The 72089-nt window shown below is 42.7% G+C and overlaps 1 protein-coding gene and 2 long non-coding RNA genes across 4 annotated transcripts in view; 1 reads left to right on the forward strand and 2 right to left on the reverse strand.

The window, feature by feature from the left end:
• Window positions 1–6248: 6248 nt before the first annotated feature.
• On the reverse strand, window positions 6249–8260 carry LOC120102238 (uncharacterized). The gene is made up of 2 exons (XR_015686387.1): window positions 7358–8260; window positions 6249–7134 (listed from the first exon to the last, which is right to left on the reverse strand). It is a non-coding gene; the product is annotated as an uncharacterized LOC120102238 (long non-coding RNA).
• On the forward strand, window positions 7528–53795 carry Tes (testin LIM domain protein). Its single transcript, NM_001039344.2, is given in 7 exon segments — window positions 7528–7622; window positions 35464–35549; window positions 45107–45359; window positions 46204–46533; window positions 48694–48909; window positions 49246–49404; window positions 52570–53795. Coding segments are annotated over 7 exon segments (1260 nt in total). The 5' UTR covers window positions 7528–7595; the 3' UTR covers window positions 52759–53795.
• A 12155-nt stretch (window positions 53796–65950) lies between these two features.
• Window positions 65951–72089, reverse strand: part of LOC102550644 (uncharacterized) — a 186537-nt gene continuing 180398 nt past the window's right edge. For both annotated transcript variants that reach the window (XR_015686382.1, XR_015686383.1), the window contains one exon: window positions 65951–66065. This is a non-coding gene — a long non-coding RNA (uncharacterized LOC102550644). The remainder of the gene's footprint in view (window positions 66066–72089) is intronic.

Genomic DNA, 72089 nt, shown 5'->3' on the forward strand with positions numbered 1-72089 from the left:
TTTGAGTGGCTCTCTTCTTTTAGGTTTGTTGCAAGAAGATTACTTTCTTGCTTTTTTTAGGGTGTAGTTTCCCTCCTTGTGTTGGAGTTTTCCATCTATTATCATTTGTAGGGCTGGATTTGTGGAAAGATAATGTGTAAATTTGGTTTTGTCATGGAAAATCTTGGTTTCTTTAACTATGTTAATTGAGAGTTTTGCTGGATATAGTAGCCTGGGCTGGCACTTGTGTTCTCTTAGGGTCTGTATGGCATCTGCCCAGGATCTTCTGGCTTTCATAGTCTCTGGTGAGAAGTTTGGTGTAATTCTAATAGGTCTGCCTTCATATGTTACTTGGCCTTTTACCCTTACTGTTTTTAATATTCTTTCTTTGTTTTGTTTGGTGTTTTGACTATTATGTCATAGGAGGAATTTCTTTTCTGGCCCAATATATTTATCCTTAGGTTTGATCTTTTCATTGTGTCCTGGATTTCCTGGATGTTTTGGGTTAGGAGCTTTGTATGTTTTACATTACCTTTGATGGTTGTGTCAATATTTTCTATGGTATCTTCTGCCCCTGAGATTCTCTCTTCTATCTTTTGTATTCTGTTGGTAATGCTTTTGTCCATTACTCCTGATCTCTTTCCTAGGTTTTCTATCCCCAGGGTTATCTCTCTTTGTGATTTCTTTATTGTTTCTATTTCCATTCTTAGATCCTGGATTGTTTTGTTCAATTCCTTCTCCTGTTTGGTTGTGTTTTCCTGTAATTTTTTTGTGTTTCCTCTTTAAGGATTTCTACTTGTTTACCTTGTTGTCCTGTATTTCTTTAAGGGAATTATTTATGTCCTTCTTGAAGTCTTCTATCATGATCATGAGATGTGATTTTAAATCCAAATCTTGCTCTTCAGGTGTGTTGGGATAGCTAGTATTTGCTTTGATGGGAGAACTGTGCTCTGATGATGCTAAGTAGTCTTGGTTTCTGTTGCTTAGGTTCCAGTGCTTGCCTTTCCCCATCTGGTTGTCTCTGGTATTAGCTTGTCTTGCTGTCTCTAGCAGTGGCTTGACCATCCTGTAAGCCTGTGTGTCAGCACTTCTGGAGATTGTCTTTCTCCCAGTGGGATTTGGGTACAGAAATTTGTGGGACTGGGTTAGCCTTGGGCACAGGCAGAAACTGGAAGGGTCCTGTCCCAGACTGCTCCTGGATTTGTATGTCCTGAGAGCTACAGGTAAGTCCCTCAGAGCAGAAGTGGTGGTCTTACCTCTGCTCTCAGGTGTTTCAGAGCTCCTAGCGACTGGCTTTCAGCTCTGAGTGCTAGCAGAGACTGGAAGGATCCTTTCCCTGACTGCTCCTACATTCCTGTGTTCAGAGGCAGGTTCTTCTTGGGCTAGGAATGTGAGCAGAAGTGGTGGTCTCACCTGAGCTCTCAGGATTATCTGCACTTCTGAGAGTCTAGTTCTCTCCCCCACTAGATTTGAGTACAGATTGCTGTGGGACTGGTTCAGATTCATGCACAGGCAGAAACTGGTGAAAACTCTTTTAAATTAAAACAGCTCACTGTCCTGTTTTGTCTCGTGGACACAATTTTTTGATCTTCCCTCATTATCTGTAGGAATATTTTCCTGATCTCCTGTTCTTCCTCCTCTTCCTTTTCTGATAACTTTGTATGATTTCTGCCCCCACCCCAGGATTTACTGCCCCTCATTTTCATGAATTACTCATTTTGTGCTTGCAATCAGGCAAGGTTTAGATTTCTTTCAACATCATAGAACCTAGTTTTAGTTTTTATAAAATCTTGAGAAATCGAGCTGTGTTTGGGGGATTTCCCCTCTTATTTGAGCACATGCAGTATGGTTAGTGTTACCAGAAGGATAAGACATAAACGTATTAACACTATGTAAATATATTAATTAAAATTTAAATAGCCACATCCAGTTAGCATCAATCAAACAGGACTTTTTTTTTTTTTTTTTTTTTTTTTATTCATGGCTTCTGGTGCTCACCATTGACCTCTAAGGAAGTAGTTTCTTATCGTGGAGCTTTTAACAGAAAATAAATAAATGAGTAAATAGATAAAAGTTGTTCTGGGTCCCAGCCATCTGCTTTGAGACAGTATGTGGGCTAGGTAACTTCAAACCCTCAAAATGTCAACTGCCTGGGAAACAAACAAACAAACAAACAAACTGGCCTGAGTTTTTCATAGAAATTAACCAGAGACCATTCCAGCTAACTGTCCACCAGCACAGCTCCACCATTTCTTCCCTTCCCTACTGCAGAGAAGCTCATATTTGCTCTGTGCCTCTTGGTACTGTGGCCTCATCTCTAGACTTTTTTGTTTATGAAATAATTTCTCACCTGCTTTTACTGTAGGTTGCCCTGGACTTTCCCAACTCGGTGATCTCTTTTTACACTAGGTTTGTTAATGTATGTTTTCAAATAGATTAGGACTTCCCCAGCTACTGGCTTGTCTTATTCAAATGCTTTAGATCCTATCTTATTAAGACAAGGTTTTTTACCTTAAGGAGTACATCGCAAACATCGTGGAATATGTCTTTAAATGAAGGAAGAATCACCTTGGGGTCCCCAGCAAAAGACAAATTGTTGCTGACTTCCCTATAGTTCTCTCATGACCCTTCTCTGTGCGTGGTATGATTTGTTTTTTTTTTTTGTTTTTTGTTTTTCCATGATCGCGACAGTATTGGATATGCAACTCCAAGTTCTCTTTTTTCCTATGATGCAACTGTTAGAGAAATTGATGAGTATCACAGTTTTGCAGCTGTGATAAATCTAGATGTGGCTCATCCATTCCTCACAAGTCAAGGTCTAGCGTTTGGACAGTTTAAAAAGCATTCTGCATGATGGTTTGTTCTGAGATAGACTGGTCCCGGTTCCTCACTGAAGAATGTGTCCTCTAGGGCGGTCTGTAATGTTATCCAGGCTTCGAGTGAGTCATAATAGCCATGCCAGGCTCCCATAAGCATTCTTGTGACAAGCACTAAGCAATGATTATCTTCTCTAAGGAGGCTTATATTAACAACTGAAGACAAAGATGTAGTCATATTTACCTTGAAATCTCACCTCATCTAATATGGAAAACTTTCCAATATTATCTTTTCATATTTATGGTGTGTTTGAAACATCTTTTATTATACATACACATGTGTGGAGTAGTTGTACACAGCTGTTGGATCCAAATTCAAGTCCTCTGAAAGCAGCAAGTGCTCTGAATCACTGTTCTGTCTGTTCAACCCCATGTGTGTGTGTGTGTGTGTGTGTGTGTGTGTGTGTGTGTGTGTGCGTGTGTGTGTGCATTTGTGCACATAGGCCTGTGTTCATATCTTCTGTATCTTCAGTCCCAGACCGTCCCACTCATTACTAGAACTAGATTCTATTTGCCTTGTAAATTCATTACATAGAAAACTGAACTCATTGCCTGTCTTAAGCTCACTTCCTTGTCCTCTTCTGTCTTGTACAGAGGAAAAGTGTAAGGTCTATACAGCTGCAATCTGAACAATCCTAAGATGTGAGGCGTTCTAACAGATTTTAACAGATCTCTTTGCCTCCTCAGTCCAACATTGCCTCCTCTTTAACATCACCAGCAGGTCCTTCTAATTCTCCAGCCCCATCACTGCCTCTTCATTTATTCCTCAACCTAATTCATGTGGATTCAGCTCAGATGATTTATTCAACCTCCCTTCCACTGGTTTGCCTTGGCGGTGTTTCCAGACACCTCCATTTTTCCTTTCTGTGAGATCTGTCCTATCACTCACTCTGGGCTTTAGTTTGTGTGTCCCTCGGAAGCCTCTGCACTTGGCATCAGCCCAAGTGGATTTGACTAGAGGTCCGAACTCCTCCAAGTCAGGACTCCTCCAGTCTATTGCCTGGTTTGGAAACCCATTTCTAGGTCTTTTGTTTGAGCAGAGACGATATCAACATGAGAGCCGAGAGTGCCTTCTGAGGTGTCAGGATGTATAGACGACAGTTGAAGGAGGAAAAGCACTAAGGCTGGTGTAGGGGAAGCAGTGAGACAAGAGTCTGTGTGTCCCCAGAGAGGAGCAGTGCTTTGGATATTTGGGGTCATGTAGTGCCTGTATCTACTCCCAGATACATTTTACCTGTTGAGTTTTGCAGGACACTTCTCTCCTGATCATATACTGCCATCTTGTTATTAACTTATCAAACTGTCTCACCTGGGTTTCTGTTACTGACAGTCCAAAAGGATTTAATTAGGACACAAGCTTCAGCTAGACAAAATCCCAGCATGGGAAGATGGGAGATGGGTACACATCCCAGCGCTGGCTGAGGGGCTATTGGCATTTGATAGTTTCTGGGAGAGGAAAGCATCTTTAAGGAGATAGGTGAAGGCCTAGCACATGCCAGAACCCTACTCCCAAAACTAGCTGGAAAGCACAAAGCAGACTCTTTGGAGAGGGTTGGGGGTGATGGAAATGGGAGGGGCTGGGGAAGAGAGCATGGAAATTTGAATATTTTCAAAAATACATTTTATGAACGTTTTGACGAAGTAAGAAAAATAATGTCAAACAACACTTATTAATCTTCAGCCAAGGAATATTCTTCTGAGAAGTTTTGGGAAACACCCACACCACCCCCTCCCCTGACCTTGCTTATGCTCCCTCTATCGATAGAACCTCACTGTTCTTACAAGTAAACCTCTCTGTCTGTAAACGGCATTGCTCATCTACACACAACTTAAGAACAGACGAAACTCCATAGGCCTGTCTACACTGCTCAGTGTCCATGACAGCACAGAGGGCCAGGAAGGGGTCACTCACTTCTGTCATCTGAGGCTGTAGTTAGATAACCCACTGCCTATATTTAAGTGCCAAAAAATGCATATTATTATTGTAATACATATTAGTCTACATAAAGAACTTTTAGTGTGTGTGTGTATGTGTACATGTGTAAAATCTAGCATATTTGCTTATTTTTCTAAGGATAAAGACATTCAAACAAAACATTGATGTCATTACTTGATTGATTTCTCCTCTGCCGGAGAAGGTCATGTGTTTGGCTGATTTTTCCATGAGTTTTGGTGTGGAGCCAAGTCAAACATTAACCACAGGACTCCAGTAGGCACAAAGGAAGCTCCAACTGTTAAGTAGAATGAGCCTCACAATTCACCAACCACACACTCCCTAAAAGTTATCAATGACTTCTGCTAAGTGCATCTCTTATTTCACACTGTGCGTAACCCTCCCCGAAGCTCCTTTGTTCGCTATATGCCTTTGACTCCTTCACCTTGGTCTTTTCTCCTCTTTTGACTAGCTTTTCACTTCCCTTCTTCCGTGCTGGTCCTGTTCAGCCTGGCTTGCTGGTTGTCATCCAGATCTTCTAGTTTACTATCCTCCAAGTTGTTCTCGTTCCCACTCATGGCTTTCAATTAGTCCAGTGGGAAGGTAACTTCCCCAAATCACCATTCCAGCACAGGCCTAATCTCTAAATGTTACAGTGTGGTGTTTCAACATCACGATTTCAAGGCCAAGATATTCAAAACCATACCTATTACCTGTCCTCCTCTGCAGAGACAAATGCACAGCTATAGAAAACCCTGCCCTGTCCCATAGATTCCTTTCTCCCCTAAATCTTCTGGAGATGATCATTCTAGAAATGCTTGCATCTGTCTACCATCAGCGATATCCAGTCATCAAACCATGCCAGTTCTAGCTCTTGACATCTCTGCTGTTTAACACTTATCTTGATAAGAGACTTCACTCCAATTCTCAAATATTGATCTACCCGGTTTCATTTTTTTAAATAAAGTATCTACAAATGATTGACAATAATCTGTAATTGGCAGGATGGAAACTCCAGTTAGAATCCACAGAATTTCAATGTCTGTCCTTCCTAACGCTACCCACACTAAGTGATATGGGGAGGGCTTGCAAGGAAGACAAGGAGGAGGTATTTTAAACTGATTTCATGAGCGTCTCCTTTCTGTTAAGCTTTCTGGAAAAGCAGAAATGTTATCATTGCTAGACCTCATCCGATTAACACTTTCACTGGGCAGACTCAGTAGGCCCAAGTCTGTTGGGTGGTTTGGGAAAATGCCTCAGATTACTTTATTCCAACTGAATGAAAAACAAAAATTATAACAAGCCATTTTGATCATTCCATTAACTTGTGTTAAAGCAATGCTCTGTTAAGTGGTATTAACAAGTTATCAAGGAAAAGTGTTGGCTAAAGCGAACCTTGAAGTGTTTTAGTTACCAAATGTTCAGAAGTAAAATGAAACGACATCTGGACCCGAGTATCTGCATTATATGGAAATTTTATTATTAATATCACGTGCACATATAGTAAGACATACATATGCATATGTAGATGTGGGACTAGGAGGACACCTGATACCTAGCCATTAACATTTTCTATATTGTAGGAACAGAAGAAAATTACTTGAGGCTGGAGAGGTGGGTCTGTTGTTAAAAGCTCCTGCTGCTCTTGCAGAGGACCTCATTTCAGTTCCCAAATCCCAAGTCAAGAGGCTCACAGTGGCCTGGAACTCCAACCCCTGAAGATCCAACCTATTTTGGGCTCTAAGCAAACCTGCTCTCACAAGTGCTCACAGAGAGACAGATAATTTAACTTCTTTCCTCCAAAAGAACATGCTTATTTACCTAAATCAAAATCTTCTTTTCCTCAGTTTCACATCCTGGAAAATTTACTGGGACACAAGCTCTGTACCAAACCCTACAGATCCCTGTAGGATGTGTGAGTAAATGAATCCCTAGGGTCTTCCAGGCCCCGATAATCCAATAGCAATAGCTACTGAAAGAAAGAATAGTTTGGGTTCTTGGTGGCCCAGGCTTCTGTGAGACCAGAGGTTGAAACTAGACTACACAAGAAGCAAGAGCAGCCTCGCCTTACTCCACTTAGTAGGACCAAAGCAACTCTGTTTCCCAAACAAGGACACCACCTACTTCTGCAGTAGTGCCTGTGAGCCTCATGTTTTGGTGTTGAGTGCTCACAAACAATGTAGTAGTAGCCTTCGTTGGCATTGAGGATGTGAGAGAAGATTCCTTGGCAGTGTTCAGGACTCTGGAGAAAAGCGTTTGAGAAATGGACATCTTCACCAATAGTGAAACCAGGGCCCAGTGCTCTTCCCTTGGATGCCTAAGGAGCTCCAAGACTTCTCTTTGCCTCTGAAATCAGCCAAGAAGTTAGTACTGGGAGGATCACTCCTCTTGGCCTGCATGAAAATTCCTCGGACACACAAGTACAATCACCGAAAAGTAAAGGTCTGGCCCTAGCCTTTGGCTAGAGGAAAGGCTTCCCCACACGTCCAGTGCTAGGCTTTGAAGAAACTAAGTCCCTGCTCACAGGGAAACTCCGCAGGGCCCCGCCCCTCGAGGCCCCGCCCCTCACCTTGCTAGCTGCACGCTCAGGCTGCGAAGGTGCGTGCGGCGCGCGCTGATTGGCCACTACCCGGCGCTGTCCCGCTGCCATTGGCTACCAGGGCCTCTTTGTTCCAGGTCCCAGCCGCTGCCGAAGCGGGCTGCGGAAGTTCGAGGGCACAGGGTGAGTAGCTGCGGCAGCGGCCGCGGCGCTGGAGTTCCCGCAGCGGAGATCCGGGACGCGGGACTGAGCCCATCCGACGCCCAGCATGGACCTGGAAACCAAAATGAAGAAGGTGAGTGGAGCGAAAGGCGGGCGTGGTCGCCTCACCTGAGCGCGGGGGCTGGCCAGGGTTCAGACCCTGTGGGTGTGGCTGGAGGATGACTCGGCGGACCCCGTTCCCTTGGGTGACAGTCGCTGCGGGGCTGGACCCTGCGACTTGCTGTCGCTGCGCCTGAAACTTTTCGAAAAACCTTTCGGCCACGCCTTCCCCCAAAGCCTGGGTGAAGTCTAGGCGAGGTAGTGGCTGACACCGCTTCCTGCCTGCGGGAAGCTGCGCTCTGGAGAGCCTGTGTGATTCAGTGATGTGGCTTTGACATCCTCCACTCAGGCAGCCTGGCTGCCCCAGGCTCTCTAAAGTGACTGTTGACTGGTGACACTTCCTTCACACCCGCGCCTGATGATAACTTCTGAAGTGATGATTTTTGGGGGAGTGTGTGTGTGTGTGTGTGTGTGTGTGTGTGTGTGTGTGTGTGTGTGTGTTTCACTTATGGCTTGAGTGCCAAAACACTGTTTCCTTCTTGCGGAGTGAGTTCTCAAAGAAAACGCTGTTCGGCAGCCAGCCGCAAACAGTGGTCATTGCCGGTGCTCAGCGGCCCGGCCTGCTGAACACCCTCATGGCTGTTCCTGGTGTCCAGGCTAAAGGCCCTACCTGAGGAACTCGGAGATTATGTCTCAGGTCGCCTGGGAGAAAGGGGTGGGGATCAGACTATGACTCAAAAGAACGCTGACGTCACATTCTATTGTAACATTCGACCTTAAAGGTCTTGTTCTCGGGAATTGCGCCTGTTTACTTTGAAGTAAATTTAAGTCAGTGGTCATTTATCAAATAAGGAAGGAAGTTGTGCAGAAGAAAGACAAGTTGAGAAAACTTTCTTCTCCTGCAGCTTTGCAGCTGCAGTTCATCTTCCAAAAGGGACTCTCTATTTTGTGCCAGAAATGAGTTTTTCAAATCGTATGCAAAATGTAAGGTATGAGGTTAGGAAGCTGTTGATCAATAAAAATTTGAACATAGGAAGCAGTTCCTTGGTCCCTTCTGATTAAAATCAACACCCAGAAGGGAAGGAAAGAACAGGAAATATAAGATACTTTCTAGTCTCTTTTGATATTTATGTTTTTTAATTGGATTTTTTATTTACATTTCAAATGTTATCCCCTTTCCCGGTTTCCTGTCCACAACCCCCCTACCCCATCCCCCTCCCCTTCTTTGAGTGTGTTCCCCCACTTATCCTCTCACCCACCCTGACAGTCCAGCCTTGGCAGGACCAAGGGCTTCTCCTCCCATTGGTACCCAACAAGACCATCCTCTGCTACATATACAGCTGGAGCCATGGGTCTGTCCCTGTGTAGTCTCTGGATATTTATTCTTTTAACATGTTTTTTTGGTTACCTGTGCTTGCCACTTAGAAAATATCTGATGTGCAGTCTTCTGTTGATGAACACACACTGAAGTTATTGAGTTTTTTATATAAAAACTATTTTAGGTGTTTGTCCCAAATGGGAGGATGTCTTTGCTTAGTAATGCTGTTTTGAAAACTGCTTTGTAAAAGTGGGATTCCTTGGAGGGAGTAGGGATAAATAAGGAAATCAGAGGCTTGTTAAGATAATGACACTATTAAGTGTGATCTCACTTACATGTTTGTCAAGTGCCACAGGATGTAGGATAACAAAAGTGAATTGTAATGTGGAATCCGAACTTGGGACATAGTGATGTGCCAGTGTGTCTCATGAATGGCCGCCTCTGAAACAGGGTTGATCGTGAGGGGGCAGGCCGGACATGCGAAGACAAAGACCATTGGGGAGCTTCATGCCCTCTGCTCGGTTTTGCTGTGAACCTAAAACCAATCTTTTCGAAAGTACACTAAATGAAACAAGACAAACTCTTTGAGACAATAGGTCTTAGAGAAAAGTCCAAAGTTAAGAATTAAGTGGTTTATAAGGGTTAAAACAGGCAGATATCTTTTATGAGCAGTTTTCTGAAGTCTTGTTTATAATGAATAAATCTTTTCAAGTGTGGCATAGCTGTCCTCCTCCGTTACACCTTTCCTTTAAAAGGATATCTTTTCAACCAAGTGCCTTTGCAGTATCTGTAAGCTTACAGCTTTCTATCCCACCTCAGGAAAAAAGATTTCAGGAAGTTAAAGAATATGCGATACAGTTAATAAATCCTTATTTTATGACGTGCCATTTCTGGTGACTCTCAGAAGGATCCTCTATCAGTAAATGACTAAGAAACTCAGAGTGATCCATTTGAGCCATGTCCTTGATTTTTCCCTTCCTAAGCTATGTTTTTAGTGAATTGGATAAAAGGTTCCCTAGTACAAAGCAGTTTGAAGGTCCTGGGAGTACATTAAACCATAAAATGTACTTAGGAATTGTTTTATTTATAAGTTGCTTTCTAACACACTTAAAGAAATATTTCAAGACTTTCTGACTTCCAAGACTTTCTCCCTGGTTTTCAAATCTAAATAGTTGTCAGATCTTAAGTACAAAAGGAAAGCCATGATTTGAGTATACAGTTGAAAACAAAGACAGTGTGGAAATGGAGATATAGATGCATTTAAATCAAAATCAATTTGACTTGTAGCTTGAGGTGCGGGGCATTTTCCCCTTCCAAAACCCTTACATTATTGTTGATTTCAGAAGGAATTTTCCCCAGGCAGATGGAAAATATTATTTATTTTCTATTAACATATCCTATTTAAAAAAAAAAAGAATCACAGACGGGAGTCCTTACCTTGCAGTGACCTGGGTGGGTTTTAATATGGTAAAAGTTTAGGTTGATAAAAGGAGAGATTTCTCCGAGAACTTGCCCTTGAGTTGATTAGCAGTTACCATTATCACAGGTACACTGGGTTTCATAATTGCTGTTTTTCTGTATTTTGTTTTGTTTGAAGTAAGTGAGCTGTTGCTAGGATGTGGAAGCTAGTTTCTCTACACAGAGTTTTGTTTCAACAATATTTTAGGGAAGAATTTGACTTTTATGTTAATGCCATATCTTTTGAAGTGCTCAGCTGGACCCGGTCCCTGTATCTTGCATCCATTTTACTTTGTGTAAATAAAAATCTGCATCTGATTGCAGAAATAAACACTGACTGAGAGGTAGAAACAGCCTCATTTTTGTGGTGAATGGGAAATCATGGCCCATCAACAGCTGCTTTCTCTCAGAGCTACTCTCTCTGAGAAAAATCAAACTTTATTCTTCAAAATATACCCGAGACAAAGAGAAAGACTCCAGTGATTTTCATTATACTGCCTAGAATTGCTGCAGGACTTTCATTTTCCTGTATTGTTTTTTTTAAATCTATGCTAGCATCTTACATACTTTTCTTGAACTTCTTTGTTTCTTTAACCTTTGCTTTAGGAAGAATAAGATGCATCTTAAATATGAAGGGCCACCAACAGCAACAAAAGGTTCTTCTCTGCCATTCAGATGTGTTTCAAAACCTTTAATTATTACCCCAAAATGGATAGGAAGTCCAGGAGAGTGGCCTTGGAAAAGCTTCAGAACCCCAGAGATTGTTGCACTGGATAGAGAATGAGCCTTTTCTTATAGGTAGTCCCTTAATTAAGTGAAAGAAAGGGGGGAAGTAGGTGGAAATCTGGGTCCTCAAATCTAGTCAGCATCTCTGCATGAATCCTTTCTTGATGTAGGAAACTGTTGATGCAAAAACTGCAACTCTCATCTAAAAGAAAAGAAGAGAAAAAAAGGAAAGGAAAGGAAAGGAAAGGAAAGGTTCATTCTGGAGCCATTTTGAGTGACCATGGCCCAGAAACACAGATTTAAGTTACCCCGCATTCCATCTTCTAATGTGGAAGTAATTTCATGACATCTTATAATTTTACAGAGCAAACAAAGTCATAACTAAAGGCAAATTTAAAATATGTATGGGTGCAGTCACATCAAGATGGGGAGAACCCAAGACACAAGATGCTATCTGATGACAGTCTTAGCTTTTGAGTTGCTGAGAGATAATGGTCTGTTAAGTTAATAGATTCCAAAAGGCTTCAGTCTATTAGGTGTCACATGAGACTCGGATGGGCTGAGAATGGCTGTTCTTAGCTTCCGGGCCTTCATTCTGCCCCTCCCAATCTCTCCATAGTACTAAAATTCCAACCATTCAGTCACTGTGCAAGCATAGCTTGTTTCCAGGAGATTTGGTTCACAGCACACTGGAAACACATTTTCTTCAAGAATCATTGGCATACAGCAGAGGAAAGGGAGGGCTTAGCTTTAAAGGTAGATGCTTGGACTCAGAAAAAACAGAAGAAAGGAAAGTGACTCTTAGCAAAGGCCCCGTTTCTTGTTTCTTTCCCTATTGCTGTGGTAAACTAACCCGACAGATATAACTTAAGGAGAAAGCCAATAGCTCAAGAGTACAGTGCATCCTGGTGGGGGAGTCACGGTGTTCGGGGCTTGGTGGAACTGGTCATAGCAAATCCATGAAAATGGTAAAACAGACAGCCATGAGCACACACTGCTCTTCAGCTCCTCGATTTCATAGGGAAATGGTGCTATCTTCCCATCTTAATTAGCCAAATAAAGATGACCACCCATGGGCATGCTCAGTGACCCATCTCCCAGGTGATTTTAGATCTGGTTAAGCTGATGGTGAACACTGATAGTTACAACTATGTACTCCTTCCTAAATAACACTAAGTAGTGTTCGTATTTCAAGTTGGACACCAAGTCTTAACCATTCCTCAAGGTCTGTCATATTGTAACTAAGGCACCATCTTCTAGAGGATCTCCCATGTTTCTACCTACAAGAAAACTAATTCTAAACTCCCAATACATGTTTCTTTAACTCTTAAGGTCGTCAATTTGTAGATGACAGATACATTTATAGCTTCACCTTTTTACCTAGATATTAAGCTTGAGAGATAAATTCATATTTTATGATACTTGATAATTTTGGTTCTTGTTCAAAAGTGTCCTATGGGAGCCATAGTGTCATTTTTGAGGAGGAAGAAACCCCAGTTCAGATTACTTAACCTGAAATTGAAGAGTGTTACTATGATCTTGAACCATAACCCTTAGAATTCATCCTCCTTTTATCATGCCATCTACCTTTGGAGCCTTTTATCACCCAACTTATTCACTGCGTCGTGCAAATAAAATGTGATGCATTTGTACGTCTGTACTTGATTATTTAAGGAGATTATGTTTGAAGAACGGGTTTCTCTACCAGTAAATTTACCATCTTATCTTGCTGGGTTTCATATGCCTAGTCCACATTTGATGAATAGCCAGACAGAAGTCTACAAATGTAAAAGGCTCATAAATAGAAATTCCTGGGAGACTTTTACAGGCAAAGAAACTCCAATAGCATCCCTCACCGTAGCTCCTAGGATTCTTCCAGCTTCTCAGTTTTGTTGGAAGCAGAAGAGTAATGCTCTCTTGTCCGTATTCAATACGGTCCTGAGCAGTAGTGAGCCTGTGTTGGGCTGTCTGTGTTTGGAGGTCCTGCTGAGCTCTGGAAGTTTTCTACTTTCAGGACTACATACTTGGTAGAAGTTTCCACACTTTGTGGGTAGGAAATGCATTTTCCAATGGCAGATGCTCCAAGTTTCACTGGCATAGTAGACCAGACAGCTAACAGCAGAGAACAAAGGTAAACACAAGACACCCTTATGTTGAGGAAGCTATTATGGTCCATTTCTCTCCTGCTTACAAAAACTTTGGTTTAAAAGGCAGTGGGAAACACCAAAAGGATGGGCTGTCTCTTGAATTTGCTATGGGAGTACTAGGAGTAGATTTAATATTGGGGGCCGGCACTCTGTGGAAAAGGGTTTTCTTGGCATTACTCTCCATGTTCTTTCTCTGAGATTTAGAATAGTGCTTGACTCCATGATTGGAATATAAGTTCTTGGTACAAACCAAAGTACACACTGTGCTTAGAAATTAGGAAAAGCCAGTAATCATGCAGTATACATCTCTGTCTGGAAAGATTAGCTGTGCATCTGACTTTCTCCTTTATTTTTACTAGCATACCTTTCACATCGTAACTGGGTATAATAGATCTGAATCAATCTACTCTTTTTTTTATTTTATATTATGTTGTCCACCTTGGATCTCAATTTTTATGTTCAGAACCACTGAATAGGTGAAAGAGATTAATTCTAAGGTTCAAAAGCCCATGGCCCTGTATGAAAAGTCGTTGCGACAGTCTGCCAAGTAGAGTACTCCATGACAGTTAATCACGCAGTCCCAAATGTGCGCGTGAACACAGGAAGTGGTATAGTGTAGAACTGTTTTATTTATCAGTGAATTCCACAAGGAAACTAGTGACATGGGACAAATGAGCTCACATGGGAAGCGCTACTTTCCTTGGTGTATGGAGAAATGAGAAGCAAAAGGTCATGCATTGTTTTAAGCACCATGTCTCAAATAAGATTTATCTCTTTAAAATTGTTTTTAAAAAATTGTATCTAGGGCTGGTGCAGACTGTAGTACTATAGGACTGAACAAAAAAAGACACGGATCTTACACCCATGAAAGAGGAATAGAGCAAAAATAAATAAAACTAAATGACAGATGACAGTCATCAGAGCTAGGATTATAACCTCCTCGGTAGCCTTTAAAAGTTAGCAGTGTCCTGGATCCCTAACATAGTGGGGAGTTTGGGTCATGAATTGTGGGCATCATCGATCATCTTGCAAACTTTGGAATTCTTATTTTCTTTAGCTTAAGGATTGGCCACTGGGGCAGAAATGGGTAAAGCAGTTTTCTGTACTGGAATGTGGAAACCCCAGTAGTGAAATGAGGCAGTAGCCATTATACCCTTGCACTTCTGAAGTAGCCACATTGTCTTCTTGATGACAAATGCCCTATGGGGAGAGTCAGTCTTGGATTCCTGTTTGCGGTGCTCAGAATGTTTTGTTTGGCAACTACTGCCATGGCAACTAATAGGATATTTAAAAGTCCATTAGATCATTAATGTTCAAGGCATATAGGAAGCTTTTTTTATAAGATGGAGAAACATTCAGGGAAGTTATATGAATTGTGATTAAGGAAACCTCAAAAAAAAAAAAGACTAATCAAATAAAAAAACAGGTTGTAAAATAACCTTTCCAAGATTTTAAAGAAAAACAGTGTCACTGTTCTTGGAGTAAATAAGCCCTGTGCTAGAGACCAGAATGTAAAGATTAAGTTTTTCAGAAACCAACTATAGCCTTCGGCTCTCCTGTAAAGCAGCTACCTCTACTTTTTATTTTCAGAGCATCCCATCCACTTAACTTCCTGTTTAAATAATTGTCCAGAGCAATAACGGATACATGAAATCATAATGCTTCCTGCTTTATTTGGCTCCCAAGGTAAAATCGACACTTTACCATCTTCAGTTTCTCTGACCCCACCCCAGTCTGAGGTTTTGACCGGGTTTGGCCAAGGCTTCTGGGTGGAGAGTGTTTGGTGAGGCTCGCCCCTGGGGTACTGCAGAGATCATGGCTGCTCAGTGACTTAGTGACTCAGTGACAGAAAGGCTGGATGAGACACTTGACTCATCCTCAAACCAGGAGTGACTCAGCTGGTGTTTCTCTTTAAAAACTATAAAAAAGGAGTTTCCAGGAGTTTATTGCATAGCTTCTTATCTGAACAGTGGCGGGCTGAGCTCAGAAAACTGGGCTGGGAGCCTCGAATGCTTTGGTGGGGAGTCAGTAATAAGTCAAAACCACAGGAACTTTTCCTTGCTTTGTCTGATGATAAAGTGATATTGTGTTTCCCTGCGAATAAAGCGACATTGTGTTTCTTTGAAAAATGGTCAGGCAGATGTTAAGGTAGACTTTTGGTTTTATATGGATACATCATCATGATAGCCTGACAGAATGAGTCACTGCTGTGGAGGGCGAGTGTTTTTCTTTTATAAGGTTCTGACCTCTAGTAAAAGTAACTGGGACTCCTCAAAGAGTTATGCTTTGTTTTACATAGAGGATATTTAAAGTGGTTTACATTTGAGATGATAGACTCTAAACTGGGTTTTCATCCACATCACTTGTTGAGTTTATGTAGTTCGAATATTAGGGTGTAAGTATTGGGAAGGAAGACAAAAAGGGTCCGGAATGAGGGGGAAGCAAGACAAACATGTAAATTTACTACAGTGCAGGCTAGGCTGGAATGAATGTAATAATATTATTTCTTTGATCTGGTAAGGAACAACATTTTAAGAAAGATCTGTCATGGGCTGACTTTCTAAAAACAACAAAACTGAGTTATTAAAATCAAAACACACTAAGCTGTTGGGTTTTTTTTTTTTGGTTGTTGTTTTTTGTTTTTTTGTTTGTTTGTTTTTGTTTTTTGTTTAACATTGTTAAAGGCAGTCTAACCTCGATAGGAGAAATTGGCCTAGTCCTACTGCAACTGGATAGACCAAGGCCGATTGATCCATGGGAGGCCTCCCCTGCTCTGGAGGAGAAAGGGAGAAGGGGAGAAGGGGGTTGGGGAAGAGGGGGTGACAGAGAAAGGTGGGAGGGCAGCTGCGGCCAGGATGCAAAGTAAATTAATGGGAAAAAGTTGTTAAAGGCAAAGATAGAAGATTGTTTAAGTCCTTAATGGCTCCTGTAGTGGGTGTCAGAGTGGACTGGTGAGTCATGGCGTGCCACCTGCCAGTTTGAAGAGCCCTGCGACAATGGAAATTCGGACAACGGTGACTGAGTCCCAGGACAAAAGTACCTAACTTCCACTGGGTAGACTGGGAGTAGTCCATCGAGGAAACAAGTCCTATACAACAAACTTTCATTAGGCAAAGAAAGCATTTTGCAGGCAGACGAAGTAGCATGAAGCCAAGGTGATGGATGGGAAAAGTCAGTAAGTGCACTCTTGCTCGCTCAGAGTTCACAGTTTAACAGCTTCTAGTGGACCCTTCAAAAGTCACATGGAGAGCACGGAAGGCACAGCAGTTGTAGTTTTCCCAGGGTCAGGTTTTAGTTGAGGTGTGTGAGGCGGAGCTGCAGCACCCTATCCCTCTGCTGCGGGTCTCTTTGCTCTAACATCGATTCAGATTTGATACATGGTTTCCATCTGCTGATAAAAAAACAAAACAAAACAAAACAAAAAAAAAAAAAAAAACAGGCCACTCCACGTTGGTCTTGGCTGGACTTGGCATCACCCTGCCCCCAAGCTTTTGCCTTCATTATATCTCCAACCAAGGGTTCGTCTGCTCTTCAAAGACTAATACGCAAACTAAGACTTAGATTTCAGCATCTCTGAGTCAAGCTACCACCTTAACCTTCAGTGCGAGAGTTTTGCTTGGGAGGTCAAGCAATGCCAGAGAGCAAACAGCTAGTAAACCAAGGAACACACCAGCTCCTCAACAGCCAGAGTAGTAACTTTCAGTGGCTTTCTAGAACTTCCCCAGCGGCTAAGACCTGTAGCCTCTCTATAGTTTGGCTTTTTACAACCATTTGTTTTTGTAGACAAAGCTCTCTGCAGCTCTTAGGCTAAGTTCTGTTCAGTCTTTGTCCCCTGCTTGTTGGGGACAAGATCTTGAGCAGATCTCAAATTCTTGCATATGCCTGGGGCCAAAAGCTTGTCCAGTTGTCAATGTTGTGCATTCTACCTGTAGTGGAGACCACAAGTGGACTACCAAACACTCTTAATGAGGTTTTATCGAAGTCTGAGCTGCCGCATCAGTGGGTAACATCAAGGGTTTTCCTGCATCATTCATGGACCACTGCAAGGGCGAGCAAATCCCGCACTGTCATGGGTGGGCTAGTTGCTTCTCCCAGTAGGAGCGAGGGCTGATGGAAGGTGCCCCAGTGTTCTGAGCAGGGTCATCTGAAGCTTTCACAACAGAATCAAAGACTCCTGAAGCGAAGGTGCAGTTGGAGAAGCAGACATGAGAGTTGCAATACTCCATGTAATTGGAACAACATGTATCTTTGCCTTTGATGGGTTTGACTTCTCTGAGCCATCAGATCAATCTTCAGGAGACGCCATGAGGGTATGTGCCCGTAGATGTGTCTAGGGTTTTTGTTTTTTATTTTTGTTTTTGAGTTAAGGTCTCACGCTACTAGGCTAAAACTCACTACACATCACAGGCTGGTCTTGAATTCAGGGCAGTTCATCTTCTGCCTTATGAGTTCTAGGATTTCACATATGAACCACTTTGCTTAATAGTTTTAAGATAGTGTCTTCTATCGCCCGTGCTGGCCTTGAATTTTCTATGTAACCCATGATGCCCCTAACACCTGTGATGCTCTTGCCACTACCTTCCATATATCAGAATCACAGATTCTGCGCTATGTCTCGCTTTTAAAACAGTTAAGTTTGTTATGGCATTAGTTCGAGGAGCTGCCCGTGGGGCTGAATGGGAGTTGAGTAGCTGAGGGCTCATCCGGACCTGGTGCGGCTGCCATTGTGTTTGCACTGTGTAGCCCTGGAGGACTCATGGAGAATCAGTAAGCTCACTCACAGCGTAGGCAGGTTGTGGAACAACAGAAAGCACAGAGCTGCCTACCTCCCTAGGTAGCCTCCACCTCTCTTCCACCTAGGTTACTAGTAGTTTCCGTACCCAGCATCACTGAGACCAAAGGTATGAAAATAGTCTGACAGCTGCCAGTCAGGTTCCCATTAAGCAACTGACGTGCCTCAGCCCAACATCCTTACTCATAATGAGGAAGATCATCAGGGCACACCTTTAACAAAGATCTTACACCAAGTTAAATGTTCTTTTCAGTGAGCTTTATCTAACAATCCCTTAACTTCGGGCTAAATCAACTTAAAGAAGGTTGGCACCATCTGATCTGCCTACCTTAGATCAACCAGTACTTGTAGCAAAAGGTTGGAACAGTAAAGGGCAAGCAAAAACACCATTAAACCTTCCTTATTCGAAGGCAACTGCGTTTCACAGCCCTAAATGAAGGGAGAAGGAAGTCCGGGCAAGCGACGGTAGGTGATGGCAGTGATGTATCTTGAAATGGCATTCTAATGTGTACAGTAGTGGGACTGGTGAATATGGACTTGAAGGTTCATTTCTGAAAATGTCCCCTTTGTTGAGAATCTGCACAGTAATAGCATCCCATGCGAGTACTGACCACGGCTCTTCCAGACGGTCTTTGGGCCTTCGAAAAGGCTGCGAACTTCGCAGTGTGCCTCGCTTGATTTTCAGAGCTCCTGTTTTTAATTCAGCCACTGTTCTGCTAGCTTTGACATAGATCTTTCTAAATTCCTCTCAGCCAGACCATGTCTCTTCCACGTTGTGGGAAGAAATGTAGAACTTATTTCTGTGGGAAATGCCAAAGCGCATGAGATTTCTTGAAGGTAGGCTACAAAGTGCGACCTTTTAAATATTGTAACAGATTCAAAGTTTGTTACAGAAGTGTTTGGGCCACAGTGCAAGTGTTAAAATGTCAGTGCTAATAGGATGCAAATATCCAAAGAGAAATAGGCCCAGTGTAAGGGAAGGGGAGACAAGACATATTTACCCCAACTCCACATTCTTAAGATGCCATACCCAAGGCAGTGGAATTGTTGTTTAATGTGACTTCTGAGAACCAGATGAATTCAGTTAGAGGACACTCACCGCTGCCTTCCACACTCTTGTGTAGCACAGGGGTTTAAAGGAAGCAAAGCAGAGCTTGGTGTTTGCACACACGCGTTTAAATCCCAGCTTTGATACTTGCTTGTTTTTTGGACAAGTTTTATTTTTAATTTTGTCCTATTTCTTTGGTTTTGATAAACTAGTCTGAGACGCTGACCGTGCTCTGTAATTGTTAATTGTTTTTTTTATTCTCTGTTAAGGATGCTTGGGTGTCTCTTCGCACTAATAAGTAAATGTCCAGAGACCCAGAATTGTATCAGGGGTCTTAGTGTATCCTGGTGATCTCGGTGCTTGCTCCCTCTAGGGAATTGAAACTGACATTTTGACACACTAGGTCTGGAGTGTCCACATAGAAAACAAACAACTGCCATCACCACCGCCATCATCACAGGTGAGCATGCAGGGAAGAGAGCCGTGCACAATGATCACACCATTCACCAAGCACCCGATGGGACCGTCAGCAATTTTGCCATGACACACTTCAGCAATTTATTCCTAGCCGGGGCTATGCGGAGCACAAAGAAACACTTCTCACAGCTCAGTAACCTGGGATATGTTCCATTTCTGGAATTAATTATTTTCCTCTTTCAAAGCTGATTGGACAGAGTCAAGGATAGGGGATTGGTATGCCTCTACTGGTTAATCGAGAGAATTCCATGGCTCTCTGCAGTCTTTCCCTTTAAAAATGCCATCCGCCTTCCTCCCCTTTCCGGCTGTTGTTTCTTCCTTGGCCCAGTATGAGGTATTGAATGGGCCAGTGTCAGCTCCAGGCTGGGCCTTCAACAGACCTTGCTTGTCTCGCCCTGCTTCCTTGGGGCTCTCTGATCCTATTTTGGGAAGTAGCCAGGCCAGCCTGGAAGAAAATGAGAGGCCACAGAAACAGATGAGAGATCTCAGCAGGAGCTCCCCTGAACCTTTTGCCCTCAAGTGAACAGAAGCATGGCTGGCAGCTGGCCTAGCCAGCTGACCCCAGCTCACACCATTGTTGAAGCATGAACAGAGCAAACAGAAAGGACAGAATAAACAACTGTCTTTACCGGTGAACTTGTGGGATTTAGGCACCAAATCATGGCTGGGATGGAGTCTTATCTCCCTCCTGTAGTGAGAAGTACAGAAGGAGTCATGGCGGTAACTTTCTTCAACCTTGAATTACTTATGCAGTCTAATATTCTGTGAAGAGGGGAGAGTCAAAGCGAGTGGGCCATAGCTTCTGTGACATCATTCGGGACTTGGGGATGGCCCGCTCTAATCATTTAACTTTAGTTTCTTTGCTTGTTCTGCCAAGGTAAAGGGAGATTGAATTAGCATGCAACTGAGATCTGATAGCTGCTCTAAGTAGAAAGTATGTGCATGCTCGGCAAATGACCGGATGTTCCTGAACCATTACGCAAATGTAAATGCTGGCTGTGTGTCTTCTTTAATGGGGAACTTCTTCTGCAATAGGAACTCTGTAAATAAAGAACACAGTGGACTAAACCCTTCTCTCATTCTTTTTCTACTCACGCTTGGCTCCCACACCACCACTGAGCCATGTCTCTAAGCACTCTGCCAACCCAGCAAAAGTTAGATAACAGTTCTAAGTCAGTTAAAGCACACCATGTAAATGCATTTGATATTTTCATTTGGTTTGTTGTCCAGAGCAAGGGGTAATGTGGAAAGTCTGGGTATTAGTAAATTTACAAAAACGTGGCCCTGCTGGCAGTACTCTCTACTCCTAGGATCTGAATTCCCTGACTGCCATGGAAACTGAGTTTTATTCTGCATGACTCCTCCCCACCCCCAGACCCCACTTTCCCTGTGCTTTCTCCTTGGGGACTCACTCCCAGGTCATCTTGGATTTCCCTGTTTCCTTCTCAGCTTCCTCTACAGCTCTCTCAGCCATTACTTCAAGCCTTTCCTTTTGCTGTTTGGTGAAAACATGCCTGTACTTTCCTGGTTCCTATATACATGCCAATTAGACAAGTGGAGAACAAGGGTCTGTCCACCACTGTGCAGGAACCTTCCCCTGCTCTCACTGACACAGTATAATGGGGCAATCCTGAAGAAATTATGCTCCGGACTTGGCAGATGTCAAGAACGATGGCACCATCCAAATCCTGGGGCACAGTCTACATAAAGCTTCTCAGTGTGCTGAGTGGCCCCTCTTTGTAGCCGTGGTGGAGAAAATGACTGACATAAAACCAAATTAGGAGTGTTGGCGGCCGTCCACAGTCTTTTCAGGCTCTCCCACGCATACCTTTTGGACTCAGGTTCCCATTTATAGCTAATAAAGAGGGTTTTTTAGGGCATGTTGCTTAAGTGCATGTCATTGCAGAGCCCTTCCGTGGAGCCAGTCTAAACTAAGAAGTGATTTCAGCAACAATCATGTTCCTTTGGCTTTTGAATGCTGGACTAGTACACACACACACACACACACACACACACACACACACACACACATATACACACACACACAGACACACACACACACACAGACACACACGTGTGTGTGTGTGATATATATAATATATATACACATACATATATATGTGTGTGTTATATAAATAAATATATAATATAAATAAGAATGATTGGCCGCAAGTTCTCCCCAATTTTAGTCATATAGTATAACATCCTCATAGTATGGAGGTCCTGTGGCTATTTCTTCATTCTTGATCCCAGGTGGATTTCTGTAAGAAAGCTTATATGGACGCTTATACAAAACCATTCAATAAAGACCCTACTGTGTTATAGACTTATAGAGATATTCTGATAAATTTATCTCTGGAAATTTTCTATTAATCAAGCCTGGCATTGTATATAGTATTTTTAAAACTGGTTTATAACTGTGCATGTACATGTATGTACAATTGGGTATCCTCATCTATTTCTTGAGAAAGAGAATGGGGTTTGGGAATTTTTTTTTTAAAAAAGTCATTCTCTGTCCTGAGTTTGGGAAGACTCTTCCTGGTCCTGACAGAGTGAACAGCCAACATATTGAGAAGAAAATCATTTACAGGGAAGGAGAAAGTTCTGTTTTAGTGTGGCATGTGAGTAAAGAGGCTTGATAGAAAACAAAAACATAAAAAAATGAAAGCAAGGTGGCAGTAATCGATGCTTGTACCCATATTTATAGCACACCTCCTGCATCACAGATCATTTTGTTATTTCGATGGAACTATGGACACCAAGCAGGTTGATTCATGGGAAACCCTTAGAACCATGTCTGGCAGTACGAATGCTTGCTGCTCTTCCTGCTACAATCCCTTGCGGGCCCACTCCTGTGAAAATGGTGGAAGTTTTATGGGGCAGGGTACTTACTATATTAAAGATCGCGCGATTAAAGCAGTTAAATAAGCAAATCCCTGTAGCGCTGCTAGAATTTCAGCCTCACGGTCAGCATCTCACAGTCACTGTCACAGTGCAGTTAAGCACTAAATAATGAGATTTCTACCCAGACCCGTGGGAAAGAGGGAATCAGCGAATGAAAGAAGGTTATCAAAGTATTAAAGATTAGGATTGAGCCTGCAGAGTGGGCAGAGAGAGATTTGGACAGATGGGGAATAGGAATAGAGACCCAGACAAGGACAGAAAAGCTCTTGGGGAACACAGTTACAGGAGGAGAAAGGGAACAAATGAGGCAGTGGCAGGTTTTAAGTATCTTCTCTGACATTGGAGAAAAAGAGGACTTCATTATCTCACTAAAAACATCGGACACAAGGAGGGTTGCACTGCTATAGGATGAATTAAATTTTTGAAACAGCAAGGTGACATACAGAGTTAGAATGTGTTGCTACGTTACCACGAGGAGAGATTGTGCAAAGAGATTGTGTGGAAGAGCAGGCAACCTGGTATGTTTAGAGCTTGGCACACAGTAAGCAAGCTACCACACAAATGGAGAAGACTTCAGGCTCTCAGTGAGGTGACGAGGCAACTAGGCACAACCGTCTCCTTAGTCCCCCTCTCATGTATTTTGACGAGTGAGAAAGGAGATTTCGATATTCTGAAAAGGCAAACCTAGAGATTTCATTAGTGGTAATTATCACAAGTCCTAATAACAGTTAGATTTTTTGTTTCCTCACCTGATAAAGTTGGCAAGGTATATAAAAGTTAAAGGGTCTCTCTCTCCCTGTTTTAGGTCAGTGTTTGACTTAGCTTACCCCTCTCCGTTTTGGGGGAAGCGTATGTATCTTGGTAGAGATTGGGAAACAGGCAGTGATCCAAACAATTGCAACACTTTAAGACCTTGTGTCAGAGACGGGTCAAGATTTATTGATTTGGAAGGGAGCAGGACTCTACAGAAACTACTCAGATTCTACAAGATCCAGTCGCTGAGAAACATTGTTTAGAAATGTTATTCCTTTGTCCATGACTACAATATAAATATATATACATAACATTTTATATATCTCTGTATACACTGCATATACACTTGCATGTATATGTGCCTATGTATCCAATATGTGTGTAAATATATGCACATACATGAAAGAATATAGCATATTTCATATCTCTTATCCTGGGAAGCTTCATTCCACGGTGATTAACGGTCTGAGTAACACTTGCTTATTTAGTAACTGCATACAAGTCTTGCTCCACAGGGAAATTTGGTTATAAGGCAGCAAGACTCACATGATCTCATCCTGAACACTGTATAATATCTTCCAGATCCAAATTGTCTCCAGATTAACCCAGCCCATGTTTGAAATACCAGATGTTTTATACCCCTTCCTCCCCTCCCCCCACTTTTCTCTTTCAAGTATATAACATGCAATCTCTGCTCTGGATCAAGAGGGTCACCTGAAATGTCGCCAACATATCTGGTTTCTTGACATTGTTATTATGGAGAAATTGATGCCACTTCCATTTCTAACTCTAAAATAAACGGAGAGAAGAAGGGGATTGGAGATTCGGGTCATGGAAATGTAGGCTAAGTGTCAGGAGCCTATAGTTATGGTTATTTAATACGCCTTGTTTGTGAGTAGTATTTTAAGATGACTATTGCAGAAGGACTTTTATTCTTTCAGGGGACCTCGATAGGTAGTCTCAAGGCCCAACTCTGATTTCTCCGAATATAGTCAATCCAGAGGAACTGTTGTTTTCTTGGACAATAAAGGAGAAAAAATTTAATCTGTCATATCCTTCTATTGACACTGGCCGCAATGTGTTGCTAAAATTATATAAAGTAGACGGCTTCAGAGCTTGTGTACTTATGAAAACCATGTGTTTTTAAGGCACCAATGCTGATTCTGCAGGGAATGTAACCACACAGTGCTGGTGAGACAAAGACACACTGCAGCACTGAGCCGTGTCACTCCCAGCTGGACTTGCTTGTGTCCCACACGTCCTTTACAGACGGAGGTGACGGTGGCTCGCATGAGCTGATCATACACGGCCTTTCTCAGATGATCATTTCATGCTTAGCCATTTAGCTTGGGCAGGTTGCTAAGTGGCTAACTGAAGATAAATCGTTACCCAACATACGATCTGCAATTGTAATTTTAGAATTTCAAAAAAGTTGGAGTCAGTCCGATTCATATCTTTTCCTTATCTAGACGAAACTCAGAGGAGAAAAATGACTTCAAAAACCATTGAATGTAGCTGGTGATAATGTGAGGCGAGACCACAGTTTTCTGGACGCTTCTTCAATAGTCTTCCTTCATTTTCACAGTTCTCTGTTTTGTTCTTTCTCTAATATTGGTAACTATGCAATTCTCATCATTTTCTTATATCACTATTACACATAAGCAGACAAACTATAGTGTTCGTGAGTCCAAGGATCTGGATTTCATTGTCTAAACAGCTACGTTGCCTTAGCTGACAAAGACCTAACATCCAGGCCTTCCTTATCACTCTTCCACCCCATCCTACATAGCCCAGAAGCCATGCTGATTATCATTGTCTATCATCTCTGTTAGTCCTCAAGAGTTCTCAAGCACAGAGAGCTGGGCAGAAACTAGACTGTAAGACCTGGGTGTCCAAACATAAGAACCATCTCTCTTATTAAAAGAGGACTATGCCCAATTGGGGTAGTCTGTGCTGAGGGCAAAGAAAGGGAAGATGTGTGGTGAGGATTCTGGGTCCTATATATTTCAGAGAATTCTGAACATGGAATTACACTGAAGAGAGAAATTGCTGGAACTATTAGAACAAATAGAGCTCATGAACTGAAATTCAAAAGAGTTGGGGCAGCCCAGATCCTCTAGCAATGTGCTTTAAAAGATCTGGAATGAATGGACTTTCGACAGCTCAGGGGTTGATGGTTCTGGGTCTACAGAGTAGAGTAGTACATTTTCCTTCATCCAACTTGTGAGTGGGAGGCTGACACTCCCAGAAGCCTCAGGGAGGAACAAATCAGAAGAAAGTTGATTTACAGTTGGAGAGCTACGTCCTCTCCAGAAGATGTTATTGTATCAAGTTTTACAATTGCGTTCCAGATTATAACTCAGTCTGGAAGTAGACACATCTAATGAACAAGGAATGAGAGTGGGGATCTCAAATCCCTTTTCCTTTTGTTTGTCATAATTGAGGTTGAAAATTCCTACCCAGTCATGTAGCATAAGATAAGACATCTTTAGCTGGATGTCAGTGAGGCTTAAGTTTTATAGACCAACACGTGTGTCCCACGCGCGACCTCTTGCTGGCAAGAAAACATGCGGGGACATACGGATCCTTGCTACAACCAAACTTTTATTAATCTTTTTTTTTTTTTTTTATTAACTTGAGTATTTCTTATATACATTTCGAGTGTTATTCCCTTTCCCGGTTTCCGGGCAAACATCCCCCTCCCCCCTCCCCTTCCTTATGGGTGTTCCCCTCCCAACCCTCCCCCCATGGCCGCCCTCCCCCCATAGACTAGTTCACTGTGGGTTCAGTCTTAGCAGGACCCAGGGCTTCCCCTTCCACTGGTGCTCTTACTAGGATATTCATTGCTACCTATGGGGTCAGAGTCCAGGGTCAGTCCATGTATAGTCTTTAGGTAGTGGCTTAGTCCCTGGAAGCTCTGGTTGCTTGGCATTGTTGTACTTTTGGGGTCTCGAGCCCCTTCAAGCTCTTCCAGTTCTTTCTCTGATTCCTTCAATAGGGGACCTATTCTCAGTTCAGTGGTTTGCTGCTGGCATTCGCCTCTATATTTGCTGTATTCTGGCTGTGTCTCTCAGGAGCGATCTACATCCGGCTCCTGTCGGTCTGCACTTCTTTGCTTCATCCATCTTGTCTAATTGGGTGGCTGTATATGTATGGGCCACATGTGGGGCAGGCTCTGAATGGGTGTTCCTTCAGTCTCTGTTTTAATCTTTGCCTCTCCCTTCCCTGCCAAGGGTATTCTTTTTCCTCATTTAAAGAAGGAGCGAAGCATTCACATTTTGATCATCCGTCTTGAGTTTCGTTTGTTCTAGGGATCTAGGGTAATTCAAGCATTTGGGCTAATAGCCACTTATCAATGAGTGCATACCATGTATGTCTTTCTGTGATTGGGTTAGCTCACTCAGGATGATATTTTCCAGTTCCAACCATTTGCCTACGAATTTCATAAACTCGTTGTTTTTGATAGCTGAGTAATATTCCATTGTGTAGATGTACCACATTTTCTGTATCCATTCCTCTGTTGAAGGGCATCTGGGTTCTTTCCAGCTTCTGGCTATTATAAATAAGGCTGCGATGAACATAGTGGAGCACGTGTCTCTTTTATATGTTGAGGCATCTTTTGGGTATATGCCCAAGAGAGGTATAGCTGGATCATCAGGCAGTTCAATGTCCAATTTTCTGAGGAACCTCCAGACTGATTTCCAGAATGGTTTTACCAGTCTGCAATCCCACCAACAATGGAGGAGTGTTCCTCTTTCTCCACATCCTCGCCAGCATCTGCTGTCACCTGAGTTTTTGATCTTAGCCAATCGCACTGGTGTGAGGTGAAATCTCAGGGTTGTTTTGATTTGCATTTCCCTTATGACTAAAGATGTTGAACATTTCTTTAGGTGTTTCTCAGCCATTCGGCATTCCTCAGCTGTGAATTCTTTGTTTAGCTCTGAACCCCATTTTTTAATAGGGTTATTTGTTTCCCTGCGGTCTAACTTCTTGAGTTCTTTGTATATTTTGGAAATAAGGCCTCTATCTGTTGTAGGATTGGTAAAGATCTTTTCCCAATCTGTTGGTTGCCGTTTTGTCCTAACCACAGTGTCCTTTGCCTTACAGAAGCTTTGCAGTTTTATGAGATCCCATTTGTCGATTCTTGATCTTAGAGCATAAGCCATTGGTGTTTTGTTCAGGAAATTTTTTCCAGTGCCCATGTGTTCCAGATGCTTCCCTAGTTTTTCTTCTATTAGTTTGAGTGTGTCTGGTTTGATGTGGAGGTCCTTGATCCACTTGGACTTAAGCTTTGTACAGGGTGATAAGGATGGATCGATCTGCATTCTTCTACATGTTGCCCTCCAGTTGAACCAGCACCATTTGCTGAAAATACTATCTTTTTTCCATTGGATGGTTTTGGCTCCTTTGTCAAAAATCAAGTGACCATAGGTGTGTGGGTTCATTTCTGGGTCTTCAATTCTATTCCATTGGTCTATCTGTCTGTCTCTGTACCAATACCATGCAGTTTTTATCACTATTGCTCTGTAATACTGCTTGAGTTCAGGGATAGTGATTCCCCCTGAAGTCCTTTTATTGTTGAGGATAGCTTTAGCTATCCTGGGTTGTTTGTTATTCCAGATGAATTTGCAAATTGTTCTGTCTAACTCTTTGAAGAATTGGATTGGTATTTTGATGGGGATTGCATTGAATCTGTAGATTGCTTTTGGTAAAATGGCCATTTTTACCATATTAATCCTGCCAATCCATGAGCATGGGAGATCTTTCCATCTTCTGAGGTCTTCTTCAATTTCTTTCCTCAGTGTCTTGAAGTTCTTATTGTACAGATCTTTTACTTGCTTGGTTAAAGTCACACCGAGGTACTTTATATTATTTGGGTCTATTATGAAGGGTGTCGTTTCCCTAATTTCTTTCTCGGCTTGTTTCTCTTTTGTATAGAGGAAGGCAACTGATTTATTTGAGTTAATTTTATACCCAGCCACTTTGCTGAAGTTGTTTATCAGCTTTAGTAGTTCTCTGGTGGAACTTTTGGGATCACTTAAATATACTATCATGTCATCTGCAAATAGTGATATTTTGACCTCTTCTTTTCCGATCTGTATCCCTTTGATCTCCTTTTGTTGTCTGATTGCTCTGGCTAGAACTTCAAGAACTATATTGAATAAGTAGGGAGAGAGTGGGCAGCCTTGTCTAGTCCCTGATTTTAGTGGGATTGCTTCAAGTTTCTCTCCATTTAGTTTAATGTTAGCAACTGGTTTGCTGTATATGGCTTTTACTATGTTTAGGTATGGGCCTTGAATTCCTATTCTTTCCAGGACTTTTATCATGAAGGGGTGTTGAATTTTGTCAAATGCTTTCTCAGCATCTAATGAAATGATCATGTGGTTCTGTTCTTTCAGTTTGTTTATATAATGGATCACGTTGATGGTTTTCCGTATATTAAACCATCCCTGCATGCCTGGGATGAAGCCTACTTGATCATGGTGGATGATTGTTTTGATGTGCTCTTGAATTCGGTTTGCCAGAATTTTATTGAGTATTTTTGCGTCGATATTCATAAGGGAAATTGGTCTGAAGTTCTCTTTCTTTGTTGTGTCTTTGTGTGGTTTAGGTATAAGAGTAATTGTGGCTTCGTAGAAGGAATTCGGTAGGGCTCCATCTGTTTCAATTTTGTGGAATAGTTTGGATAATATTGGTATGAGGTCTTCTATGAAGGTTTGATAGAATTCTGCACTAAACCCGTCTGGACCTGGGCTCTTTTTGGTTGGGAGACCTTTAATGACTGCTTCTATTTCCTTAGGAGTTATGGGGTTGTTTAACTGGTTTATCTGTTCCTGATTTAACTTCGATACCTGGTATCTGTCTAGGAAATTGTCCATTTCCTGAAGATTTTCAAATTTTGTTGAATATAGGTTTTTATAGTAAGATCTGATGATTTTTTGAATTTCCTCCGAATCTGTAGTTATGTCTCCCTTTTCATTTCTGATTTTGTTAATTTGGACACACTCTCTGTGTCCTCTCGTTAGTCTGGCTAAGGGTTTATCTATCTTGTTGATTTTCTCAAAGAACCAACTTTTGGTTCTGTTGATTCTTTCTATGGTCCTTTTTGTTTCTACTTGGTTGATTTCAGCTCTGAGTTTGATTATTTCCTGCCTTCTACTCCTCCTGGGTGTATTTGCTTCTTTTTGTTCTAGAGCTTTTAGGTGTGCTGTCAAGCTGCTGACATATGCTCTTTCCTGTTTCTTTCTGCAGGCACTCAGCGCTATGAGTTTTCCTCTTAGCACAGCTTTCATTGTGTCCCATAAGTTTGAGTATGTTGTATCTTCATTTTCATTAAATTCTAAAAAGTTTTTAATTTCTTTCTTTATTTCTTCCTTGACCAGGTTATCATTGAGTAGAGCATTGTTCAATTTCCACGTATATGTGGGCATTCTCCCCTTACTGTTATTGAAGACCAGTTTTAGGCCGTGGTGGTCCGATAGCACGCATGGGATTATTTCTATCTTTCTGTACCTGTTGAGGCCCGTTTTTTGACCAATTATATGGTCAATTTTGGAGAAAGTACCATGAGGAGCTGAGAAGAAGGTATATCCTTTTGCTTTAGGATAGAATGTTCTATAAATATCCGTTAAGTCCATTTGGCTCATGACTTCTCTTAGTCTGTCTACATCACTGTTTAATTTCTGTTTCCATGATCTGTCCATTGATGAGAGTGGGGTGTTGAAATCTCCCACTATTATTGTGTGAGGTGCAATGTGTGTTTTGAGCTTTAGTAAGGTTTCTTTTACATATGTAGGTGCCCTTGTATTTGGGGCATAGATATTTAGGATTGAGAGTTCATCTTGGTTGATTTTTCCTTTGATGAATATGAAGTGTCCTTCCTTATCTTTTTTGATGACTTTTAGTTGGAAATTGATTTTATTTGATATTAGAATGGCTACTCCAGCTTGCTTCTTCTGACCATTTGCTTGGAAAGTTGTTTTCCAGCCTTTCACTCTGAGGTAGTGTCTGTCTTTGTCTCTGAGGTGTGTTTCCTGTAGGCAGCAGAATGCAGGGTCCTCGTTGCGTATCCAGTTTGTTAATCTATGTCTTTTTATTGGGGAGTTGAGGCCATTGATATTGAGAGATATTAAGGAATAGTGATTATTGCTTCCCGTTATATTCATATTTGATGTGAGGTTATGTTTGTGTGCTTTCATTCTCTTTGTTTTGTTGCCAAGACGATTAGTTTCTTGCTTCTTCTAGGGTATAGCTTGCCTCCTTATGTTGGGCTTTACCATTTATTATCCTTTGTAGTGCTGGATTTGTAGAAAGATATTGTGTAAATTTGGTTTTGTCATGGAATATCTTGGTTTCTCCATCAATGTTAATTGAGAGTTTTGCTGGATACAGTAATCTGGGCTGGCATTTGTGTTCTCTTAGGGTCTGTATAACATCAGTCCAGGATCTTCTGGCCTTCATAGTTTCTGGCGAGAAGTCTGGTGTGATTCTGATAGGTCTGCCTTTATATGTTACTTGACCTTTTTCCCTTACTGCTTTTAATATTCTTTCTTTATTTTGTGCGTTTGGTGTTTTGACAATTATGTGACGGGAGGTGTTTCTTTTCTGGTCCAATCTATTTGGAGTTCTGTAGGCTTCCTGTATGTCTATGGGTATCTCTTTTTTTAGGTTAGGGAAGTTTTCTTCTATGATTTTGTTGAAGATATTTACTGGTCCTTTGAGCTGGGAGTCTTCACTCTCTTCTATACCTATTATCCTTAGGTTTGATCTTCTCATTGAGTCCTGGATTTCCTGTATGTTTTGGACCAGTAGCTTTTTCCGCTTTACATTATCTTTGACAGTTGAGTCAATGATTTCTATGGAATCTTCTGCTCCTGAGATTCTCTCTTCCATCTCTTGTATTCTGTTGGTGAAGCTTGTATCTACAGCTCCTTGTCTCTTCTTTTGGTTTTCTATATCCAGGGTTGTTTCCATGTGTTCTTTCTTGATTGCTTCTATTTCCATTTTTAATTCCTTCAACTGTTTGATTGTGTTTTCCTGGAATTCTTTCAGGGATTTTTGCGATTCCTCTCTGTAGGCTTTTACCTGTTTATTAATGTTTTCCTGTGCTTCCCTAAGTGTGTTCAGGTCTTTCCTGAAGTCCTCCAGCATCATGATCAAATATGATTTTGAAACTAGATCTTGCTTTTCTGGTGTGTTTGGATATTCCATGTTTGTTTTGGTGGGAGAATTGGGCTCCGATGATGGCATGTAGTCTTGGTTTCTGTTGCTTGGGTTCCTGCGCTTGCCTCTCGCCATCAGATTATCTCTAGTGTTACTTTGTTCTGCTATTTCTGACAGTGGCTAGACTGTCCTATAAGCCTGTGTGTCAGGAGTGCTGTATACCTGTTTTCCTCTCTTTCAGTCAGTTATGGGGACAGAGTGTTCTGCTTTCGGGCGTGTAGTTTTTCCTCTCTACAGGTCTTCAGCTGTTCCTGAGGGCCTGTGTCTTGAGTTCACCAGGCAGCTTTCTTGCAGCAGAAAATTTGGTCTTACCTGTGGTCCCGAGGCTCAGGTTTGCTCGTGGGGTGCTGTCCAGGGGCTCTCTGCAGCGGCAGCAACCAGGAAGACCTGTGCCGCCCCTTCCGGGAGCTTCAGTGCACCAGGGTTCCAGATGGTCTTTGGCTTTTTCCTCTGGCGTCCGAGATGTGTGTGCAGGGAGCAGTCTCTTCTGGTTTCCCAGGCCTGTCTGCCTCTCTGAAGGTTTAGCTCTCCCTCCCACGGGATTTGGGTGCAGAGAACTGTTTATCCGGTCTGTTTCCTTCAGGGTCCGGCGGTGTCTCCGGCAGGGGTCCTGCCGCTCCTGGGCCCTCCCCCACGGGAGCCCAGAGGCCTTATACAGTTTCCTCTTGGGCCAGGGATGTGGGCAGGGGTGAGCAGTGTTGGTGGTCTCTTCCGCTCTGCAGCCTCAGGAGTGCCCACCTGACCAGGCGGTTGGGTCTCTCTCTCACCGGGTCTGGGAGCAGAGAGCTGCTGCGGGCCGGGATCCGCGGGTGTGGGACTTCCGGTAAACACAGAACGTGCCGGGTTCTAGAGAAATTCTGCTTCCGTGTGTCCCAAGCTCACCAGGCAGCTTTCTTGCAGCAGAAAATTTGGTCTTACCTGTGGTCCCGAGGCTCAAGTTCGCTCGTGGGGTGCTGCCCAGGGGCTCTCTGCAGCGGCAGCAACCAGGAAGACCTGTGCCGCCCCTTCCGGGAGCTTCAGTCCACCAGGATTCCAGATGGTCTTTGGCTTTTTCCTCTGGCGTCCGAGATGTGTGTGCAGGGAGCAGTCTCTTCTGGTTTCCCAGGCCTGTCTGCCTCTCTGAAGGTTTAGCTCTCCCTCCCACGGGATTTGGGTGCAGAGGACTGTTTATCCGGTCTGTTTCCTTCAGGGTCCGGCGGTGTCTGTGGCAGGGGTCCTGCCGCTCCTGGGCCCTCCCCCACGGGAGCCCAGAGGCCTTATACAGTTTCCTCTTGGGCCAGGGATGTGGGCAGGGGTGAGCAGTGTTGGTGGTCTCTTCCGCTCTGCAGCCTCAGGAGTGCCCACCTGACCAGGCGGTTGGGTCTCTCTCTCACCGGGTCTGGGAGCAGAGAGCTGCTGCGGGCCGGGATCCGCGGGTGTGGGACTTCCGGTAAACACAGAACGTGCCCGGTTCTAGAGAAATTCTGCTTCCGTGTGTCCCAAGCTCACCAGGCAGCTTTCTTGCAGCAGAAAATTTGGTCTTACCTGTGGTCCCGAGGCTCAGGTTTGCTCGTGGGGTGCTGTCCAGGGGCTCTCTGCAGCGGCAGCAACCAGGAAGACCTGTGCCGCCCCTTCCGGGAGCTTCAGTGCACCAGGGTTCCAGATGGTCTTTGGCTTTTTCCTCTGGCGTCCGAGATGTGTGTGCAGGGAGCAGTCTCTTCTGGTTTCCCAGGCCTGTCTGCCTCTCTGAAGGTTTAGCTCTCCCTCCCACGGGATTTGGGTGCAGAGAACTGTTTATCCGGTCTGTTTCCTTCAGGGTCCGGCGGTGTCTGTGGCAGGGGTCCTGCCGCTCCTGGGCCCTCCCCCACGGGAGCCCAGAGGCCTTATACAGTTTCCTCTTGGGCCAGGGATGTGGGCAGGGGTGAGCAGTGTTGGTGGTCTCTTCCGCTCTGCAGCCTCAGGAGTGCCCACCTGACCAGGCGGTTGGGTCTCTCTCTCACCGGGTCTGGGAGCAGAGAGCTGCTGCGGGCCGGGATCCGCGGGTGTGGGACTTCCCAACTTTTATTAATCTTAAGGAGAAGCCCCGCGCGCCGGCATGGCGCGGTTTATATACACCCTAGCGCGGCGCATCCACACCTGATTGGTCGCTTACCCATGATCTCAATAGGCACGCCCCGGAGTGGGCAAAGACCTGGCACGAAGGCACCCTTGTACATGCGCACACAGTTAACTTCCTGAAAGGAAGTCGGCTGGCGCGGCGGAGGCCAGCGCCATCTTGTCCAGCTCGGCCTTCCACGTGGGACACAGTGGAAGCCAGCGCCATCTAGTGGTGGCGAATGTTATTGCGGCCCTCTACACACGTGGATATGTAAAATCATTTCTGTCATAGACAAATTAGTTCACTGCCAGCCTGGAATTGTGTCTCACGGCTTTGGTTGATAGCAATGATTCTGAAAACTAGGTGTCTTTTTGGGGGTCTGTTTTTAATTAGGACTTTGTTTCTTTTGGGTCACAGGACATAGTGTATACTGTTGTGACCTATCTCTACCCTCATTTACTTAACTCCTGTGTCAGGGACATTCCTGCTGCCTTCACTAAGTCTGAGCACTCAGAGAAGATGAAAGTGCGTGTATTTGGGAAACAAAAAGTTGGTTCCAGAGAAGCCCAGATTCGTGAGCACACGCATCTCGGTGTTCACATGAGGCCAGAGATCTCTTGTCAGCTGTCTTGTGTCGGTGACCATTGTCTTGTGTCGGTGACCATTGTCTTGTGTCCGTGACCATTGTCTTGTGTCCGTGACCATTGTCTTGTGTCGGTGACCATATTGTTGAGAGTTCATGCATGCAGCTTTCCTGTTACATGTAGAAGGTACCATCTAGCAGTAGGCATCTGGCTTTTACATTCCCACCCCTGCCATGTTCCCTGGGCCTACTGTAGGTGCACCATGGGGCTTGGGTACGCCATAGCCAGGTGCTCTCTACATTTCGACCAGTTGTAGACTCCGATGATAGTTTCCACCTACTGCAGAGAGACACTTCTTGGATGAGGAGTGAGAGATACTCTTGTCTTTGGGTATAAGAATGCATATAAGAACATGTATTTAGACTACAGTCTACTGGTTTAGGAATGTGGCTGTAGGCTCTCCTTTAGTGTCCATGACCTCTCAGCCGTAGATAACTGCTTGATTTTCAATACCAGGCTTAAATCTCTATTTACGGGGTGGGTCTTAAGTCCAAGTGGACCACTGTTGGTTACCCCTCAAACAAAAATACCACTAAAGCGCCATCTTGGATATCTTGCCAGGGTAGTCAGTATAAAATCTAGATTTACAGCTGGATAAGCCTGCTGATGGCTTTTCTCCTTGTCAGTCCTCATAACACCTTTGGGTGCCAAGAGAGAGCAGCCCTCAGGGAGGAGGCTTCCAGCTAAGTTCCAGAACGTACTGAGATTTCCATCCTGAGCAAATTCTGAAAGCTTTTGGGGTTTTAATGAAATCATCTATAAAGAACAGAGGGACATGGTGCCTGGTTCCCAGATGTTTTGTGAGGTTTTGTAAGATTTAAGTGGTAAGTATGATAGGAAACCTTTTCTGGTATTCAACCAATATGTGTAGCTGCTGTGGTTGTACTTTCATAATATAAATAACCCTTTAATCATAATTCCTAAACTCTTTCATACATTTGTTCGCTTTTCAGTCTCCGCCCTCTGTGTCCTCCCTGAACTTATAATCAGGGCACAGAAGGGGCAAAGCCATGAGTTCATGAGTTTTGTGACTTTAAGTATTTGTGGTCTTCTATAAAGTTGTGTTTTGCTTCTCTTCCTTTCATGAATAAAAACAATGAGAATAGAAAGAATGCTACATACGTACTCACGGCTTCCACTTACATACCCGGTGTCAGACTTAGCTAAACAGTGTGAAGCTCATAAAATATTTGTTTGAGAGTTCCATCAACAAGAGCGTTAAGTGGAATTAAAAGTGTGATTTATTGGATTTTTAAAAATGTAAAAAATGTATAATAACAGATCCCGTTTTGTTCCTCCCCTTAACAGATGGGCTTAGGTCACGAGCAAGGATTTGGAGCCCCCTGTCTAAAATGCAAAGAGAACTGTGAAGGGTTTGAACTACACTTCTGGAGGTGAGCTCTTGAAATCCTAGTATTATTAGTCTTTCTCCTCTCGGACAGTGTTCTCGTCCTCTGACGAGTTCGTGGGCACAGCTCCTTAGCTGCTGGGTTAATGAGAAATGAACTGCTCCATGTTCACGTCGTGGGGTGGGTTTGCTGATAACTGTATGCAAAGTTGGTTGACTTCTTTGCTGCCTTTTCAGATTTCCAGAGAAGCCCCAAATACAGAATATGCCTTTCCGAGTAGCTGAGGAGTTTGTGGTAGCAGTGCTCGACAGTCAGTTAGCTTGTTATTAACCGTGAACTCCTCATGGCCCACACCTACCGTTGGAGTGTGGTCAGTGTGCGTGTTCCTATCCTGGGTGCCAAGAAATGACACTATATTTTATTCTTAAAAATTTCCTCAGAAGTAATTTTATTACTGAGAAACTTGGAGGAATTTGAAACTTTTAAAATTTGTTGCTGATTTTTGAAGGACGTGTGTGTATCTGAGAGACAGAAGGTAATGGCTCTTAAAAGTCTAAAAGACTATTTCAAAGACCATAAAGGTTCTTCCACATGGCTGCCGGAAGTTAGGGTCAGCATAGTGTTGTCAAAATCTAAAAAAGTGAAAGTCAGTTATCCAGAGGATGATGGTTCCCCTGGGGCAATAAACTTTCCTTTTCAGTACTGAGGAACGGCGGCCCGCAGCCCTGTGTATGCAAAGCAAGCGTTCGTCCTCTGAGCTGTATGTAGTTCCAGTTCACACTGAACTCCAGTGAACTCCTACTTCCACATTTTAGATTACAACAGAAGCCAAAATAAAAAGGCATCAACAGCCATTATGTCTGTATACAGCGTAAGCTAAAGGGAGATAGAATAAAATCTCCTTTACAAGCTCGAATGTTTAATAAGCTCTAGGTAAGAGACATAAATGCCTTAAAGGGATAGAAATAGAAATCCCTATTTCCCACAAGTAACGGACCAGTTCCTCATTTTTTTTTTTCAAAGAGCTTAGAATTTTCCATGGAGTTGGTATATTCCAAACTTAAGTAGCTTCCTTGCCTGTAGGGTAATGCAACGATAATATCATTGAATGTAGAGTAATTTCTCAGGATTAGAATGAGGTCATCTACCAGTACTACTGAAGGGCCAGAATGACAGATGCTCAAACCTCACCATTAACCTCGTGTCGGCTTGCTCTCTGTCCACTTCTTCTTCAGACTTGCTATAGTGTCTATCGAGTACATGGTGACTTATGTGATTCTTGGTATGCTGTATTGTTTGGGGAAGATGTGTGTTTGTTTTACATTCTCTGTTTATTGAATGTGTGAATGAGGAAGATACCAACCAGGGTGACCATCTCTTCCCTTCACCACCTTTCCTTTCTCTACCAGATGATGGTTCAGAGGGACACACCGCCCCCTGCTGGGCATGGTGTTTTCAAGCTTATAATAATCCTTTCAGCTATGTAATTTCCCAAACTGCTCATGAGGCTTTTAAAGCTCATTCCTGAGAGAGATTGCTTTTTCTGTAGACCATGTTAGTTTAGAGTGACTTGTTGGTCTGCAGATTGTTCTGCTATAATCTGAGGTTTTTAAATTGTCGAAAGGTTGGCCAGATAACCTCCAGAGCATGAAAACCCTTTCTTAGTTTTATCAAACAGAGTGCTTTGATAAACTGGCCATAGTCTTAGGGTCCAAGAATCATAAATACTAGAGGTTGGCCTTAAAGATAGCCTGGAGTTTGTATGGTCTTTCCATATGATATTTCTTAGAAATGTTGTAATCCTCCTGGCAGGGGTCCAAACACATATCTTCAGTACAATTTCTTGTCATTCTCCAACGTCCATAACTGCAAGACCAGAGGCAGGTGCCTTTGACCTCTGGGTACAGCTAGTTGTCAGTATTTCTAAAAATACATTTATCTATTCATTTTTATTTTATGGGTATGTATATTTTACCTGCATGCTTGCCTGCATACCACACATGTTGCTGGTGCCCTCAGAAGTCAGAAGAGGAGTGTAGGGTCCTGTGGAACTGAGGATGCAGGCAATTGTTAACATCCATGTGGATGCCAGGAACTGACCCTTCACCCTTTGGAAGAGCAGCAGCTGTGCTTAACCACGGAACCATCTCTCTAGCCCCCTTTTGGAACAGTCATAGAAACGAATTATAGATCAGTGGTCCTGAGTGCAAACAGAGATGTCGTCTCTCAAACCTGAGCCAGGGGGTCCCCAAGCACTTAATCGCCTCTATCTTCACGGTGAACCTCGACATTTAGGACTCAGTTCATACCATCCCCACAGGCACAGAATGGTGTTTTGAAGTGGTTTAGTAGGTTCTCTTGTGTACTTCTCAATTGCATAAGAACCCTCCATACACACCAGGATGTCCTTTCCTGACATTCTTTGGCTTTTGATGGCAGATCTCAGCATCCGAGGTCCTGTTTGTCCAGCTGTTCTCACTCTCCTTCTAAGCATCATTTACTCCCAACCACATGGTCCATGTTATTCCCCCAAATCCTCTGAATTTCTTACCCAATCCGTGCATGCTTGGGCAGATTCCACCTCCTAGCACTAGAAACAGAAATTCTTAGATCGTGCACTACTATGCCAATGTATGAGTCAGCTCTAGCTGCTGTAACAAAACACAGAGATTTAGTGCATTAAACACGGATGTCATTCCACTGTGAAAGCTATAAAGTTCTGTCGAGGGTCCGCTCTCCTAGTTGTAGGCAGTCGCTTTGTCAGCGGTCACTTCCAAGGCCAGTGCGTGTGTGCCTACACACACACCCATGGGAGGGGGTCATCCAAGTATTATATATGGCCTCCAGTCCTATCAAATTAAGACCCTTTCCATATCACCTCATTGAACCTTAGTTACTTCCTAGAAGCTTTAACTTTATTTCCATTAGGCAATAGGAGGTCGGCATGTGAATTGGGGGATACGGTGTGATCTGTGGCCCCTCCTTCCACACATTCCCAGGTTAGAAATTATTTTTCCGAATACTATGGAGTCTTCAGGTTTCATCCCGCTTTACCCTTGAGCCTCTGGCTAATGACTTCCATTGCCTTATTGCTGAGGACAAAGGAGTCCACTTGACATCGTCAGCCAGAGCACTGTGGGTGGAAGAGCGTGGCTGCAGAGAGGTGAATGGAAGTTCAGAACTTGTCACAAAAGTTCTGGGAAACTAAAAATAAGTCTTTGCGCTTAGAGAAGTTTAGAGGGAAACTTCCAGCTCCGCTTAGCAAACTCACTGAAATAGCAAAACTTGAAAAATGTTCTAATGACTTGTTTGTGCCAATGGTTTCTATTAAGTATAATTTCTGAGCCCTTCCATATGCCGCACATGTGGTGGGTTTCTGTTTCTGGGTAACCACTTACAAAAACTCGGTGGGTAAGAAGACCACCTGTTAGTTACCTGAGCCTCCCTCCTTGCCGTTACAAGCTGAGGAGGGAGAAGGACAGCAGAGGCGACTCCGTTCTTGGCATCTCAAAAGGCCGCTATCAATGTGCTGATGTGTGCTCTATCCAACTGCTTGTTCTGCTGTTTGTAGAATCCGATTTCTGTTGTCGTTGGGCAGCTGAGGTCCCTGGTCCCTAGCTGCCTATCAGATGGAGTTGCTGCCACCTTTGAGAGCCACACACATACCTTGACACACGAACACTTGCGTCTTTCGGTCAACAGTAGTTAGAGCCCTTTCTATGTCTTCAATCTCCCTGACTTCCGCTTCCATTCCTTTTTAAGGGCTTGTACGATTAGAGTAGGTCTGCCTGGACACCCCTTCCCCCATTTATCAAACGAAAACCATGTTTATGGGAACGACACCAGAGGTGAAAGTCTAAGGTTGGCCTTAGATTCTGCTTATCACCACATTTTATGTTCCTGGTTCTTCCTAACTTTCCTCACACCCACAGTTTTATGTTAGGACGCAGGCTGAGAAAAGCAAATAAATACTTCACGGAGACAGCAGAACTTGAACCCAAAGCTTGTCAAAATCTTCCTAAGTATCCTTCATGCCACGTGAGAAAGGGGAACACATTTTTACGTTCACGACCAGGCAGCTTTGGGCTTCACCAGCTGTCTGCCCTGAAGTGACTTTGGTGGCACAGACCTCCTTGTGATTAATGACATCCTTTATCTGTGAGGGCTTCTCTTCAGTGTGCTAGGGATCCCAAGACTAGAGATTAAGAAAACTGTCATCTACCCACCAAGAACTATCTATGGGACACACTTCAAGCAATATGCAGATATAAGTACTTAGGAAATGTATGAAATGGCACAATCTCAAGATTTCAAGGCATTTATCGCCAACTTCTTTTATACTGAAGATGTGGTAAGATCATTACAACCATAGGTCATTCATTGTATAAGTAACAGAATTATAGTTTTGTCTTATGTATGTTAAAACAGTTACATTTTACAAAAGACGCTATTGTTTCAATTGCAGTGCACATACTGCAGAATTTCCAATTGATTTAAGTCTGGCAGAAAACTGAGGACTCCTGACCATAAATGGAGTAACCTTTGTGTTGAATTCTGTAACCGAGGCCCATGTTCCTGCCCATATATGTATGTCCCTATTACAAAAGGGCAGCTTCCAGCCTTTTAAATTATGGTTTGTAGCAATGCCACAGCCTTGTTCTTAGATCACCGGGACAGCTGGTGGTGTGTGGGAGCTCTCCAGGTTCCGCTACTTGCAATGGAAAAATAATAATTTGTATGTATCACTGCTACAGAAATGATTCCTCTCTCAGGTGAATTGGAGTTTCTTGACTGTGTTCAGCTTGAAGCTGTAAATTTCGGTGTTTTTCTGTTAAAGACTTTAGAAATTCCATTCTCTTCCTTGGATTTAATTCAAGAACTCTTAAATTGTCACGGTCTAGAGTCTGGATTTGTTCTCTGTATTTGTGTGTGTGTGTGTGTGTGTGTGTGTGTGTGTGTGTGTTTGTGTGTTTGTGTGTCTGTCTGTCTGTCAGGTTCTAATTTTTAAAAACAACCCTTTATTTCAAACAAGAGTCCCCACCCACCCACCCACACATACACCTTAGACTTTCAATGTCTACTTCCCTCCTTTTTTAAAGTAAAAAAAGGATGATTTTAACCTAGCTTAATTCTGAATCTGGTTAGCCAGTTCCTCCATGTACCTGACTATGTAGGCTAAACAACTGTATGAGTTGTTATGAAATGGTTTAACAGCCATTTCCAACTCCTACAACCCAGATTTCCACAATGTCCAGATTGTGGCCGCTGCTCGGGTTTTACAGGTATCTCGGTGGTGTGGTGGCTTGAGCCAGGTTCCCACTGTAGGCATGCAGCTGCGGTGGGGTGGCTGTGCAGCCGAGAAAGAGCACAGCTGCCCTTTTGGGGTCACGTTTTTCAAGTGTTCAGCTCCGTATTCATCCCTGTGGGAGTGGGAATACAGAAGGGCTACACTGGTCCCAGTTTAAAACTGCCCATTAATCAATAGTACGTTTTCTCTACTTAGAAAACTGAGCACTGGGATGACGTGACGCTTTTTTGTTTTCTTTTTCCTTGTTCACCATAGCAGTTGGCATGTTGTTTAACCTGAGATGATCTTCCTGGTGAAAGTGTAGTGAGTTGGTAAAGGGGTAGGTAGGAAAAAGGGGCTTCATCCAATAATGAATCCTCCAGAGGATGAGCAAGACATGTAATAAAATGATAGAGGTGGGTCTGGTGTCATTGGTTAATGTGCCTGTTTTACTGAGAACCTTCACAGTAAATGTAGCTGTAACTTCAGTTTGCTAAAGCATGGTTACCCGCCAGCAAGGTTTTCTGCCTTACCGTGTCTTCTACTGCTCATTAAAAGGCCCTTATTTTATGGTACACATATTTTCTGATGAAACGTAGGTCACCAGATCCAAAGGCAGAGTCACCTTGTATCCCTGTAAGCAGTTGCTTTTCTGATTAGTAGAACACACACCATAGTCCTCAGCCTCAGGAAGATCTGCTTACCTGTTTTGAGAACCAAATTCCTCCCCTACCTCATTCCCTCTCCAGAATGCCTTCTACTATAGTTTTAATCTTGATCTAACCACCAAGTGATGGTTTTATAGATAATTCCATTGTTTTGGGTAACTGCAGGCAAATAAAGAACGCACTGGAGTAGTCACAGTGATGTGATCCTTTCCACTAGATGGGGGTATGAGATAACTGGATGCAAGAAAGGATCTTTTATAGCTATAATAAGATGCACTAATTCTCCACAGATTTTTACCAAATAAAGTTTCCTGACCAATACTTGTACAAGAAGAGAGATGAGCTCGTTCAGCCCCCATGTCTGCCCCCTTTCTCCTGCCTTTTCTCTCTTTCTCCTGCCTCTCTGGTTCTCTTCTTTCTGATGAGTCCTTATCACTTGTGTCTCATTGATTTTTCTCACTGCTCTGAATAGTGCCTCCTGGAAAACATGAGTACAAATGGAGATAGCAGGGTTAGTCTCTCGCCTCAAAATTTAAAATTAATATACTAACCGTAAATGTATGCTCAATGTTGGGTGGATTGGAGATGGGTGTTTCTTTTCTTTTCTTTTTTCCCCCCAGACAGGCTTTTCTGAGAGCCTATTGATTCTTATCATGAGATCCAAAATTCTATTGTGATCTTGAGAGATGTTGAATGCTTTTAGTAATGAAAAGTAGCCTTTCACATGATTAGTTCTCCTAATGTTATTTGTTTTATTCCTTGTGATTTAGAGCTTTATGACGCCTTTTCATAATTTCCTTGATAGAATACTTCACCCAGGAATTGTCCTTTCATCCTTTCTGGTATGTGCGTGTATACTGTAAAGTGCTTTTGTTAGTGATCTGTGTAACTTAGTACACACACTTAACAGCATCTAATGCCAATTTGCATCTGTCGTGACCTCCTGAGCAATCTAAAGTTATGCAATGCTTTGAGAAGTGTCAACTCCATTGCCCTCTATGTCCTTCCAGCTTAAAACTCCAGTACCTTGGAGTTCCCCTGTCGCTCTTCTCTGTCATCTTCCCCAGTTTGCTCCTTTGCCAGACACCGTCTGGGTGCTCAGCCATTCATGCCGTGCTTTCCCCCAGGACACAAAGGCCTTGACACAGTTCATTCATGTTACTTACTGCTGGCTGAGTCTCAAGATTGGAGCGGTTCGTTTCGGTTTGCTTTGTTTTACCAGAACACACTAGATTGTTTTGTCTTGTAGTCTACATGATACCAATAACCCCATCCCGGGCAATCCAAATACCACAATAGTTTAGTGTTGAAGACACTCAGCCTCTCACCCTTGCCCATCCCTACCTCACATCTCTTTCTCTTTTGTATTTTTAATCTTGATAAACCAAACATTTCTTTTACCATCATATTCATCACCAAAACCCTATTGTCTTTTCGAGAATCTGTCAGTACGTCTCAGTCATCCACAAGCTTAGTTAGATTTGACTATAAGATCTGACATGTTTTTTCTCTCCACTGTCTAATGATCTGTTTCCAGGGCATTACATTACCTATGTGATGTATACATTTCATTAGGAAGTGTCACAGCGCTGCTGTTATTAAAAACCATAGCACAGCTAACCCCATGCACTTTTAAAAAATTTTATTTTTATTAATCGTCTATTCATTTACATTTGAAATGATATCCCCTTCCCCAGTTACCTCTTCATAACCATTCCTGCCCCATCTGCCCCTCCACCCTCCCCTTTGCTTCTATGAAGGTGCTCCTCCATCCACTCACCCCCTCCTGCCTCACCATTCTAGCATCCCCCTTATGCTGGGACATCGAGCCTCCGTAGGATCAAGGTGCTCCCCTCTCAGTGATGTCAGACAAGGTCATCCTCTGCTACATATGTAGCGGAAGCTGTGGGTCCCTCTTTGGTTGGTGGTTTAGTCCCCAGGATCTCTGGGCAGGGGGGTCCAGTTAGTTATGTTGTTCTTCCTATGGGGTTACACTCCCCTTCTGCTCCTTAGTCCTTCCCCTAGCTCTTCCATTGGGGTCCCTGAGCTTGGTCCCTGAGTTGGTTGGCTGTGAGTATCTGTGTCTGTATTGGTCAGGTGCTGGTAGAACATCTCAGGGAACAGCCATACCGGGTTCCTGCCAGCAAGTGCTGGCAACATACACCATTTTTGAATTAAGTGCATGTACTGAAGACTAACAGGCTATGTTAGCCTTCAAGTACGTTTTATCTCTAATCCAGTCTGTGCATGGTTGCTTGTGTGATATTTGAAACAATAGGTCTGTTCGTGTTACTAATTATCAATGAGTCAGTGATGCATAATTGCTGTGATAACGAAGGTCGCACTCTGCATGATGTGCCCTCAGGTGTCTTATGCCTGCCTCTCTCTCCATCATCAGCTTCACGCTCACTTGCTTCCAGCCTTCTCTGGTGTGAGACCTATCGAATAGTTCTTTCCTAATTTAGCACCACTGCAAACACTCTTTCTATTCAAGCCTGGGGAGCCTCTCCTCAGCCACAAATACACGCCACGCCTGCACACCCCCACACGTATGTTTATGCATCTTTTCAGCTTTAAACTTAAATAGCACTTTCCTTTGGAATCCTTTCTTCACCAGGTTGAAGTAGAAATTCTACTGTCATGGTAGCCTATTTTTCACTCCTAACACAAATGCAATGAAAATGTCTATGTGTGTCTGTGTCATCTTCTTACCAGGACGTAGACTTTAGAAGTTCAAAGACTGGACCTGTGGTTTTCGTGGGGTCCGGCCTCGACACATTGCCACACGGACATACGTGGAGCTTGCATGGAGGATGTCGGATGCTAGCGAGAGGAGTGGAAATGGGTTGTGTTGTTAAACTCGAATAAACACCAGAAGAGCAGAGGATCATTAATTCCTTTGTCTTATTTTGGAGTCAGGATGTCAATATGTAGACCTGGCTGGCCTGAAACTAATACCAGCCCATCTTTCTTTGATATGTAATGGGAAACAGGATAGTTAGTGGACAAGTGCTTAAAAAACATAAGGGAAAGGAAAGAAGGAAGGAACCAAGAAAGAAAATATGAAAATGGGAAAGGAACGGAGATTGAACCTGGAACAGGAAAAGAGATTGAAAAAGGCTGTAAGGCTAAGTGTAGGATTGTGATGTTTTCTGTGGGGAAAGCCTCTGAATCTCCCACTCGGTTAAAAGAGTGACTTGGGGAAGGACAATGAAATAGTAACAGGTAATGAATGAAACATGACATTTCCTGCTGGGAAAATTGAGGTGACATTTATGTATGTGTGTGTGTGTGTGTGTGTGTGTGTGTGTGTGTATGTATCATTTGTATGTATGTATGTCACTGAGCGAGGAGTCTGGGACAAAGACCACATGGGTTAACGTCATACTGGGCCTTTTGGACATGTACTTCTTAGCTATAACCTAGTTTTTTAAAGTCATATGAAGTAAGGGTGTGTTTCCCTGTGTCTTTCTTGCCTCAGCTTGTGTAATGTATTCTCATCCCTCCCCTGTGAAACAACTTGCTTTTCTGTGTTATATGTAATGCATTTTTGAAGTGTTTTAGGAAGCATGAAGGACGGGGAGGGACTGCACGTGTATCACCAGTTAGGCAGACTGGGTCATTTTCTGCTTTTCCCCAACTCATAGGAAAATATGTCGTAACTGCAAATGTGGTCAAGAAGAGCATGACGTCCTCCTGAGCACTGAGGAGGACCGGAAGGTGGGGAGACTCTTTGAAGACACCAAGTACACCACCCTGATCGCCAAGCTGAAGTCAGATGGAATCCCCATGTATAAACGCAATGTTATGATATTGACCAATCCAGTGGCTGCCAAGAAGAACGTCTCCATCAACACCGTTACCTATGAGTGGGCTCCCCCGGTTCAGAACCAGGCACTGGTAAGTACTAGGAGGGATGAGGAAGGAAGTTCTTTGTTCTGTTTTTAATGTTATTAGATTGTTTATTTAGGGCAGCTCCTTTGTGACATGGTCACCCGCCACACATCTGTTGCTTTCCTTGAGTTCCCATTATTTCGACTTTGGGTACCTATTACTGCTTTTTAAACCATGAGTCTACTACATGCCCCATAGACTTTTCCTAACTACCTAATTTACCTTGTTTTTTAGAGAATATTCTAAAAATGTCAGTAATTACGTGAAAATCAGAAAAAGAAAAAAACAATCGGTGTTTTATATCCATCTAGCCGGTTTCTGGTACCCCCCCTTAAGATGTTTCTTATGAAGAGAGAGGATACATAATGGATTTACTGCCTGTATTTAGAACTGAACAAAAAAGTTCCGGCATTATATTTCTTTTACTAGAAAAGGCAAAAAAGTACGATTGGCATCAAACTCTTTCCTAACGGACAACTAGCTGAGACATTGGACGGTCAGTTAGGGCATTTCAGTAAACCTCACAAATGATATTTGCATATGGCAAACAGGCCACCGTCCGCGCTGCACTCGTAATGGTGTACCCAGACTGTTTCATATAGCCACACTTCTGCTGATTTAGCTCACATAAACCACGGTAATCCAAATTCTCTTTAAAACTGGACGGAGGGAGTTAGTTTCCCGGAGAAAATGGGTACATTATACTCATTAAAACGTGTTTTTTTAAATATGTTAATGTCTTCAGATGTTTATAGCAAAAGGCTGAAACTCCCTTCTTAAGTAACTTGTTTCTTGTGCGTGTTATAAAAGACGGAATAACCCCATGCGACGCCGGTTTCCCGCCCTCCAGGCCAGGCAGTACATGCAGATGCTCCCTAAAGAGAAGCAGCCAGTGGCGGGTTCAGAGGGGGCGCAGTACCGGAAGAAGCAGCTGGCGAAGCAGCTCCCTGCACATGACCAGGACCCTTCTAAGTGCCACGAGCTGTCTCCCAAAGAGGTGAAGGAGATGGAACAGTTCGTGAAGAAATATAAGAGTGAAGCTCTGGGCGTGGGCGACGTGAAGCTTCCTTCCGAGATGAATGCTCAAGGTGACAAGGTGCACAACCCTGCCGGAGACAGAAACACCCCAGCAGCAGTGGGTTCCAAGGACAAGTCTGCAGAAGCCAAGAAGACCCAATATGTGAGTAGCCGCCATGTCGACTCGCTTTGCGTTTTGTGGATCTTTTCCTTTCTTAGAACTTGTGTGGTGTGTGTATTGGGGACCATTCCTCTGTTTCTAAAAAGGATTAGGTAAGGAGAAGAAAATTAATGAGAATTCATTTTGACTTATCTTAGAGAATTACTAGGTTTGGACGTTTGGGGCATCTATCTGCAGCCAAACTTTCTGATTATTACGAAGAGTAATTTTGAGTTTCATGTGTTCACAGTAGATAGCATTAGCTTTTTAGCTTCTTACTTGAATACAACACACCAATCTGGCATCCGTTTCTTTAAAAAGCTTTTTGAACATTTTGTTTTTTTTATGTGTATGGTTATTTATTTATTTATTTATTTATTTATTTATTTATTTATTTGCTGGCATCTATTTTTGTGCACCATATGCATGCAATGCCCGTGAAGGCCAGAAGATGGCGCTGAATTCCGTAGGACTGGAGATAGATACAGTTGTGCGCCATCATGAGTGCTTAGAATCAAACACAGGTCCTCTGGAAGAGCTGCCAGGTCTTCTTAATGGCTGGGCCACTTCTCTGGTCTCAGCATTTGTTTCTAAACATAGTTCTTGTGCTAACTGGTTATTTTTTATGCATATCATACTTCTCTCCTTTAATTACATTGACTAACATTGGCTAACATCATCAATGTAACCTTGAGTAGTGATGACATCACTAAACTTCCTCTTTCACTCACTTTAGCAAGGGCTATGTTGAGCCTTTGTACCTTGTTGGGATGGCTGTAGATCACAGTGAGGAGGCATCCGCCAATTTCTATTGAACATCTCATTAGCCCCTAAATTAATGAGGCTGATTTACTTTTTTCCGGTTTGATTCTATATATGCTTTGACAATTTCACACATGTATATAATATGTTTGGATTACTCTATTGATCTCTTATCTTCCTCTCATTCCCATTAAGTTCCCATGGCCCTTTTTTGGGTTCATACAGCTTTGTACTGTGATCTACTTTAACCAAATGTGTGTGGCCAAGAGATTGGAACTCGGCATTGAATCTTAGTGGGCTCTCCAATGAGTACACAGATGAAGACAATGACTGCTCCTCCCCCAGAACCTGTCAGTAACCAATAGTTAAGCAAGGAGGAACATAGCCCTGTGAGGCCCGCCCCAATGCATGATGGACGGTTGATTGGCCCAATCTTGTGCAGGCCCAGTGCAGACAGCCTCTGGTACTGTGGGATCCTGATTACAATGGCGGAGTCATGTCCAGAAGACCGCAGCTCGCAGTCCTTCCCTCCCTCAGCTAGTTCTTACGATCCTTCTACCCTCTCTTCCATGATGTCCCCTGAGTGGTACACATGTCCTCTTTAGAGCCGACTACTCACCCATCACTTATCTGAGCAGTCTGAGTCCCTGCATTCATTATGACTAAGGCCGAGGTAGCTTTTGTTATGAGTATAAACAGGAACATTTAGAAGGCGGTTTGTTGCTCTACCAATACAACGGAACAACAGTATAAGTTTCCTCAGTGTCCGCAGCCATGGGTTTTGACTGAGTTTATCTCAGCAAGCATGAATTCCCTCTTATGAATCAGGTCTCACATCCAATCAGAGAGCTTATCTTTCCACATACACAGGAAGAATATATGCTTAGGCTAATCTAGTTTTGCTTGCAAGATCATGACTATGATGCCGACTTCAATCTGGGCAGCTGTACCGGCAAGGGCATTTAAAAGTCTCGTTCAGAGACTTTTTTTTTTTTTTTTTTGAAATGGCTCAAAGGAAAAGGAGAATCATGACGCAGATAAAGCGTCAGGCCCGAGCTGACTGTAAATGCATTTCTCATAGGTACGATTAGCACATCAGTTAATAAGGTGTGATTCTCCAAACATTCAGTCACAGCTCTTAGGGAATTATTTTTGAGAGAACTGACGTAAAAGTTGAGGTGAAAACAACTATGAACTTTTTCCCAACAAGAGACTTCCTTTCTGGAAACCGTAGTGTGTTGAACACTGAGGGGAAGAAGATGATTGAGATAGAAGGGAACTGAGAAGAGACATGTCGGGTGTGTGTTGTCGTTTCTGTAGAAACGGTTGCTTGGTGGACCCCAATGCAGGGACTGAGGATGCCCGTGCTCTGACAACTGTTGTCTGGCTTCTTTCCCCTAGTCCTGTTACTGCTGCAAAAACACCATGAGGGAAGGAGACCCAGCCATCTATGCTGAAAGAGCTGGCTACGACAAACTCTGGCACCCGGCATGTTTTATCTGCAGCACCTGTGGTGAACTCTTGGTCGACATGATTTACTTCTGGAAGAATGGGAAGCTGTACTGTGGCAGACATTACTGTGACAGCGAGAAGCCCCGCTGTGCTGGCTGTGATGAGGTACGTCGTCCAGGGCCACCCCGCTTGCAGCCTCTCCCTGTGTCCCACAGGTCCCCGCCATCCGGGAGACAACGGGCGTTACACAAGTACCGATCGTGCGAGCAACTTGGTTATTGTTCATTGTGGGCGCCCTGGTCAAACCAATGAGAAATGATCAGAAAGAAAAGATTGATTTTGATAACAAACCCAAGCCTGACGTTACCATCTTCAAATATTCAGCCCTCAAGAAGGCATCTGCCCTTGTAGGCTTAGACGGCCATCAGGAGGAGCTGGGTGAGTTCCTGCGGGGTAAAGGAGAGAGATGCCTGACGGGTTTTGTTTTTCTCCTCCTGCCAGCTGATATTCAGCAATGAGTATACCCAGGCAGAAAACCAGAATTGGCATCTGAAGCACTTCTGCTGCTTTGACTGCGACAACATCCTGGCCGGAAAAATATACGTGATGGTCCGTGACAAGCCTGTGTGCAAGCCGTGCTATGTGAAGAACCATGCTGTGGTAAGAGGCACGGGGCACACCCACCTCAGCCTGTGCGCTGACTTCTTCCATTTCTGCCTCTTACGTCACAAAAGTGAGAAGCCAAGAGCCAGCCCCTACAAAGAAAGCAAGTGCTTCCTTCGTAGACTCTATAAATCTAGGCAGTTCCAGAGCCCTAAATGCACTGACTACCCAAGATGGCTCGTCCTGTCTGGGCATTTGCCATATAGATTATATATGATGCTTGGCAATAATGTTTTAACTTAGAAACATTACTTAATAGGAATGGATTTATTCTTATCACCGCAGATCAGATTCCATTTAAAGTGGTTTCCGGGGGCCTTACCATTGGCTCATCAGTTAAGAGAGCTTGTTGCACTTCCGGGGGGCCTGGGTTCTATTCTAAGCACCTACGTGGCAGCTCACAGTCATCCGTACCTCCATTCCTACGGGGTCTTTTGGCCTCTTCAGGCACCAGGGACACACATGTTACATGGCCATGTATGCAGGCAAAACACCCATACATGTAAATACTAAAATAAATAGATCTTTTAAAAAAAAATGGTTTCGCTACATGCTGCTAATCCACCCATGAGGCCCTTGACTTGCTATCTAGAGATTGCTGAGTGACTGTTTCCAAACATTTGTGGAACTGATCGAATACAGAGGAAATTGGCCTGTATATTTAGGTTGCCGTGTGGGACATTCAGGTGCTTAATGTGAGAGCATATTTTTATGATATCCATTGTGTTCCACAGAGCGCCTGCTGCTGCATGCTGGCCAAGAGATGGTAACGTAGATACACGGTGAAAAGATGACCATATATAGTCAGCTTATAAGCCTTCCTGGCTGATAATATCAGAAGGATGGGCTCCAGCGTTTTCTTAGTTTAAAGTTCCCTAAGCTATCGCATAGGGGAAACTCCTAGGAGAGGGGGAAAACAGTACCTGTGTATAGTTCTAAGAGTCCAGTACGTCTACAGAGAAATAAGCTTAGCTGTGTGCCCGTCTTCCGTCTTGACGCACTGCCTAATATTAAAACGAGCTGTCTTTATCTCACCAGTGCCGAAACAATGGGCTGCACATTATTTAATTCACTGTGTTAATCTGTGCAAAGATTTTGATATATATAAAAGAAGTGAAAGAGAAAACATGTTTAGACCTGGAGAAATGTCCTCAATCTAATCAGGGCATTTATGAGGTAAAAATCACCCGGAAGGAGGAGTGAGATGGGAAGAAACCCGGTTTGTCCCCATGTGCACACCAGACTCCCACTGGCCACCCAGGATTCGCATCTGTAAGGCTCACAGGGTCCTCCAGCCAGAGAGCCCATGACGACACAGCATTATCTACCTCACATCCTGTGTTCAAATAAAAGAAAGCAGGAGGGATGGAAGGAACTGGCTCTTTGAGCTGTGTGAGGACTATGTCACAGGCAGTGCACTGCCAGGCACATTGCGGTGAAAGGTATAGTCCCCAGGCAGGCCCTCTGTGGCATGTAGCTTTGAGCTTTGTGGATAAGCAAGGATCTGCTGGTGTTAGCTGGAGTCATATGTAAGATTCCTAGACGAATGGTGACCCACTGCAGTTGTGAAGCTAAACTGTATGGAACCATAAACCCTAAATGCAACACCATGCCATTTGTGTATCCGTGTGATTCTTTCTGACCTAAAGACTCCCCTCAATTTCACGTGCAATTGAATAACTGGTTTGTCTTCTTTCTTATACTAAAAATGAAAAGGCCATGTTTCATCTAATAATAAAATGATCCACAAATAATGTTACAAAACAGAAAGTAAAAAAGGAAAGCAAAGGGGTCCTCTGTCACACAGTTCTAAAGTGTCGGAAGACTAATACGAAGTACAGAAAACCAGAACATTCTACGTGAGCTATCGCACTACAGAAATTCCATGCAAAAGCAACCATTTGCATGATGCGGCTGCAGATTCAGGGGGAACTTAGAGCTTCCACATTGAATATTATTTGTATTCAGGACACCTATCTGCATTATGCAAAGAATGTCTGTTTCCCAGCCAGGAGGTAGTTGTTAGACCTGTAGATAGAGTCTCTACAATAAGAAGGTACGTAGCTGTAAAATATACAAAAAGTATATTTCAGGTCTGCAGTGGCTGTGTGATGCAGGTCACCTCATTGTCCAACAATGGCCGTCCCACTGCAGTAATCCCCAACCAAGAGACAAGTGGTGCTTAAGGTTGATCAGTGCCACATGGTATTCCCTCAGCTGTTGTAAAACCAAGATCTTAGATGTTTCTCATTTTATTCAGGTCATATATAAACAATGCAAATGACTCTCCTGCGTTGAAGCTTTCCGTGAGGTGGTTTTCTGTTGTAATATTAATGGCTGCTTCTCGTTCTCTTCATGTGTATCATCAGTTAAGAATATTACGCGTATGTTTACCTCATTAGTATATTGGAGTATAACATACCCAGGATACTGAATGGTGGGCTAGGAATATACCACCTCCGTCAGTACTGTCCTGACACAATGTGCATGGTGTCCTGGGTTTCCTGCACAGCACTACCTAAATCACCCGGTATCACAGCCCTCGGGAGGCGGAGGGAGGAGAAGTATCACGAAGTTAGGTCCGGCCGAATACCTTCTCCCAGACAAAACAAAACAAAGGGTGCTGCAGGGAAGGGAGGTATTAAAGTTCATGGCATAGATCACAGATAAACGATGACTAAACTTAGGACAGAACAGAAGCTGATTAACTACACGTTATATTTATGGTGTGAACCCCTCATTCGTTTTCAAATACTGTCTGTACTTTTATTCAAATCCTTAATTATTTTGAGCATGACTTTAGTTTACTACTCTCTTGAAATTGGTGGGTGTTAACAGTCACCTGTGTCAGTGTCCTAGGCATGACACATCCTAGTGATGTTACCACTTCAGAGCGTTAATGAGTGCGGGAAAACAGTCTTAGAGATTCCTTCTAATTGTTTCGGTGAAATCTACTAAAATTTGACTGGAAACAAGCGCGGTGCTTTGGGATTTGCCATCATAACTTCCTATTTACACCCTGAGGGACATCTACGGACCGCACTCCCACCCTGTCCGTCACCTGCCATTTCTCGGCACACTCAGCATACAGGGCCCCGTCGGCACAGTGTCTCACAAAGATGTCGCTGTCTCTAACCCTCTTCTCCATTCATCCCCGAGCAGGTGTGTCAAGGGTGCCACAATGCCATCGACCCGGAAGTGCAGCGAGTGACGTACAATAACTTCAGCTGGCACGCGTCCACGGAGTGCTTCCTCTGCTCCTGCTGCAGCAAGTGCCTGATCGGGCAGAAGTTCATGCCTGTGGAAGGGATGGTTTTCTGTTCTGTGGAGTGTAAGAAGATGATGTCCTGAGTGAACACCAAGCAGTATTGAGCCATAGCTGTCTACAGTGGCCTGCATTTCATGATAAACTGCAGTTTAAAAAAAAAATAAAAAATAAAAGGAAAAAAAAAAGCTACATAACGAACCGGAAGATTTTGTCCAATATTTTTCTCTTTTTAACCATTATGAATTTTGTGTGTCTTATTTTTAAATGACTGCTTTAAGCGCATGATTTAAAAAAATCAGTAAAGAATTATAGCTTTTATTTCTGCACATTAAATATTTGAGTTGGAAGCTTGAATTTAATCAATCCTTATAACCGCATACTCCTAGTGCTAGATATATTATATATATATATATATATAAAATCACTTAAAATTAGTGTCCTGGGAGAGATGAACATTTTAACTTCCATGCTTGTCCCCCATGGGAAATGTAAAGGAAGTTACAACCGCCTGTCGAGCGGTTTGATGATGGTGACGTCAGCTCAGTGAGGAGTTCCTTGTGGCAGGCAGTGTGGTCCACGTTGGGTGTTCCAGTGCCTAAGCCTTTGCATCCCCCATGGAGGCAGAGGGGCCTCTCCCTCCTGCATCTCTCTCTGGTTACTTTACCTCTCAGTATCCTCTTTTGTCATCTAGCGACCTCCATCTGTGGCCTTGAATATTTTATATGTATGTGGTTAGGACAATATGTGCACTTTGCTCTTAGAGATTTTTTTTTTTTTGTTTTTTTGTCCAGAAGATAAAAGTAGGCCATTCATTTAATTTTTTTGAAACCCAAAGAATATATAGGTTTTGTACCCAGGGAATTATAACTCATGCTGATGTCACCTTAATGCCATGCCTTGACTCAGTTGTTTGCATGATTTCCAATGTTACCAGATGGATACTCTCTTGTGCTACCTCTGAGCTTGCTATAGACACAAAGGCTGTCTTCTTTGCCTGTGCACGCGCATCCTTGGGTATTTTTTAATGTTTTCCGTGTATGCTTTCATACATAACTATGCACTATAAATATTAAATGGAATGACTTATATGATATTGAAAATAAAGCCTCTTTCACTTTAATAATGGTCTTCCTATGTCCTTTTTGTTGAGTGGAAAAATCCTTCTGCAGTTAAGTATCGTGTACAGCAGGGGGCGCTGTCTCCAAGAGCAAAAAATTCCCCTGACAAAAGTAAAGGCAGCTGCTGATCCAGCAGACAGATTGGATTTCTCATTGCAGACAAAGAGAGAGTGGTTTCATAAAGATTTAAACCAGGACTTTCTAGTAATTCTTAGGTCATTCAGGAGCCTGTCATTCTTTTAGTTAAACTTTAAACGAGTCAAGTGTTTCATTTCTTTGTTGTTTTGAGAAGAAATTTTTTTTTCTGTTTTTTTTTTCCTTCTTTTTGCGACGGTGTCTCACTAGGTAGCCCAGGCTAGCCTACTTCACACGCTCAGTTCTGCATTAGACTCCCAAGTTTTAAGATTTCAAGTGTGCCCCATTGTGCCTAGCTATAAATAGGATCTTATAAATTTTCCTAGGTGTTTTTTGGGCTGGATTCTAGATTATTAGCGGACTCTGGTGTGTGTGTGTGTGTGTGTGTGTGTGTGTGTGTGTGTGTGTGTGTGTGTGTGTGTTTCTTCAATCTGAAACTGGGTTGGTTGTTTTCTTTTGAGATAGGGTCCCATGTATCTTAGGATGGCTCAAAACCACTACAAGACAAAATGACCTTGAACTTCTGATCATCTTCAAGTCTTTCTCTAAGTGCTGGGATTGCACCAGTGTACCCTAGATTTATGCTGTCTCTTGGTTGGACTCAGAGTTTTGTGCATGCTGGGCACACATCCTGCATATTGCACCCCCACCAAGTGAATTTTTGTGTCTTAGTAAGTTTAGTTTTTCTGACACATTCTCAGGACGTTTGGTTTGGGTTTTTTTTTTTGTTTTGTTTTGTTTTTAGTTACTGTTGAGTACTGCGCTGTTGGTGTAAGAAGCACACACACGCACGTGCGCGCGAGCGCGCGCGCACACACACACACACACACACACACACACATGGAGTAAGTACATAAGTACTTACAAGTACAAGCACACTGCGTCCCCTCTGCTTTCTGGTTCCTCCATGGTGAGAAGTACCTTTGTAGTTTGAGCACACAGAGCAGTGTTGACACTATCCTGGTGAGATACACATCACTCTACTCTTTGCCTTGGTTTGCCTTAAATAGTAGCACATACTTTCCAGTCCATTTTGACTATGAAGTTTAATACTTTTCCCCGACATTGGCAAAGTGAGCCTAAAGCGGAATGGACTCTTCACACCACCACAGTCGTCCTGGCTGTCCCTATGGCTAAGACAGAATAAGGCTGGCACTAAGCGTCATTCACTAAGAGAACAATTACATGTATCTATCATGGAACAATAAAGGTGGGCGTGGTGTAGATCCACCAGGCCTGGCTCTCCCCTCAGAAGTTCTTTTGTCCTCGTAGTACAAGGTCATGGCCTCCTTGGCTCAAAAGTGCTCAAGATACTTGGACATGTCTGTTGTTAGCTGATGACCTTGTTTGCCTCCGTTGCTGTGATAAACATCAGTACCATAAACAGTTCCAGGAGGGGGACATTTGGCTTATAGATTAGAATCCCTTATTGAGGGAAACTCAGGCAGGAACCTACGAGTGCGGAACTGAAACAGAGTGGAGAAATGTTTCTACCAGCATGTTCCTTTTGGCCTGGTCAGTTAGCTTCCTTACACAGTTCGAGCACACTTAGGGCCCCCCTACATCAATTAGCAATTAAGAAAATGCCTCACACACAAGTCAGAAAAATACTAATGACAAAGCACTTCACAGATGGTCACAGGCCAATTGGGTGGAAGTAATCCTTCAGTTAAAGGTCCTTCTTCCTAAGTGGCTGTAAGAAATAGGCTTTCGCATTACTTTATCTTATCAAAGAATATGATGCTTATTCCTTCTGATTATGTTTCCCTCTAGTACTCAGGATATCCTGCTGCACATCAATTTCCTCTCAATAGAAACATTCCCTTAAGGAAAGAAAGACCCTCATGAGATTGAAGAAGGTAAAGAATGTCACAAGTCTGAGGAATCTGAAATAAGACCTCTTCGAGAGTCTAGAACACTGGTTCTCAACCCACTGGGTCTTAGGAGACTATGTGAAATGGATATTTACATTGCAATTTATATCAGTAACACAATTATAGTGAAATAGCAATGGAAATAATGGTTGGGATCACCATCACATGAGGAACTGTACTAAACGGGTCACAGCGTTCAGAAGGTTGAACACCACTGCTGTAGAAGCAGTAAGAAAAGACTAGAGGAGGCAGCTGACCAGTGCAGCAGCAGAGGCATTTTCCACCGTGACTAAGAGTTCTCTTGCTACAAAAGCCAACACTAACTTCCATGGAAGTTGAAGAAAATTGAAATTTTAAATTTGGATTTGTGTGTTTCTTTTTCCAAATGTGAACAATATAGAACATTATTTTAAATTATAATTACCTGGCACTGATAGATTAATACTATTCTTTTTCTTTTTTCAATTTTTTATTAGATATATTTCTTTACTTACATTTCAAACGTTCTTCCCCTTCCCGGTTTCCTGTCCATAAGCCCCCATTCTCTCCTCTCCCCTCCCCCATACGGGTATTCGCCCTATACATCCCCCTTATTCCCCTGCACTGGGGGTCCAACCTTGGCAGGACAAAGGGCTTCCCCTTCCACTGGTGCCCCAACAAGGCTATTCTCTGCTACATATGCAGTTGGAGCCCAGAGTCAGTCCATGTCTTTGGGTAGTGGTTTAGTCCCTGGAAGCTCTGGTTGGTTGGCATTGTTGTTCTTATGGGGTTGCAAGCCCCTTCAAGCTCTTTCAATTCTTTTTCTCATTAGAGTCTCATTCTAGTTCACTTCTCAGAAGCAGAACTTAGAGTTTTTTATGTTTGGTAGAGCATGAATTTGACAGTCACATCATTGCAGTGAACAGAAGCAAAATGCTCTCAGGAGAGAGCATAGAACCATTGCTGGTACTTAGGGCAAGACTGGAGATGTCCTCTCTCTCCACAAAAGTCACCACCTTGGATATTAAAAGATATGACAGTGATCTCTGCTTTTCCTGGACCCCGAACAGCAGTGGGAACTCAAGAGCAGAGAGTTCTGTGAGGAAAGAGAAGGTGGGGGTCTAGGAAATTCAAAGGAAGATGCAGACTTAGCATCAGCTTCTGCACATTGTTCATGAGAGATGATGCTTAATACTTATTGATCATGAACTCCTTCATGGAGGCTGCATGTACACTGTTCATCTCTAAATAGAACAATTGTATAACCTTGGGTATACATATGATTTTGAGAAATTGGTGTTTTGGTTTTTATTATTGTTATTTTCATTCACTTCCACTTAAGGAACCCCAGTTCCTCAGGTAGCTTACTGGCCTTCACATTTGGGGCATTTTTTTAATCATTTCTTTGTTTTTCACTTTTTATTGATTGTGAATTTCACACCATACACTTCAATCCCACTCATCTCCCCATCCCTTCATATCATCTGTCCCATGCGGTTTTCTCTATCCTTGTAACCTCCTCCAAAAAGAGAACAAAATAAAGAATTAAAAAATTAAAACCCTAAATTAAAAATAAAACAATCAAAACAAACAAAAAATCCCAAGACAAAACCATCTCACAGGGGAAGCTGCAGTGTATCACAATGTGTCACAAAGATACCCTTTTGGCCAAACATCTTTACTTCCAAATGTTCATTGCAGTGAGTCTGGTTGGAGGCCTCTGGCTTCTGTCATACCCTCAATACTGGATCCTCACTGGAACTCCTCTCAGATATCCTGTTGTTGGCCTGTGTCATAGAAACTCTGTAGCTTTGGATCTACAGGATTGTCTTCTTCCCATAATCCAGCGTTTCATAGATGGGGTAGACGTTGAGGTAGGGTCTACTCAAAGCCTAGAATCTGGGCCTGGGTTGTAGTTGGTGATCCTACCAGCTTTTCTGTATCAGAGCCACCAGGCTAGGTCTACGATGCTGCCCCTGTGAGGTGGGCGCTTACTATTTATTTTTAAACAAGGTACTATAGATTTTCTCTTTAATAAGCCCTGGCTGTACCACAGTGACTGGTCTTTAAGCATAGATTTCTAAATTCACTCAAGTGTTTCAAATGAATTTCACCAAAGGCAAGAGATTCAGGGTTGAGTCATTCTTAAGCAATTTGTAACACGTAGTGTTTAAGCTCTTCCAACTTCACTATGGTAACCAAAGAGACACCACCACCCAAGAACAGTTTGAAGTCCTTGTCTCAAATTGACCTGGCACATCAGAACTTGCCTTCTGAGTTTGTCTGTAACTTCTTAGAAAACTCAAGACTCTCCCTGGCTGCATTAAAAAAAAAATCACTTGGTAGACATTTCTTTTTCTTTTTAATTGGATATTTTTTTAATTTACATTTCAAATGTTACCCTCTTTCCTGGTTCCCATCCACAAATGCCCTATCCCATCTCCCCTCCCCCTTCTTCTATGAGGGTGTTCACCAACCCATCCACTCACCCCTTCCTACCTCCCCGCCCTGACATTCCCTACACTGGGGGATCGAGCCTTGGCTGGACCAAAGGCTTGTCCTCCCTTTTATTGCCCAACAAGGCCATGCTCTCTTATATATGCAGCTGGAGCCATGGGTCTATCCATGTGTACTCTTTGGGTGGTAGTTTAGTCCCTGGGATCTCTCTTTGGTTGGTATTATTATGAGGTTGCAAACCCCTTCGGCTCCTTCAATCCTTTCTCTAACTCCTCTGTTGGGGATCCCATTCTCAGTTCAATGGTTGGCTGTGAACGTCTGCCTCTGTATTTGTCATGATCTGGCAAATCCTCTCAGGAGACAGCTATATCAGGCTCCTGTCAGCATGCACTTTTTGGCATCAACAATATTGTTTGGGTTTGGTGACTATGTATATGGATTGGATCCCCGGGTGGGGCATTCTCTGGATGGCCTTTCTTTCAGCCTCTGCTCTACACTTTGTCTCCATATTTCCTCCTATGAATATTTTTGCTCCCCCTTCTAAGAAGGACTGAAGCATCTGCACTTTGGTCATTCTTCTTCTTAAGCTTCATGTGGCCAGTGGATTGTATCTTGGGTAATTCGAGCTTTTGGGCTAATATCCACCTATCAGTGAGTGCATACCATGTATGTTCTTTTGTGATTGAGTTATCTCATTCAGGATGATATTTTCTAGTTCCATCCATTTGGCTATGAATTTCATGAAGGTAGACATTTCTTACCTGCTACTCTTTGCCTTTCCTGACCCCTGGTAACTGCTCAGTGCTAACTCTTGACATTACTGAGTGCGTCTATGAAAAGACCCACTTCCTTGTGTTACGTAGATAGAATTTTAGCACATCTGACAGGCATTGCAGTTTGACTAATAGAGTGTTTTGTTTTGTTTTTTCATATATTTACTGGTGCTTAAATAACTGTGGATAATTATTCTGTCCTTTCATGGGAAGCATGTCATTGTAGCTTTTATTTAATCTGATAATATATTTTGAAATAATCAAAACGAAATGCCATTAACCTTTATAGTTGTTTTGAATGGCATTTTAAATGACATTTATAAAGGCTGCCATTGATCTTTCTTCAATGCTGCATTTCCCCCAGGATATCTTTCCCTTCACCCAATAACAAAAGCACCTCTACCCAGTTACCATTGCTACTGTCAACCGCATTGCATGTAGACATGTTGCAGTCAATTCTCCATAAATAATGTCTGTTGCCTGGGATACCACAGTATAGTTCAAAGAAATCTGGGTTTCGGAGTCAAAGCAGACACTTGGGAAAATCCCATGGAATCTCCTCTCCAGCTACAGCTGGATAGGAAGGAAGGCAGGACTATTGGATTTTAGGAAGATGGAAAAATTGCCACAAGTGTTGTATGAAAACCCATGTGTTGGTTAAGGTCATCATGCAATGACAACAATAAAAGGGAAGAAAGCATGAGCCAGGGACTGACATTATCAAAGAATGGGGAGAATTTTTCTGAAGTTTCACAGAAAATGGAAACTCACATGTATGCAAAGAACCTACAGCCCTGGATTATGTGGGAGTTTAATCATACAATCCACCAAACATTCCAGCTTGAAGTGTCCATCTTTTGCTCTTTCATATACTTAAGTACTTAAGTAGCTTTGCCTAATTAGTTTGCCCTTTCACTGGGAGCATGCCATTGGAGCTGCTATTTAGCACGATAATTAATTTTTAAGCATTCAAAACAAAATGGAATCGAGTAATTGGAAAAGAAACAGGGGGTAAAGTCTGAGACGCTGTATCATGTTTAAAAAACTGTGAGTCTTGTAAACCAAAAGGAATTATAAACAAGAGAGACAGCATTAGGAACACACCTACCTACCTCTCAGGCACTGCAACCAACCTGCCTACGGGGTGGGTGGGGTGATGTGCGGAGTGGGGTGAACAGAATGGGACGGGGACGGATACCAGAGACTTGGAGATAGACCTAGGAGTTCAATTCAGCCATGAAATGAAGAGGCGTTGGTTATAAGGGAATCACAGCAGTTAGATGTTAGAATATAGAGAGGCAGCAGTTTAGGAAGAGAGAGGTTTAGCTGAGGAGACTAACGAAGCCGAGTGGGTGTCTGGTTTCCAAATGAGCCGGAAAAGTCTGGATGCCTGGGATAAAAGGGGCTGGGAGGCATGCTGAAGTTCCAGCCCCAGTAGTTTCCTAGAAAAAGGTGAGCAATCAGGAATGCCTGAGTGAAAACTGAAAACAACCGAGTCTCTGTAGAGGTAACGGGACTGCCAGCCAACAAGAGTCATCTCATGAGTTTGCATCATTCTCTCTGCTTTGCTGTTTTCCCCAGGCCTCCATCCTAGGACTATCACTCCTTGGGCACCCCTCCCTAACTGACACCAGCGTTAGTGATAAGGGAGAAAGGAGGAAAATGAATGTTTTGCACCCTAGACAGGAGGAAAAAGTGTTCCCAGAATTCCCCAGCAGACTTACCTGCCCTTCTATTTCACTGGTTACAAAAAAGTCATGTGTTTATCCCATCAAAGGTAAAAATAAATAGAGTATCTATGACTAACTTACCTTCTCATAATTCATACCCAGAGGGCTAGGTCGGTAGTCAACCAACACAGAAGTAGTTTTCTGAATCAGAGGCAAAACGGCGGATGCGTTTACAACCCATCAAACCCAGTAGTTGTTTAGATTGATTCTCCAACCAGATGTACTCTCCTCTCATGCATGTTTCTGGAGTTTTGGGGTTGTGTTAGCTTATACAGTGACACTACATCATTGGGGAACACAAGTCTTAGGCAAGAATTCACTAAAATGGACAGCAAATATATGACTTCAGACTAAGGGACAATGGGACATCTTCAAGGTGGCCAGTTAATGGGCTTGGCTTACTCTTCCCATCATCTCATTCCTCCTCCTTCTCCTCTTCCTCCTCCTCCTCCTCTTCCTCATCCTCCTCCTTCTCCTCCTCCTCCTTCTCCTCCTTCTCCTCCTCCTTCTCCTCCTCCTCTTCCTCCTCCTCCTTCTTCTCCTTCCTTCTTCTCCTTCTCCTTCTCCTTCTCCTTCTCCTTCTCCTTCTCCTTCTCCTTCTCCTCCTCCTCCTCCTCCTCCTCCTCCTTCTTCTTCTTCTTCCTCTTCTTCTTTGCCTTCTTCCTTCTTCTTCCTCCTCCTCTTCCTCTTCCTCTTCTTCATCGATTTCTAAGTCACAGATTCTAAGCCACAGGCCTTTTGCTATTTTGCCATAGCATGCCACTCATAGAACAGTGAGCACTAATCCCATGCGTTCTTATCATGCAGACTATCTTGCTATCTGAAACACTTATTTGCACAGTTTGTGCCTACTCTCTCTATCACCATACCTGGCACTTCATTTTGGAACTAGCTACAATCTTGAGGTTCCCTGTAAATGTGTCTGTGTCTACACTTCCTGTCTATGCTCTCGCCCTTGACATAAGTCAATGGTTCTCTTATTGGAGAATGCCTCAGAGTCACTTGATGGACTTCTGAAATAACCAGAACCCATTTCTCACACTCTCTGATTCAGCAAGTCTTGGGTATGGTCTAAGGATTTACATTTTCACAAGTTTCTGGGAGAAGCTGGTGATGGTCTGAATCCAGTTTAGGAGCTCTTGTTCTGATTTAGTCTTCACTCTTTTGCCAAAGTACAGGATGGGACTAGCACTTCTAGGCCACTATGTAGAGCATCAAGTACTAACCCAGCCTCCTCCCATTCTTCCATTACAGGCATATTGTCATCTACATTTCGAAATGCTGGCATTCTTACATGACCTTGACTTTTTTGAATGTGGCACTTTTGGAAAGCTCCTGCATGACACTACTCCATCCACCTGGATTGGCACTGCTCACAGAAATCCTGAACTACACCAAGAGTTTGGTTTTATTTTCCTTTGTTTTGTTTGTTTGGGTTTGATTTTTGTTTTAATATTGGGGGCCTGCTTGAGCAAAGAGGTGTAAATCAAGTATTCAAACAAATGAGCAATCGATTTTAATCCTCAACAAAGATAAAGACAGCGTTGATTGACATGGAGATTTGTCAATACTTAGCATGTGAGGGCATTCATAATCATCAATTTACTTCATGTCTTACTTTTAAGTCAAAATTTAAAAATGAACTACTTATGTTTAATTGCAAGTGATAAGCTACATGGTTAAGACTTTCAAAGTCTTCATTCTAAGAGAGTTAGTGAGTCCTGCCAGCTCTGGCAAACATATACAGCACAGTTTTCCATACACACACCTGTCTTTGTGAACTGCGTTCTGCTACTGAGCTGGAAGTGGGGACAGAGAAGAGGGAAGTTGGCTGCAGAATCTGGTACATCATTCTGAACATGGCTTCCATGCTATGTTCTAGGGTCACCAACGGGTCCTGTACCCAGCATTTGCAATCGTCACAAATGCCCTTTACAAGTTGGGGTACTATCTTCATTTCCTCTTATTAAAGTATTTCATATATATGCATTATTTGTACCTTGCTCATTTTTGCTCTGTGCCACTGTCTATCTTCTGTCTTCTCTTCCCTCCCTTTCCCTTCTGCCTCTCCATCTTATATACATATATCTACATGCATATGTTACTAAATCTAGATTTCCCATATGCTGGAAATCATGGGCTATTTTGTCATCCTTCCTCCCTTTAGACCTTCTCTGTCTCATCTTCTTTCTCTTCCACATCTCCCCCTTCACTTGTGCACACACACACACACACACACACACACACACACATGTCCCACTTATTTTTTCCACAAATGACTTAATCCCCAAGTTAGCTATAGGGCACTAGTATGAAATTATCACTACTCAAAGAAAAAAAAACCAAACTAGGCAGTTCTTCTATTCATCTGAATCAAAGCACAAAACAACAGCTATGTTGTCAGGGAAGCTTTGCTTCTTTGCAGTGTGTGCATCACTGGACAACAAAAACTTAGTATTTACCTAGCAGACTGTAGACAATTATTGTTTCTTATGAAATGAAACTTTCACTTGCCCATTACCATGATATTTTTTGGACAGCTCTACAAGCCTTGTTAGAAGATGTCTAGATGTTGATGAAGGGTGAGTTAATGGTATTAGAATGACCTATGTGTATGCATGTGTGTATATTTGCTCATGTGTGTGTTTTGCACAGGTACAGGTAGATGCAGGTGACTGTACTTGTTTGTATGCATCTGCATGTGTGTATGCTCATGCATGTGTGTGACTGTATTATGCACACACATAAGTATATGTGCCTGTGTATTTGTGTATGTGATTGTACCAGTGTGTGTGCAACTGTGTGCATGTTTATGTTGGCACAGGTGTGTGCATGTGTGTGTATTTATAAGAGAGAGGGGGGCAAATTTGAAGCATGTTTTTTCCAGTGAAAGCAATTTAGGCTGACACTTTTCCCAAACTCAGTCCATATTCAGTCTTTCTTTGCTTTCTAAAACTGCCTTAATATTCTTTTGAGCAGAATCTTTAGTGCACATATCCTCAGCCTTCCTAACACTGCAACCCTGTAATATAGTTCTTCATATTGTGGTAACCCCCAACCACTTCACTGCTGCTTCATAAGTGTAATTTTGCTACTGTTACAAATAGTAATGTAAATAAATTATATGTAGGATATCTGATATGTGACCTCTGTGAAAGTGTCCTGTGAATCTCCTCAAAGATCATGACCCACAAGTTGAGTTCAGCTGCTCTGGACTCCTTAACCTGATCACTTAATCCTCACAGCAAGACCTCGAGGTAAGTCATTCTGTCATACAAAAAGGAACTGAGGATAAAAGCCAGTTGGCCACCATTGGCCACAGCCATGCCTGTAGATAAAAGGGCTAGAATTGGGGCTGTGACAACCAGGCCTAGTGTCTGAACCCTATTCACAAGACCACGCTGGCTTGTTGAGCATCATGGCTTCCTTCTTCCCTTTGATGGCCACTGTGGCAGATCACCATGTCCACACCACATAAAAGGAGTGGGCCTTGTCTATTTGCCCTCTGAATGATTTCATCTTGCAAGAACCTCATCCTTCACAGGGAAGATAACTCCTTAAAGAATCGTTCCATGTGGATTTGTACCTGACAGGGAGGCCAGCTTCAATGCCAGACAGAGCTCTGTAGCAAGAAAAATTCCTAACAAAACTCCTCCGATTATGAGCTGAAAGTAAGATCCTCTCAGCCGAGGTGCCAAGGGAAACAAATCCGCATTATGAAGTGTTTCTAACAAATGTTTTCGAGATTGTAAAGGGGTGGCTTTCTAAATATGCAAGGAATCTGCAAGCAGCCAGTGCAGACAACAAGCTAGCCCTGCAGCCACATGCACTACGTCTGAGTTTTCAGTTTTCTTCTGAAAGTCAGCAATGTACATTTATCAGTTGTGCAATGGTACCAACCAACATTTCTTTTTTTTCTGGGACTGAATGATCCAAATGGTTTGATAGGTCTTTGATTTTGAAATATATGCAATTTTATTGTAATTTTGGCACCCTGTAGCAGAATTTCAAAGTAGAATCAAAGGTTTATCTTTATAAAGTTTATAATCATTCCACAAAGTTCAAGATGTTTGGCAGTGCTTAGAGACTTAAAAACGGTAATAAAAGGTTACCATGAGGAATTCAAAGCTGCCTTGTATGGTAATGCTGATTCAAGCCATCACATACTCCAGCATCCCAAGTCCAACTGTGATTGAAGTGTTGGATCTGTACTATGGTTCTGCAGTGAATTTAACTGGCTTAACACTTAACAATGGGGAAAGAGTTTCAGGACGGTACCAATGCCTCAAATGTTACAGAAAAAGAGAGAGAGAAAATGTAAGAGGGGAAATAGGAAAGAGACAGAGAAACAGGCAGGCAGGCAGACATAGAGACAGACACACAGATACACACAAACAAACACACACACACATACATACACACACATACACATGCACACACACATACACATGCACACACACACACACACACACACACACACACACACACACAATGCTGTACCTTGTCTTGCAACAGTAAACTATGCTCCGCTCCCCCTAACCTGGAATGAACAGTGTGTTTCTGCCAGGTCCAAACTCACTCAAAATCTGCAATCCTTCAGACCTTGGTATCTCAAGCTCTTGCGTTGTTGGCAGTCAGTAAAAGGGGTTTCCTAATGAATCACAGTTGACAAGGAGGTTGAATGATATACCCTAGTCCTGTGCCACAATCTACACGGAATGCATTTAAATAGAAGACAAATCTAAAGTTTAGCTCAACAGTTGATTTCAAAGAATAGAGGGCAATATAAAAAAAATCTATGTGGTGGAAAAGTTTACTCCTCAAACATTGTCTGGTGACAGGGACAGGAACTGAGTTGCATATGCTAAAGCCCTGGGGCTTCTGATTAGGAAATAGCCCAGTCTTGACCTCTTTAGATGACCCAGCTTTTCAACAGAGGTAATAGAAACAGTTCAGTGGGGAGTTGAAGTGGGCAAGACGTGCCATGAGAACACATAGGTACCACAGGCAAGGCTTTTGGCTAGTTCTCTTGAACAAATATAAAGGTCAAAAGAAACACAGCTTTAGCTGTAAGAAAGCAAAGACTCTCATGATAAGGGCTGTTTATCTAAGTCACAGACACACGTGAGAATGTCGCTCACCACCATGTTCTTTGCAGATTTACACTAAGCTGAAAATATGGGTTTGCTTATCAGCAGCACGCACTTACATAGTGAAGTGAATTATAACGAGTGGTCACGCTTCAAGTTTTATTTCAGAGGAAAGAGTTGTGCCTCTTGGATGTTGCTATCTTTCCTTTTGAATTTCACCAAAGGCTAACATATCTGAAAATGTAAAAATAAACACTGAAGCCATTTTTGAGTGAACAAGAAAACAGAAAATTGGTGGCTGAAATTTAAATTTTCTCTAAAAATTTTAAAGTTAAAATTTTCTCTAATAGGTAAGTGCCACAAAGTCATATATTTTCCCCAAATTATAGAGAATTACTAATGTTTCAAAAATATGGAATACCCATGCGTCCCAAATTTTTCTCTCATTGCTAAGCAATGTTATGGACACACACTCTGAATTTGTCAATCTTAAGTTTTTGAGATGAAAATATGCCTGATGCCTCCTGGGTTGGGTTATTACTCAAAGGAAGAAAGCCAAGTCCTTTTCCTCTCCTCTTGTACCAAATATTTCAAAAAGTACCCATGTGGTAAAGGAGAAGAGGCATAAAAAGCAATCTGTTTTCATATAACTATAATGTTGACTCTGTTGAAAAGTTCCTTTATAGTCAATCATGTGATGTCGTTACCAGGTATAACTGGTGTAAAGGACCAGTGGATAGCCCTCTAATGGCAGGTAGCAAAGATCAGGTCTGGGCTGTTCATTTCCTCAGCTGCCAGTGCTCACTGAGCTCCAAGGACTATGATATTATTTATAAGGTGTACACTGAGCACATGAGCTCCAGTGTGTAGAGAAGGAGGCAAGCATGCAAACAGTTAACCATCCCCGAGTATCATCTGAGTGCTTACATTCTCCCCAGTTCTTATGCTGAAATCGCCTCCCCCAGTGGAGTAAGAGGTGGAATTTGGGATGAGAGTGAAGCCTTCACCGTTCTTATAAAAGAGACCGAAGAGGCCATCTGTCACTGAGAGGGAAAGTTGGATGTCTATGAAGAAGCAAGCCCCATCAGACCCACAGTCTCCTTGGCATCTTGATTTTGGGTTTTCAATATCAGAACTGTTCGAACTAAATTTTCATGTTTTATAAGACCACCAGTCTGTGGCATTTTGTTTTAGTAGTCCCAATAGTTTAAGACAACACATGGATCCTCAGAAGAAAGAAAAGAGTGGAAAGAAGAGAAAAAGACACTGGGAGGAAAAGATCATTGGAACTGGAGTCCTAAACAGGAATCTGGATGGCTGGAAGGAAGGAGGCAGCACAGTGGACATGCCTGCAACACAGTCATGCAAACAGAACCATGTGTGTTCAGTAAGAAGTCATGAATGTGCATGTGACCAGGGGGCATTAGTGTGGCTGATGGAGAAGAAGGAATGATGTATGCAGAGGAGCAGTCTCTGAGCTGGTGAAAAGGAGAAGACACAACGATCTCTGGAAGACAACCTCAGCCAGGCAGCTGCAAGGTTGTGTTTTCCAAAGGGTACATGACAGAACGGCAGCTTCATCGATCGCTTATCTCTTATGTTACTTTCAATGAACTGGCAACTGAAAAGAAAAGGCACATTTAACACATTCTGAATTTGTTATCCATATAATTTCTGTCTAATTTGCTAATATATAGTTTACAAGGTATAGTGATAATAATAGATTTCTATGTTTGTTTGACCAAAGGAAATCTTCCTACACAGGTTAGCATAAGCCAGTGTTTCTCGAACTTTCTAACGCTGTGACTCTCAACCATAAAATTATTTTTGTTGCTACTTCATAAGTATAAATTTTACCACTATTATGAACCATAATGTAAATACCTTTGTTTTCTGGGGTCTTTGTTGACCCCTGTGAAAGGATCATTTGACCCTAAAGGGGTCAAGATCCACAGGTAGAGAACAGTTGTCATAAGCATTGGTGTTGCTTGTGTGGTACTGTAAAGTACGGAGTGGAACTGAAGGGCCTAGTCACTAAAGGGTGAAGAATGCCTTAGGAAAGCTTGAGTTTCAGAAATTCAGGTTTGGCAAGGGTGAAAGGAGAGTTGGAAGACTAGGTTGGGACATCCAAGTCTAGGAAAGCCAGTATGAATGGCACAGAAAGTCTGAATTTGATACAGTTTCTGAACTCATGGCACTAAAGGATTATTTAACAGAGAGTAAAGAGCTGAATGGGGTATAAATTACAAAGCAGCAAAGTCATCAAAATAACATCATTGGTACAGAGACAAACTGTTCCCTATGGTGTACTGACAAGCCCATAACACCACTATATACCATAAGGAGTGGTGTGTAAGGCTAACACTCACCTGGAAACATTCTGAGACTAATTCAGTGGCTTAGGCTCTCAAAAAATATCAATGTCGTGAAGGTCAAGGAAGGTCCAAGAAGTAGGGAAATAAAATAGGAAAACAGAAGTCTTCATGGCATCCTACACCTGCATCCCACACCTGTATTCTACACCTGCATCCTACACCTGCATCCCACACCTGTATTCTACACCTGCATCCTACACCTGCATCCCACACCTGCATCCTACACCTGCAACCCATACCTGAATTCTACTCCTGCATCCCACATCTGAATCCTACACCTGTATTCTACACCTGCATCCTACACCTGCATCCCACACCTGTATTCTACACCTGCATCCCACACCTGCATCCCACACCTGTATTCTACACCTGCATCCCACACCTGTATTCTACACCTGCATCCCACACCTGCATCCCACACCTGTATTCTACACCTGCATCCTACACCTGCATCCCACACCTGCATCCTACACCTGCATCCCACACCTGCATCCTAGACCTGCATCCCACATCTGAATCCTTCACATGCATCCTACATCTGTAACGTATATGCTATAGTAGATATTGAAGATAATTGGAGTATTGTCTTGACTTTTATATTATAATTATTTCAAAGTAGCAACAAAATAGTTAACCAATGAATGAAGCACAAAGCCTGTAAATTTTCTCAAGCAGAACAGAAATACACACCATATATGCATGTTAAATATACTACATGTTTCATATAGCAAACTTCAGAAAAAGAAAAACAATAATAAGGCCAATGTGGTATGTTAAAATGTACTTAATATCAGGCTTTGTGGCCAGGCCTTTGATACCAGCACTGGGGAGGCAAAAGTGCATGGATTAAACACACTGGTGATTTACTCCAAGTTACCAGTTGGAGGTAATCACATTAAGGAAATCAATCAAAAGTCAATGAAAATCAGGTTAATGAAAGAAATACAAAGTTTCCCTTGGAGTCACCTAAGAGAAAGTCTAGATTTTAACTGTTTACTTTGTGATACCTGTGCCTTATGTTTTCTTTCTGTCTGTTATGAGTCTGAATCTGTGCCTGCCTGAAGAATGCTCATTGTGAATCTTTCTCTCACATCTACTGTCTGATTCTGTGACTGTCTCTATATGTCTGTCTGTCCCTATCGACGGTTCCCTACTGAACAGTACAGAAGCATCACATGGTAAAGGAGTGGTACTCTTCCAGAAACGTTTAATGGAGTTTTACTCAAGATTAAATCATTGGTTCTAACTGACCCCAACTGACCCAGAAAACAAGCAAATGCCATTATTTATCAACCAGTACATACATGTTGTGTTCAACATTTACAGTGGATGTTCATTTTAGAAGACTGCTTTCACAGTCTGTATTCGCTGCATTTAGCAAATGAGACATATGCATTTTTCTGAGTCAGGGGCATGGAAGACCATGTAATTTAAGATTACATCTATGTATTAACTTAGTTTTAAAAGTTGGTTACGTGGGAAATCCAAAGCAAATGAGGTTGGTTGCCATGTTGTTCTCCTACAGTCATGTTAAACAAGGAGCGCACATAAGCATATCGGTCTGAAGACTTATGCGACCTCAAGGGGTATTATTAACTCTAGCTGTGAGAACCAGTGAAAGTTCCAGTCTCTTAGAATGTAAGCTATATTCATAATATTGGATCACCACGCAGAGGTACTCAGAGGTTCAGGGCCAGCCAGGGCTACACATGAGACTCTGGCTCAAAATAAAAAAAGTGACCATTTTTGATGGAAGTTGTATGGAAATCTTAATTGTTTAACATTTTGAAATTTTTTCTACATATTTGAAATTTCCTTTCAAAATAATTTTAAAAGTACCTGAACAACCACACTGTCACATTGTAGGTACTTGTCTTTTTAAAGATTTAATTAATTAAATATAAGATGTGTATTATATACATGAAGAGTCTATAGAAGGCAAAAGGCATCAGATCTCCTAAACTTAGAGTTACCCATGGTTGTGAGCCACCTGATAAGCGTTCTAGGAACCTGTCCTTCACGAGACAGTTAACTGGGGCACCATATCTCCAGTTCTAAGCTTTATCTTAAAAAATCAAAGTCAACAAATACAAAACGTGATGATTCTGCCACTTCCAGATGCTGTGCTCATTCCGAATCAGAATGCACAGGCCTGGAGGTACAAATATAAAGGAAGAAAATTAGCTATGTCTGGGATGTGTTTCTTCAGAATGCCATGTCATCCTGAGGCAGGGCATGCTGGGAAAGTGTGCAAAACTTGGTGAAAGAGGGGCATTGGAGTCTGAATTTTTTTTTCAGACATCTTTACATAGATAATCTTTACTTGCTAATAGTCTTAATTAGCCAGCATCTCTACAATCAAACTGCCTTCTACACCAACGTTCCCACTCTAGCTGAGGCCGCATGGTACAGATGGGCTTGCTGTGGGTTTTTTAAATGGGCAAGCCTCTCCTGAAAAGGAAGCTGATGCAAAGACAAACCTTTGTCTATGTGAAAGAGTCAGATATATGGAGTAACTTATCCTCAATGCAGTGGTTAGTAGAGTTCAGTAACTTCAGCCTGCCATTTTAGACCTGAATGACAATGAAGGGGAGGTGGTCTATGGCCTCAAACATCAATTGAAAATGATGACATATGAGGTTAGGATTTAAAATTGCTTGAGAAAATGAGCCTTGTCTTTTCAACTTTCCTAAACCTCTCAATCGACAGGAATTTGTATTCCAGGAGCCAATTTGGATACAAATTTAACTAAGATAAACAACCCTGCAGTGAAAACACTTGATTTAATACAGACTGCCCTTTTGCCTAAAGCTAATTTCATTAGTAAAAGGGAGAACACTAATACCAAAATAGATTACACTAGCTGGGCTAAGCCAATGTCCGGGTTTCCAAACCCCTGGGTATAAAAATGAACAGTCTCAAAGTGTTTTGTTGAAATAAATATTATCACAATCTTGTGTACATAGGCAGTTTCCCTTTTTTTACAGAGCCAAATGGTGGATTTTTTTGCATGAGTCATTTGTTGTAAAATGCTAGAGATACCTTACCACCAGTTAGTGACTCACACTAACATGTAAACATTCTCAGGAGCCATGTATTTCCACTTCATGGAGCAATTATTGGAATAAAAGCAGAGCGATTCTTCTGATGTCCTCACTGAATTTAGATGCTGATCAAATCATATCAAGATGAGTATCTGGCTGGGCTGCCTGGGTCTGATTATAACTGCCTCATCTTGGATGAGGTCCTACTCCTTTTCGTGTCTTGCTTGTCCATCTCTAAAATGGAGCAATGAAAGCATCTTGAGTTTGGTCATATGTTAGGACGTGTGCATTATGAAGAGGAAAACTAACCCCATCTACCCAGGTTAACAGTACTATCTTCCACCCAGGGCCTGGAGAACAATCAGATGCCATTTTTATCTGAAAGGTCCAGCTTAGAACTTCTCAACCACAGCCTTGACGGTGTTTCTTGGAGGGGAACTCTCTACGAGCACTGTTCACAAATAATGGATCCCCCAGTGTAGGGAAATATGGGGGGCAGGAAGGGGTGTGTGATTGGGTGGGGGAACACCCTCATACAGGAAGCAGGAGGGAGATGGGATAGAAGGTTTATGGACAGGAAACAGGGAAAGGGGATAACATTTGAAATGTAAATAAAATTATCCAATAAAAAACAAACAAACAAATAGACATTCTAGAAGATGCCCTCTGGGCCCCTGCTGTGACCACTGTCAGTTTTTTTGTCAAGCTGCAGTGTCTTAAAGTAACTAGGGAACACTGCTTGTTTTCCACTTAAATATTACTATGGTCTGTCCAGAAGAAAGAAGTCTTCCTTGTTCGATCCTGGTCAGTTTCAAGACCACTGGAGTTTACATACCAGC

Source organism: Rattus norvegicus, chromosome 4, assembly GCF_021556685.1.
Source record: "Rattus norvegicus strain SHRSP/BbbUtx chromosome 4, alternate assembly SHRSP_T2T, whole genome shotgun sequence".
NCBI lineage: Eukaryota > Metazoa > Chordata > Mammalia > Rodentia > Muridae > Rattus > Rattus norvegicus.